The 72,089-nt window shown below is 43.5% G+C and overlaps 1 protein-coding gene across 1 annotated transcript; it reads right to left on the bottom strand.

Annotated features, from left to right (window-relative positions):
- Positions 1 to 14,768: 14,768 nt before the first annotated feature.
- Positions 14,769 to 23,832, bottom strand: PDCL3 (phosducin like 3). Its single transcript, XM_008523713.2, has 6 exons — positions 23,572 to 23,832; positions 21,241 to 21,373; positions 18,756 to 18,846; positions 18,357 to 18,500; positions 17,367 to 17,575; positions 14,769 to 15,139 (listed from the first exon to the last, which is right to left on the bottom strand). Exons 1-6 carry the CDS (start codon positions 23,575 to 23,577, stop codon positions 14,997 to 14,999), a joined length of 726 nt encoding a protein of 241 aa, XP_008521935.1. The 5' UTR covers positions 23,578 to 23,832; the 3' UTR covers positions 14,769 to 14,996.
- Positions 23,833 to 72,089: the final 48,257 nt, after the last annotated feature.

Raw genomic sequence — 72,089 nt, forward strand, 5'->3', positions numbered from 1 at the left:
TCTAGCCTGGGGGCTCTTACAGCTTCGGCCAAAAGCTCTGCTTGCAGGAACCCAGTGTGGGGTTCAGCCCCAGGGAAGGGTCTAAAAGCAGGCCTCCTCCAATCCAAAGGGCTCAGCATCCCCCCAGGAAAAGCAGTTGGGTCTCCCCAGTAGCTACACCGCATCACAGACACCTAGGGCTCCTGGGGAGGAGCTGCCTTGGGAGGCTTGGGACCCACCTGGAGGAAGGTGGGATGGTCTGGAGACTGCTTTCCTCCATTAGCACAGGCCCCTGGGAGTGAACTTATCTGCTTTGGGGTTTGGGCTTGAGCCTCAGACCCTCAGTGTCACCAAGCTACCCTCTGTTTGCATCCATCATGGTGCCCATCCCTAGCAGAACCAGAGCCCTGGTTAAGTCCCACTGGGGGTTACCTGGTCTCCACCCCCGACCAGGATTCTGGCCCGCCACCACTGACCTCCAGGCCCCAGCCCAAGCAGGCTAACCCAGCCAACTTCCTCTGTTTCTATAGTGGTCAGGGCCCATTGAGGTGAACTTCAATGCAGTCTTATTGATAGCATGAAAATTTTGAAATCTAAACTGAACTGCAACAAATATCCAGACAGTAAGAAAGAACTGAAAGCAAACCTCAGCCAAAGCTTCCTGACAGGTTAAGAGCTCGGTCCTCAACAAGAACAAAGCCTGAGCCAGCTTTCAGTCCACCTTCTGCCTTGGATTTCCTAGGAGGAAGAGTTTTTACAAATAACGATTTGAATTCCTTAGCTGTCCTTATCCTTCAAGACTCGTTTGAGGAGCCACCTCTCTCAGAGGCCACTCCTGCCTCCTCAGGCATAATCAGGTGCCTGTCCTGGGTGCCTTCATGGGGTTGGCCTCTGTCTCAGCACCCGCTGTGGTTTTCTCCCCACCAGACCAGGCTTCCTAGGACCTGGCACAGCACCCGGCCTTCAGCAGACACTCCACGCATGCTGGCTGAAAAAGTGAATGCACGCACGAAAATGAATGCAGGAAAAGCAGAATTTTCAGCCATGAGCCCAAATTTTGCTCGACTCCTGATTCCTGGTGGTGACTAATCTCCATTGTGGACCCAAGAAAATCACAAGCTATTTTCATGAAAAAACAAATAGCAATTAAGCCCTGCCTTTCAAATATGTCCACCCCAACGATCACACATGCCTGTTGAGGCCGGAGATGTGAGACATATTGAAACATACAGGTGTACAGATCTCTAGATAGGTAGAAACATTGCCTTGTGAGAACGGAAAAGCTACATCTGGAGATTCAAGGTGAGCTATATAGTTCTTATTTTCCTTTGGAGTGACATAGTTCTTTCAAATACCCCTAATGAGGTGAATGGACTCTGAGAACAATCCACAGCAACATGCACCAGAGCAGTTCAAAACATGGAAGCCCATGAGCTGAGGCCTTGGGTCCTGGGTCACAGGCTCTCTGCAGCTTCTCTGCCTGGCACAGACTCTTTCCGAGGCTCACATTCACAGCAAATGTAATTACACTTTAATGGCACTCATCTCATTCTGTCACTTTTTCCATAGCTCCTATTTTTAACCAGCACAATGGGAACATTTGTCCTCTGATTCACTAATGAGCTCTTAGGCCAGGAATCTGGCTTTTTAAATGACAGTACCCTTAATCCTATCGCTGATTTTTTAAATGAAATAGCAGCCTGTAATTAAAACAACGGCACACAGGCAACCTCAGTGGGATAAGAATAGCAAGTCAGCACTGATTTCAGGTAATGGGATCTATCAGTCGCTGTGCCAGACAGCAGGAATGGAGAACAGGTTCTGATCCTGGCTTTGTGGCCTTGCAAGTCACTTCAAAGTCCTGCACTGCAGTCCCCATGAAAGGGGCTCTGATTCTCAGCTTCCTTTCAGGCAGGCTCACCCAGCGGGGGTGGACCACAGCCAACCCTAGGCTCTCTCTCCTCTGGAAGAATCCTGGGGTGGCGGTCCTGCCCGCTCAGGCGATGCGCATGGCACTTCCAAAGCAGAAGGGGCTGTTGATGGTCTCCTGTCGGACCAAATGCCATCGAGAAATGGAGTTGATGTCACCTCCCCTTGAATCTTGGCCTGCTGGGGACAGCTTCAACCAGAAGAATGTAGTGGGAGGGACTCCCTGTGATGTCTGGGGCTACACAGCTTCCTTCTGGCTCTCTTCACATGCTCTTGGGACACTCTCTTGGAACCTGGATCACAGGATGTGCAAAGCCAGGGCCATGAGCAAGGCGTGAATGAGTCCCAGCTGAGTGCAGCCTCGAGCTGGCCCTCCCAGGCCCCAGACACGTGAGCGAAGAAGCTTCCAAGGACACAGCCCCAGCCACCTGAGCTCCTCCTAACATTCTGAGTCTTCCTTGCCGAGGCCCCAACACTGTGGAGGAAAGGCGAGCCATGCCCACCGGGTCTTGATCCACGGAATTTGTGAGCATCATAAAAGGGGGTTGTTTATGCTGCTATGTTTGTGGTATATTGTTGGGCAGAAATAACAACTGGAACTCCAGGTCTGAGGAATGAGTTCCTGTAATAAACACTTACCTAGTGCTTCATATGTGCAAGGCCCTGATCTAAGCAAGATACAAATATTAATTTGCATTATAATTATATTAATATTGATAACAGCCCTGTGAGGTCCATACTGTGATCATCTATATTTTACAGTTGAAGAAACTGAAGCTCAGAAAAGTTAAGTAACTTGCCCAAAGTCGCACAGCTACCAAGTAGCAAAGGAAGCCTTCAAACTGAGGGGATCTAGCTCCGGAATGTACCCTCTCACTGTCAGACACTCAGCGTAGGTACTTTGGTTCTGGCCATATCTTTGTAGCCTAAACTGTGCATCGACACCACCTACAGGCCCCAGCATCCACTCGACATCCTTTGTTTCTTTCTGCAGTGCCTTGCTAAGTAGTAATCGGATGCTCCGGGGAAACTCACCTATTTTGCACACCGTGAGAAAAGCCTCATAAAAAGACCATTTCTCTCAGAAAAGGGCAAGTTCATTGTGCACCTTTCAGACCAGCCTCACAGTGACCCCTGGTCCTGACCTGATTCTTTGAAGGCCCCAAGCAGGGGCCCATTTACTTTGCTGCAGCCATGCATGCAGCCAGAGATTGCTTCTTGAGCTGCAAGGACCTGCTTGGCAGTCATTTTGTTTGGGTCCACGTTGAGTTCCCTGAGTTCTTGTGTGCTCATTCAGCAGGCTTTCTGTCTCCAGAAGAGGACACGACCTGACAGTGGCCTTGGAGGCCCTTCAGGAGCTCCTAGGTATTGGAATTCTTTGCTTCTGTAAAGATTTATACACACCCACGAGCAAATTCTGATCAATAAAGGACAATCCTTTGTGGTCTTTTAGCAGACACTCTCTTAAACTCTACTTCTGCTATATTTCCAAGTTTTCCCTAGAACCATGGAGTCAAACCCTGATTGTGGCGCCATTAGAGCATGCAAAAATCCTATGCAGAAGCCTCCTCGGCTCTAGGTTTTTTGTTGTTAGCACAATAAGGTCGATTCTGACTCCAGCGACCTTGTGGACAGCAGAGTGGGGCCCTCTACAGTATGCGCCATCCTCTCACCTTCTGGCACTATATCAGACTCCACTGCCATTCATAGGGTTTCATGGCCAATTTTTTCGGAAGTGAGTGGCCAGATCCTTCTTCCTCGTCTGTCTTAGTCTGGAAGCTCTGCTGAAACCTGTCCACCATGGGTGACCCTGTTGGTGTTTGAAATCCTGGTGGCATAGCTTTCAGGATCACGGTAAGCACCACAGGATCACGCAGCCACCACAGTGTGACGACCGACAGATGAGTGGTGTGGTTCCCTGAGGGAGAAATGAATCTGTGAGGCGCCAGTGAGAGCGCAGCATCCTCACCACTAGACGTCCCCTCTACCCTAGATGTCAGTTGAAAACTAACAAAATCTTCCCTTTGGTTGATCCTTTCCTAACAAATAAAAACCCTGAACAAAAATGACACAGCTTCTTATCTACTGTTCTATTTGCAAAAGAGAAGAGACAAACTCATTAACTTAAAAATAATTGTCAATACATGGCCTCCAAATATCATTGATTTTTCCCTCCCGCCTTCCCCTTCCATCTCTCTTCTTTTCCGTCTTTCTTTCCCTCTCTCCCACCCTTCCTTTTTTTCTTTTCTTAAATTGTGTGCTGATTGGGTTTAGGGTAAGAACTATGGAAGTTCACAAATACAAGTGGATGCTGGGAGAGCGCTTGGAGTGCTGCATCCACTGACATAAGCCACACGTGTTACAAATTCACCTCTAGAATCCCGGAAGAGGACAGGAATGGCCCAGATGCTACACAGCCCAGCAGGTGGATGTTGCTCAAATCCCCTTTCTCTTTCCACGTGGATGCATTCCTGTAGTTTAGAGGGTGCATCCATTAAGAGGGCCGATGAACAGTCTGAGAGAACCCAATCAACTGTCATGCAGTAGAGACTTTGATAGAGAAAAATCAATGCAAACAACCCCAGCATTTAGCACCTCCACGTGGAGGAGAGTGGTCTTGGAAGGGGATACACGAAACACTGAGAACAAAAAATCCCCATGTGCTTTACAGCAAGACTACTACTCACTAGGACACCAAGAAAGTAAAGGATCATCGAGAGAGAGATGAGCATTTCTTAACATCCTAAGAAAATGGAAAAGAGCAGAGAAAAAAATAGATTCTACAAGGAGGATTATGTAATCGTGGCAATACAAAAGGGAAGAAGACTATGTGAAGTTCCCCAAATAAGAACGTTAAAAGACGTATATTAAGATTCTTCCCAAATTGTACTGACAAACTTACCTCTAAGTTTCTGGGTCATGTGAAGCCCAGTTTATCATCGCAAGTCCTAGGACCAAGCAATTCACCTCACAGGGGCAAATCCATCATGATGCCAAAGCCTCATTGCTTTCAAAAAATAGGATGCTGATGATGATGTCGGTGATGCTTACTATCGTTACAGCATCGACGACAATAAAACATCGGCAAACTCTTCTAAGTACTTTACACATCTTAGCTCATTTAATCCTCACAATAACCTTATGAGTTGAATCCTTTTTGCAGATGAGAAAATCGAGGCACAGGGAGGTTAGACAGACCCTCACGGCACTGTGAGAAGCTACCAGCTCTGCTGCAGGTGACGATAAAGATGAAGCCTTTGCTCCATGAAGGTTGGTCCTTGGGGTCATCTGGAGTCACCCTAGGTTTCAGGGTATGGTCCTCAGCCTGACGTATTCAAAAATATCCTTTGTTAATTCAGGGGTAATCAAGTCTCAGAGATGGATTTGTATGAACCATCATAATTTCAGATTGAATTATAAACCAGAATACCAATTTATAGAGATTCCTAAACTTCCACTGCTTCCTGGCTCCGTAATTTTTTCCCTGTGTCCCTGAGCCTAAAAAAATATCTAACAGTTTCTTTTATTAAGCAGTTAGGGCCAAACAACTTAATAAGCATTTATGTCCTAAAAATTTTTGGCTGTTTGAAAAAATATGTATATATGTGAAAATTGAAAGAAAAATAATCTACTTGCTTTATTACTTCTTAATGTGACGCGCGTGCCTGTGGGACACTGCACTCTTTCTCCAGCCTTGGCATTTAACACCCTCATTTCCTGCTCTGTGTTGGTTTTTGAGCTGTACCTGCTTTTATCACAGCAACTGCATAAAAACCCAGCTTTGGAAAGATATGACATCATCAGACGGAACGCAGCGCAAGCCAATGCTGAAGCCGTGAAGCACCTGGAGCTAGCAGTCCTGCGGGGTTCCATAATGAGCAGGATTGCGTGCTTCCCTTGAAAATTTAGAAGATCCCACTCCTGTGAACTTGCTGCGGGATCTGGGGCACCTCAGCGCAGTTTGGGAACTGCATTAATTTACAGTAAGAAATATAACTGCTGAGTGTACTGAATCTCTCACATTTTCTTCCCCGTCGCACTGGGAAACCAAAACAGAGTCAGAAAGCCTTTGGGACCCAAAGTCAGTAAGAGGGGTAACCTGGGGCAGATAGAGCGACTCTCGCTCTGCTTTAGTTTCTGTAGTTACATTATGTCCAGGATGGTACAGCTTGCCTTCCTGTGTGTGTGTGTTTGTTGCACTGTTTCATTTGGGTATCTCAAATCTCAGAATAGAACAAAAACTTGCAAGTTTTTTATTCTTTTCTATAACATTTGCTAAAAAGCAAAGGATTTTTTAATTATTCAACTTTTTACTAACTACAAGTTTTTATGAAAAGTATATATATGTATTTTGAAATGTTTCTTTAATTTTTTTTTTTTTTTTTTGGTGAGGAAGATTGGCCCTGAGCAAACATCTGTGCCAGTCTTCCTCTACTTTGTACGTGGGATGCCACCACAGCATGGCTTGATGGCTGTAAACCCCAGGCCATTGAAACAGATTGCACAAACTTAACCACCTTACCACAGGTCCGGCCCCTTCCTTTCAAATTTTTTAATCAGCATCTCAGAGAATGTTACTTACAGAAAAAGAAATATTGGTTTTTAATTTTAAAAAACAGCATTTGCTTTGATAGGTATACAAGGAAGAATAGCAGGACTTTTCCTGTTAGGAAGTTGGTATTCTCAACATTTTAAATGTCAGTAAACAGGGCCGGCCGCGTGGCCGAGTGGTTAAGTTCATGTGCTCTGCTTCAGGGGCCCAGGGTTTTGCCGGTTGGGACCTGGGCGCAGACATGGCACCACTCCTCAAGCCATGCTGAGGCGGCATCCCACTTAGCACAACCAGAGGCACTCACAACTAGAATACACAACTATGTCCTGGGGGGCCTTGGGGAGAAGAAGAAGAAGAAAACAGAAGATTGGCAACAGATGTTAGCTCAGGTGCCAATCTTAAAAAAAAGTCAATAAACAGTTAATGATCTGCTTCCAAAATTAAAAGCTAGAACGGTCAAGTTAAAATAGTCTACACCTCCTTCATCCACTGGGCTATAACTACCTCTATCCTCAATTCTAAGCACCTTTCGTGCTCAGTTTTAACTTCTCTGAGGCCAGGGTGTATCTTGCAGTTGCTGTTGGCCAGGTGGCAACAGTGATCAGGCTGTTATTGCTTGCCACCTTCTGGTTGGATCAAGGAAGTGCCAGCATCAAAACTAGCAGAACATGGCGGCAGACCTGGATTCTTAGCAGAAGGACATTTTAGGAATACCCTAACCAACTCATTTTGCTTGTTTTCCTTTTTACATATACACAAGAGTGATATAGGATAAAGAGCTATGTTTGAATATGTCTAAACAAGCTCTTTCAAATGTATAAAATAGAACTAACTTCCAGGCAAGTTCAGACTCATCTTGGACCAACAGCATCCCACCTAAAAGGCTCACCGTGTCTGACTGCTAACGTCCTTCTCCCAGGCGCAGACACGTGCTCACTCTTTGTGCCAGCACAGCCCAGAAGTGCAGGGGAGTTAACTCCCCTGGGAGTAGCCTCCGAGCAGTGAGGGCCAAGATTGGGAGATCAACAACCCAGACTCCCATCTGAGGGTGGACGACTCTACGTGCTTCTCAGAGGTCCCAAAGGGACTGAGTTCCCACTGCCCACAGGACTGACCTCAGATTCCCACCCTTACATTGGCGTTTCTCCTTCCATGCCTCCCTCCCTCAGCCCCTCACTCCTGCATCCTGGGGTCTCCTCTCAAACTCTTCACCCAAATCCTTGCCTCAGGCTCAGCTTTGGGCAGACCCAAACTAAGACTTCTGCCCTGGAGTTCGTGCACCTTACTATAGATATGTGACAATCAAGAACTGAGCACCACCTTTCTTGCATTAGTCACAATTTCCATTTTGATGTGATTCATGAACATATTTTTTAACTTTATTTTTTAGTATAGTGTTAGATTTACAGAAAAATTAAGATGATAGGACAGACTATCCATATACCCTGCATCCAGTTTCCTCTATTATTATATCTTACACTAGTGTGGTTCATTCGTTACAATTAACACATCAATATTGATACATAATTATTACCTAAAGTCCGTATTCTATTTAGAATTCTTTTGTTTTGACCTACTGTTCTCTCTCTGGTCCGGGATCCCAACCAGGCACATTACCCTTAGTCGCCATGTCTCCTCAGGCACCACTTGGCTGTCACAGTTCCTCAGATTTTTCCTTGTTTTGGAAGACCTTGACAGTTTTGAGGAGTTCTGATCAGATATTTTGTAGATTGTTCCTCAGATGGGGTTTGTTAGATGTTTGTGAGGAAGACCAAAGAGGTAAAGTGTCATTTTCATCACGTCATCTCCAGGGTCCATACTAACAACATGACTCATCACTGTTGATGTTGACCCTGATCACCTGGCTGAGGGCGTGTGTGTCAGGTTTCTGCACTGTAAGGTTACTCTTTCTTCTCCCCTTTCCATAATGCACACTTTGGAAGGAAGTCCCTACTTGCAACCCACGCTTAAAGAATGGCATATGTTAAGTCTGGAGTACCTACCTCAGTTGGTTAGAATTCTGCATGGGAGATGGTCTCTTCTCCACTTATCTATTCAATATTTATCAGCACAGACTCATGGATATTTACTTTATACTTTGGGTTATTTATTTTGTTGCTCATATGGTTACAGCTTTAGCCATCAGATCTCTCAGTTGGTTTCTGCATCCTTTTGACATATTCCTATCATTGTGGGTTTTTGTTTTTAGCACTTGTTTATTTTCTGACACTACAAGATGCTCCAAGCTAATCTTGTATATTTCCTGCTCCAGTTTTAGAATCAGCCATTTCTCTAAAGAATCCTGGTTCCTTTTTTGGAGAATGGTATTAGAGACCAATGTTTGAGTGCTAAGTGTGGTCTTTGCTATTGGCGTGTCATTGCTTTTAGGTTTCCTCAGCCGACGGAGGAACAAAATGTGTTTACTAACCTGTGTTTATACACTACCTAAATATATAATCATCTGCATCTATATTAAGCTAAACATGGGTTCACGCTGATGTCTCCATCTCTAATCCATCACCACATGGATCACTCTAACCTCCCCACCTTGCTCATCTGCAACGTCATCTCACACTCTAACACTGAGAGACCTGGCTTCCCCATCTGCTATCCATTTATTTAGTGGTCCAATTCTAGTCTATATGTATTATAGCAGTATCAGAATTGTTCACCCACACCATTGTGAGAAACAACTTTATCAAGTAGTGTACCGTGCTTATGCAGTTTTCTTTCCCTTTCATCTTACAGACTCCACGCACTTCCAAGGTTACTTAGGTCAGCACGTCTCCCCCACTCCTCCTGTTAGATTGTTTCATACATTATTTGTAATTGTTAGATTGTTTTGACACATTCCACATTCCACCCAGGGAACCCAACTCCCTGAATAAAAATTTTTAGATTTGTGTACGTTAAGATTCACTCTTTGTGCTGTAAACTTCTATGGGTTTTGATGAATGCATATTGTCATCTCTCTACCGTTATTGTATCGTTCAGAATAGTTTCACTGCCCTAAAAATCCCTGTGCTTTACCTAGTCAACCTTCTCACCCTCCCCCAAGCCCCTGGCACCACTGACCTTTTTAACATCTCCATAGTTTTGCCTTCTCCAGAATGCCATAGAATTAGAACAGTACAGTACACAGCCTTTTCAGATTGGCTTATTTGATTTAGCGTCCATGTTTTTTGTGGCTTGATAGCTCATTTCTTTTTATCACTGAATAACGTTCCATTGTATCAATGTACCACAGTTTGTTAATCCATCCATCCATTGACAGACATTTTGGTTGTTTTGGTTTTGCCTATTATGAATAAAGCTGCTATAAACATTTGAGCAGGTTTTTGTGTGGACATAAGTTTCAAATCAGTTGGTTAAATACCTAGGAGCCTGAGGTCTGGGCCATATGGTAAGATTATTAGAAATATTATCCATTTATATTTATTGTGATCACATTTTAGATTTATTTCTAACATCTTATTTTGGACTTTATATGGTTCTGCCTTTTGTTTCTTTTTATTCTTCCTTCTGGTCTTCTTTTGAATTAACTGTTTCCCCTCTCACCTCCACTACTTTAAAAGTTATACTCTTTTTCTTTTACTGTTACTTTGAATAAAATATTTTTTTACATGCATATCTATGCCAATATCTTGAATACTTTTTAAGGGTCTAGGAACATTTGAACTCCCATTACACCTTCTTCAACTTGAATGCTATTTTTTCCTGTTTTTCAGTTCTGTCTTGCTCTTAATGTCACAAACAAGACATCATCTGCATTGTTTTGTCAGGTCAATGTTCTTTTCAGATTTACTCATGTTTTTGGTCACCATCCTTTCTTGAACCTCAGACCTTTCGTCAAATCCATTGTCCTTCTACACAAACTTAATCTTCTAAATTTCATTTAGTGAGAGTCTATTGGTTACAAACATACTCATTCTTTGTCTGAACTGTCTGTTTCATCCTCGTTCCTAAAATACAGCTTCACCGGGTATTAACAATTCTTGGTTAACAGTTTTTGTTGTTGTCTTCCCTAGACCACTGAAGATACTGTTCTGGTCTTCCAGCTCTCATTGCTGCTGTTGAGATGTCAATAAGGCTTACTGCTATTGTGTTGTACGTAATCTGACTTTTCTTACTGATTGCTTTTACAGATTTCTCTCATATTCTGCAGAGGTGTGGATTTATTTTACTTAACTCACTTGGGATTGGTATAGCTTTCTAAATCTGAGGGTTGGTGTCTTTCATCAATTCTGGAAAATTTTTCTTTATCTTTTCAAATATTGCCTATTTCCAATTCTCTCCTAAAACTCTAAGAGACATGATAGACCTCAGCCTCTCCTCCACATCTCTTAACCTAACTGTCATATTTCTACCTATTCATCTCTGTGTGCTGCCTCCTGGGTGATTATTTGGCTCTATTTTCCAGTTCATTAATTCTCTCTTCCAGTGGTTATTTTCATAAAAGATTTACTTTTCTACAAGGAACTCTTGTTCTTTATTTATTTAAAATGTATTCATCCTATATTTTATATCTGAAAATTCCACTATCCTAAGTCTTTGCAGGTCTGATCATACTGTCTGTTTTCTGCTGGCTTCTGTTCAGGATGCCTTATTTGAGGCATCCTGCGATTTTGTGGGTTTGTGATTTATGACTGTGAGCTCACGCTCCTTGGAGCTTTACTGTGGAGCATGTGTGAGGACTAAAGCTGTATTCTAGTGTGGGTATGCAGTTGCTTTGGTTCAGGGGCATTACCAACTTAGGATCCCTTTAAGAACTTCGCTCGAGAAATATTTAGACCACATGTACCATGAGAATTCAAACTGCAAACCCATGTGAGGGAAGTCTTGTAAGCGACTTCCTAGGGACAACTGTGTTCTTCTTCTTTCCAACTAGTGCCAGTTCCCCCAATACTCAAGGCAGTCCTTTGAGATTCCAGCTGTCTGCAAGGCGATCTCCTATTAAGACTCCCAACTTTGGTGCCCCCCAGGACTATCTCCTGCCACCTGTACCCCACAAGTCCATTCTAAGGAAGCTCGGCACCACTGAGATTTGGGATGAGCCCCTGGGGAGAAAACATGCCGTGGGCCTGCTTCTCTCTGGAGTTTTGTTCTCACTTCGTTCTCGGCCTCTGAGAACACCTCCCTTTCTTGCCAGCTCAGTGGCACATTTAAGAATAGTAAAAAAAAGTTTAATCCAACATTTTGAGTTATTACCAGGTGGGTTGTTCAGAGTATCTAGTCCTCCACACACTGCAAATGGACGTCCTAAAGTCTGATTCCTGAAGCTCCCGAAAGGCAGTGATGATGAGGTTGAGGCAGGTGACATAGAGTGCTCTGTTTGTCAAGCAATTGGAAAGTGGGGCAAAGAAAGCTACAATGGTGGAGGTTTTCTTTGGTGATGGGAGGGTGGCTTTTTCAGAAAATGCATCAAGTGCTACTAAGAGAGGGCAGTTTGTTAAGATGGAAGTTACTTCTTTCCAATAGAAGTGCAGAGAGGGTAGTCAAGAGCCGAGCAGTGGCTCCACAATGTCATCAGGAATATTACTCCCACTGCTTTGCCTCTATAAAGATACCCTATGGCCCAAGTAGGCTGCAATCACATCCACATTCAGTCAGAAAGCAGGAGGTCCAGGCCCAAAAGGGCACATGCCAGTTGTCTGCCCCTCTTGAGAAGCCTGCCCAGAACTCCCAGCCAACCTCTGCCCCCTCCCTCTGGCAATCCATAGCTCCAAGGGAGGCTGGGGGTTTAATCTTCCAGCTGGTCCACTGCTGCTCGAATAGAACTGGAGAATCCTGGATACTTGACAGGCAGGCAGCAGTCTCTACCACAGGACCTAAACACGCTTACTGCCTGAGGCTGCACAGCAGGGAGAGGCTGAAATCAAGAAGGTGATTTACCAGAACAGAGTCCTAAACAATGTGGGAGAGTCTAAAGCACAGAGGGAGGACGCAGACTTGGAGAGAAGACACATCTTCACTTGAGACTGAACGGAACAGAAAGAGAAGACAAGCCGCTGTGCAGGTATGGGGCGGTGAGACCGGAAGCCGAGGGGTTCCTTGTAGCTCACAGTGGCAAGGTCTCCTGGAGGTCGGTCACTGAGCGTAGGGGCAGCATGCAGAGGGTGGAAAGCTTGGACCATCTGCTGTGTGAACGGAAATATGAAGAATGCATGTTGAAAGCCACCTGTCAAAAAAGGTTATATTCTTAAGTAACAACCGGCTTCCAAAAGCAGGACAGAATCACTTTCATAGGAACACGTTTCTAAAGTAGGTAACACAGTCACGACACATTTGGCTGGTTACACTTGAAAAGCACTGTGTCAAAATTTGGGCTCGCTATGTAAGAAAACTAAATTAAAGCTGGAGGTAATAAATGACAAAAAAAATTTAGGCACTGGTGACAGAGGACACCTTTCTAACAGCCCTTCCACATCTCTCACACAGCGCCTCTCCCATCCAATACAACTTCTCGCAAGTACCTGATCCCCGGAAGCCGCTCTGTGGTAGGTCTCTGCCTAAGCAACGGTCTGCAACCTCGGTGAGTGAGAATGTGAATTTAGGTCTGCAATGAGCTAGGTGTATAACCTAGCTACATCCTTTTCCTCCTCTACAAATAAGAAAATATGGAAGCATCAATTGTATTTGACTATATAGTCTTACTCCATTTCCCTTCCCCCATTTACTATCCCAGCTTTCTGGAAGTTGGCTCACTTAAGAAAGGGCTCCCCGGCACTGACTGAACACCCTCCTCCATCACGCTTTCCTCCAAATACCAGAAGACAGACTCCAGGTATCTTTCTTATCTGCTTTCCCCTGGTCACTGTGTGTTTCTGCTGTGGAATTAGATGAACTCAACACCTAACAGGCAAGTTTGCATCACCTCTGTCACGTCACGGATGAAAGAGAAAGAAGTTAATGGTAAATATTCCAGGGCAGTCTCCCAGAATGAACTCACCTGGAGAAACGTGCTCAGGTTCTAAACCACAATCCTAATTTTAGGATAGAGATGCTTCTCTCTCCCTCTTTTTAAATCAAGTTCAGTCAGCATGCCTAAACAGCTGCCTGGGGCCTGGGTGCCAGACAGGCCTCATTAACCAAGTCCGTGGACACCTGAGCTTTTGTTGAGTTCAAACTAAGTGTCTGAGTCTGGCACGGAGGCAAGATCACAAGGCAGTTTTCAGAGTTACACAGATCAGAGGCAAAGTGAATATTTAGAATTACATCCTGAATGGGCTCCACAGTGGAATAATGCGGACGCTGCCTCCCCACCACCCTCAAGCACAGCTCGTCTCTCTTCCTGGGGAGCTGCGTGCACTGCGGCTCCCAGGCAAACGCAGCACCCAGGCTTTTCCGCTTTGTTCTTCCCTCAGCACCTCATCGCACTGCCAGCTAACAGACAATCTCAGAAGGCAGTTCTCCCACAAAACCCATGGGGCCAGCACAGAAATGATAGAACTGAGCAACCTCGTTTCAACCCTGCAACTAAAACGTCATGAAAAACCCTTTAAAGTAAACCGTTACAGAGTATGTTTTTATCAGCAGCGCTGGCTCTCATGTGTGTAGAAAAACAAATATCCACCAACACAGACACTTCTGACAGATAAAATGGGTCACGGAGGCTTGACATTCTTTGAATTAGAGCAAAAATAAATTGTACAATAACCTCAAGGAACTCTGTACCCTCTCTGATTCATATTTTTAAGATTCAAACCAGCATTTAGTACTACATCATTCAACACGAATATTAGGGAATATTTTCCCTAATTTTTCTGACAATGTCAACTTGACAAGAAGGACTCTGGTTCAGAAAACACTTTGATACATTTTTGATTGACTGAGATACAGTTTACCTATTTATGTGTGTGCTGGTATCTACCTATTTCCAAAAAAAGAATTTAAGGTGGATTTCTACAGTAATTGAAATCACCTGACATCTCAAGAGTCTGAGACAAAAAACCATTTTAACTAGAAAAAAGTATTCTGGCCCAAAGGGCAGTAAATTCTAATCTTTCAGTTATTGCTTTGATAAGAATGTTTGTTTCATAAAAATTATTACCTATTCCTTCTAAATAGGATAAATAACATTTTTTCCTATCAATCATTCCTTTGAGCTAATAATCCTGTTGCTACCTTTATAAAAGAATAAAAATAAAGAATAATGTGACTGCCAAGTTTAGTTTGTAGTTTTTCCACTGTATAATTTATTCAAATTATTAAAAAACTCTATATTCCTTTTTATTTAGTTATATGTGAACAAATAGTGAATACATAGTTTTACAGCTTAGTTAAAATATAAGAGAAGAAAACATACACATTTGCCGTACCAATAGCTCGTTTTTATTCTTTTTTAAGGAAATGTTATTAATTTAAAAAGAGAGTTCCAGGAAATTTAATAGGATTCCCAGCAATGATTATTTCTGAAATCCATGAGATTTGAAACATAATTATAAAAGGCTAAAAACCAAAGGATACACTCCTTTTTAAAAAAATGAAGATGACCTGTCACATCAAGACAGTCCGGCGTGTCCCTGCGGCTGCAGCCTTAGTCATCCTCAGAATCGCTGTCTCTCCTCGTGGGGACGGAGCACCGCACTGAGGACAGCAAGGCGTCTTCAATTGGCTTCTTAGGGTTTTCCTCCAGGTCTGTCTTGATGGCTCCAGACTCAGACAATTTCCACTCCAACTCTGCATGACAAAGAAAGAGCAAATCACCTAAGACACAGTGCACAGGGGCCCTCACCCTCAAGTCCAATAAGCCATGTTTTTTTCTAAGCTCAAATTACAATTATCAGCATTTGATGGCAATTTAATTTTAGTGCCATAATTTTAAGGTAGGTACCTAGAAGGAAAAAAATCAGACTTTTAGGAAGTAAAACAAAAATACTTTCAAATACTTTTTCAGAAGATGAAATCAAATGAGATATTACATACATTTGAAACTACATGGTAATTAAAATAAAAAACAGGGGCCAGTCCCGTGGCTGAGTGGTTAAGTTCATGCGCTCAACTTCGGCGGCCCAGGGTTTCACTGGTTCGGATCCTGGGCAGGGACATGGCACCACTTGTCAGGCCACATTGAAGCAGCGTCCCACAGGCCACAACGAGAAGGACACACAACTAAAAAATACACAACTATGTACTGGGGGGATTTGCGAAGAAAAAGCAGAAAAGGAAAAAAAAAAAAAAAGAAGACTGGCAACAGTTGTTAGCTCAGGTGCCAACTTTTAAAAAATAAAATAAAATAAGAAACAAAGACTAAACTTGTCTTCTAACAACTAGTTTTCCAACTTGCACAATTTCCCAGGAAAGAAATCCGCATAGAACGTTTACAGGAAACACTTTTCACAGTCTTACTGGCAATCTAATCATTAAATCTAATTTTAGTTAACAAAAGGAAATTCTTAAGCCTCATGTCCAATATCTCAATCTATTAGAGTCAAAGGATGAATGTATGATGACATTCTAGAAGCGATGCATTTGTTCCAAGTAAAAAATAAAAAAGACCAGAAAATAAAGAGCGATTGACTATAATTCCCGTATTTCATTCTCTTATAATTACTGAAACTCCACATGGATGTGAGACCTCGTGAAGCAAAATCAAGTGATGTGTTTTTCCACTGCAGAGAAGACCCTGGGCAGAACTGAGGCCCCATGTGAGAGATTCCACAACAAAGAGCCTGCTTTAAAAGTGAGGCTCTGCTAATGAGCTACTTCCGCAGACTCTGACAACTCATGCTCCTGAAGTCACATTAATTTAAAGTGCTCCACAGAGATGACCACCACCAGTATTTTCAGCTCTGGGTACCTCAGCTGAATGTTATAATTCAACAAATTTCTTACCAAAAAAATCTTAAGATTTCTGATTCTGGATTCAAGAATATGTTTAGACCCCCACACACGTACATACGTCTAAGTGCATGTATTTAACGTTATTGTTCACTTATATGCAGTAATCACTGTTTTATAAGTTTACTAATCCTCAAAGACTTCTCCTAGAAATAAAGACTGTAACTACTATTGTACACCTCTCTCTCCCCTCGTGGTACGTTCAAAAGGACCAAAATAAGATGCAAAATATATTTAGTTTGAAACGCTGTACGCCTCTGAAGACTGGAATAGTGTGTAACTGATGTAATATTTGTGTGTGTGTGTGTTTATACTTTTCCCAGATCAATACCTTATATAAGAAGTTATATAAAGTAGTATATAAAGTCATATTTTAACATATGTTTTTAAATACTACTAAAGCATAGTTGGACATATTATTTCAATAAAGAGATAAAGAATTTGACTTAGCAGGATGCCTCGGGCCTCAGGTTCTCTCTTTCACGTCATGTATGTCTGTGTAGTTTGACACCTCCGTGTGTAACAGGTGGTGGAAAGGAATACAAAGACACATCCTTTAGGAGTTAAGAGGCAGAATAAACTTTTGATTTAATTTAAAAGCTACTAAGCTACTCAACTGAGAAAATATTTCTATAGAGATTTATATATATACACATAATATATACAGATAAGATTCTGTCACTAATTTGTTCATATGAATTAAATAAAACATGAACGATGTGATCTTCAGCTACAACTTAAAACATATTCAACTGTAGGGGCAAATAAAACATATTAGACGTTGATTTTAAATATATATATTTTAAAGTCCATGTGCCCTGTCTTAACTGAGAATTATGAGAGTCCAGCTGTAAGTGCCCCAATGACTTGTCTAAGATGAGAGATTAAATGTGCTTCTTCCCTTTTAACAATCACTCACACAGGACACAGGGGCAAAGGTGAATTTGACAAATCATCGTAACACATGTCTAGGAAACAGGCACCCTCTTCAAGAGAAATATCCCCTCGCCATCTCTACGCACTGGCATCACTCACGTGCCCTGGACTATCTCAAAGAGGCCCTTACCATCTACTGTCAGGTTCATGCCACCAAACACCAGAGGTCCAATAAACTGAGCCTTGATATCACCTTCAAGGTAAACAAATACCGTGGGCAGGTTCTTATCAGGATAATTGGGTATGCAGGTTGTTGAAATGGCTTTGATAAACTTGACATCAGGAAACTTCCTGGCAAGTGCACTGAAGTGCTGATTTATCAGGGCGCAGAGGGGAATCCTATAAAATAGAAATAGGAAACAATGTGAGAGGGGAATCCTGTAAAACAGAAACAGAAGCAATCGTGATTCTGCATTCAGAGACAGAAGAAAGCTCAACTACCCTCCACCCTACATAAAACCTCATAATAGCTTCACAAGTGATTCTGCCACTCCAGCCAAGAGGAATTAACATTTTAAAAAAACTTTCTACTACGTTCAAGGAAAGCGAAGAACTCGAAATCCAAAGTCCAATTTAATTTGATCCAACAATATGTCAGAAAAGCAGCTTCAATGTAGAGATAATTGTTATGCCCTTCTATATGAGAGAACATTCAGGATTTAGAAGGTGTGAAACAGGTCAGAAAGCATTTCCTGCTTTAAAGAAACTACCACACCAGCGCTTGACTGCACAGTACGGAGAACAGACCGGAGGCGAGGAACACTGAGGACCACTGCCTCTCTCACTGTGACAATGATTATAAAGGTCTCCCGCATCATGAACAAGAGGGATTCATTACACGGAATTCTGAAACGCCAGAGTTTCCCTAGAGGGATAAATAACAGGCACTCCTTTTCAATAAAAGCCAAGTCTTCACTGCCACACTGTAACAAAGGCATTCGTATTAGCCACAAATACTAATGTGAAAGCCTGAAGACAAAAATTAGGCTTTAAGGTTTTGGCAAATCAGCGACGAAAACACATAAACAGTAGTAAAAATCCCTCCAATGTGGATTAAGTCCAAGATGGTCGAGACATAAATTCGGGTTAACATTTAAAGACAGTGATAAGATCAGCTCACCCTTGTTTGTAGAGGTGCAAGATGACCCACAAGCCCTCACCGGCTTTCGTAACTTCTTGAACATAATCCTTTCCTGAGATCTCCAAAACTTCTCCAAATTTATTCTTTAATTTAGTTGCTTTCCACTCAGCCAGTCTTTGCTGTCTGCACAACAGGAGAGAGAGACATCTTACACACACGCGCATGTGCACACACACACACCTTTCAGACAGCAACTTTTATAAAGGTCCAGGTCTATTTATTTGCTCCATGGCAAAGTATAAGACCAGAAATCTCTAACATTATTATTTAATTATAGTCCTTTCCTAATGTTATCTCAGTCAGAAAGTTAATTTTTCAAAGGGCACATATTTTAGTGCCACACAAAAAAATCGAACAGTCCCTCTGGGCGGCACTAACCTGTACATTTCAATAGCACGTTCGTCCTCCTCATTAAATTCATCTTCATTGTCCTCCAGTTCTTCCAAAGTCATGTCTTCATACGTTTTCACTGAATGTAGTTACATTAGCAAAAACCGAAAAATTTAAAAGATAAACATGCTATTTTTTTTCCTTCGCTTTTCTCCTAAAGATGTGCATGCAACACCAAAAGACCCCCAGCCCACCAAAACCTAAATAAAAAGTACTTTAGGTATTACACTAGGAAATAAGAAGTTGAGGGTGTTTTAAAAAGAGAGAACCATGTTGGTATCTGTGGGCCTGACTCTCTTACCGCCACACAATAACAAGGACATGAATGAGACGTTTTCCAAGTCTATGAAACCAGAGAGCTGTGTCTGCCTGAACTTAGCTGGTCTGATCTTCAAGCACGGGCACGGACTGGGGTGTCACCAGTTCTCATATCTCTGAGCAGGTGGGAGGATACCAGTGGGTGCCCCCCCCCGCCAGCACACCCTTCTAGAGTTAAAGCGATTATCACACCATTGCTTGCTCTTTTCCTGAGAGCGGTAGGCAGCTCTACCTTTTCTTTTACCCAATGGCTAAAAAATGTGTATTTTGTTTTTATTGCCATAAACACTTGCTTCCTGACATCAAATCAGGCTTTTGTCCCCTGAACCCCACCCCATCACTACACAAAACTGCTCTTATCAAGGTCAACAATGACCCTGACTTCTTCACTGCTGAGTGAGCGGCATTCGATCCAGCCCATCCTGCCTCCTTTGTGCAAGGCCGTCCTTCCAGGCGCCTCCTCGCCTCCTTCCTCTACGGCCACCCCTCCTTTAGACCCTAAGCCGACTGACCCCTTTTCTTCCTTATCTATACCCACTCCCTTGGTGGCCGCATCTCACAGCTTTAAATACTGCCAAAATGCTGACAACTCCCAAATCTATGCCTCCAGCCCCTGTTTCTCTGATTTGGAGAAAGACACCCAACTGTCCACTTACCATCTCTATTTGTCTAATAAAAATCTCACAAGAGATGAGCCATCCTCATCCCAGTTGGTGTAACTCCATCCTTTGGGCGCGAAGCCTTGCAGTCACCCAGACTTTCTCTCACGCCCCTCATAGGCTCCATCAGCAAACCCCGTTGGCCCCACCTTCAAAATATATCCAGATCTGACCACTTCTCACCACTTCCACTGCCACCACACTGGTCCAAGCCAATGGTATCTCTTGCCTGAATGACTGTAGTAGTTTCCAGACTAGTCCTCCTACTTCCTGCCTTGCCCCCCACAGTCCATGCTCACTAAGGCAGCAGCAGGATGGTGCTGTCAACATGGCGGGCACATCACCACTCTGTTCACACCTCCAACAACTTTCACCGTAGTAGGTGTAAAGCCAAGGACACTCCTAGAAGCTACAAGGTCCTGAATGGTTTGACCCCTAGTCGCCTCTCTGACCTCACTACTTCTCTCTCGCAGTCACACTGACTTCCTCAGGGATGCCCCAACGTGCTTTTCACCTGCTAAAGTAGCTCGGTTCACCTCCCTCAGGTGACCCAACGTCATCCCCATGAGGCCCTCTCTGACCCCATCCAGAATTATACTCACCCCTCCAGCCCTTTCTAGGCCCTTTCCCTGCCATATTTTCCTACATTTCACCTATGTATTACTTGTTCTCCTCTCCCCCACTAGAATGGAAGTTCCACGAGGACAGGGATTTTCGTCTGGCCTGTATGCAGCTACACCCCACTGCCTAGAGCAGCACCTGGCACACAGTCATCTTCCAGTAAAGGTTCGCTGGATAAATGTTTGTAATAAACCTTTCTCCAAATTAGCTCCAACGTGTAAATGGGACAAAAGTACTAGCCTCTGTGATCAACACTTCTCAAACGTTGCTGTGACTCAGAAAGCCTTTGGGCACTTGTGTAAATGCAGATTCCTGGGCCCCGCCCCCGGAGATTCGGATTCAGTAGGGGCTGGGTTTTTACAGGCACCCCAGGGACTGTGATCCAGGAGGTACAGCTCCTTTGAGAAAACTCCTCTCCCAGACCCTACACATTGCAAACATGCTGTGCTTTCCCAAATTAAGCCATTTTAATATTCTAAAACCACAAAGATAATAAAGGATAAGCTCAGGAGAATATGAACATCAAAACTTTGAGCAAATTTTCATGACGTTATCCAAAGCGAATCAGAGACCAGAAATTCAAGACTCAGAAATACTTTCTTCAGGATTATCACGTGCGCCTCTGACACAGACTAGGAATTATGGAAATGAAGGGAGCCTCTGATGTCCCCCTAAGTCTGTGGCCCAGAAAGGTGAAGGCCAGAGACATCCTGTGACTCGAATGAGTTCCCACAGTGTCCGATCCAGCACTCCAAGCCCTGGCTCCTGCCTCCTGCTCAGAGGGTCCTTCTACCAAAGCAGTCAGAGGCTTAGACAGCTGTCTCCTAACCCAGACAGACACAGAACAAATAAGGAATCACCCGCTGACTGCTCACCAATTGACTGCTGAAGGACTCGCTGCTCCTCCTCCTCTTCAGCCTTCTTTTCCAATTCTTTCAAACTTTCCTTTGAGGGCAGGATGCCCTTTTTTCGTAAGATGTCATTCCACTCAGTGTCTGCGTTGGGGTCCTAGAGCAGGTGGACCGAGGATACCATGAGTGCAAAGCCCAGTATGGAAGGTGCCATGTTGGGCAAGGGGTCAAATGGGAAAGGTGTTGGGAAGAAGGATTCAAGCCAAATTATTTTGTGGCCTATTTCTGAGAAAGTATCAAAAGACCCAGAGCCCCTGTTCCATTCTTCTCGTCCTCCACTCCATCCCCCACTGAGGAGCTAGTCTTGGGGCAAAAATCAGGATATGACACACAGATTGGCATCAATGCTGATACCAAGGCTCTGAGCTGGTTTCTGTTCAATTATTTTTATTAATGACTTGGAGTGATTCATCCAACAGATATTTACTAAGTTCCTACTATATGTAAATTATTGTCCTAGATGGTAGGGAAGCATGGTGAATGCCAGTCACCTTTTTATAGTCGAGAGGAAGAGACAGACAATGCACAATTAAACATACAAATAGATATATACTACAAACTGTGGCAAATACACTGACTAACAGGCTGCTGACCTAGAGAGTTACAGGCGGCCTGCATTCCACAGGATGGGCAGGGACGTTCTCTCAGAAGAGGTGACAATTTACCATCATGGGAGGATGAGAAGGAACCAGACATCAGGAGAATTTAGGAAGTCATTTTCCAGGCAGAAGGACCAGCACGTGCACAGGACCCAAGAGCGGGGATACTGAGCATGGCCAAGTTCTAAGCGGCTGCAGTAGAATCTGAGAGGGCGGAGAGCCCGATGCCAGGCTGACAGATTCTCCGATGGCCGAACCCCAGAGGAAGAGCTCAGACCCCATGCAACAGCTCACAAAAGCTGACACTTACCAAGTACCAGGTGCTGAGCACTCTCCCAAGCCCTTTACCTGTGTCTACTTAGTTAACCCTCACAAGCCACAGAGAGGCGCGGCATCTAGGAAGACACTGCCTCGCTAGAACAGGTCAGATTTGCCAGGATCAAATGTCAGAAGGATAAATGTCACAGGGGGCTCTTAGCTCCAGAATGCAGCGGCCCAAACACTGGTTTTGCCTGGCTTGGCAGGAACTGCTAATGGACCCAATTTGGAACACGAAATCAAGGAGCCCTGTGGAAAGGGCGCTGGGACAAGGCTCCAGCCGTAGCCCCGTGTCACGGTCTTGCTGAGATACATCAAAAGAAAAACGATCAGAATCCTTTCAACGGAGTGGTCAGGGGAGGCCTCTGAAGAGGTGACATTTTTAAAAGGGACCTGAAGGATAGAGAATGTGCGGGAGGCCAGGGCAGCCCCGGGGCTCCTTCTTCACCATTTGAGGGGGTCTGGCTTGAGGCAGATTGCTGCATCTGCAGATGATCATCTTCTCCAGCCTCCAATACCTCCCGCCCCAACCAAACCCACACTAACCCCATGTGCTAGTTGTCACTGTCAGAATTCCTGGACACAGCGTGATGCGGGAGGCAGCAGAATGACTTTTAAAGGAGGGTCCTTGGACAGTGACAAAATTTAGTTGTCACATACTTTGCTCGTAAAAGCATCCATCCACGGTGTCTTCATTCATCTTCTTTCACTTTTCTTTGGGTTTTAGTCAAATTCCATCAGCAAATTCCAAGTACAAAAGAACAAAACTAGGGGATTTGGTTTTATCCATTTTATGACAGTAACTGCGCAGAGGGACCCTTGAGCTGAGCTCTGGAAGCCAGGGAGCCCGAAAGAAGCGCACCTCCACCTGAACACCAAAGTTAGGGGGAAGAGGGTGTAACTAACCCCACAAAGCTCGAAGAAGAGTCAGGAACACTGTTTCACGTTATGGGACCCCCAGGCGCGGCCCTTCACTGCTCCAAGCCTCAGTTCCCACATCTGTACAGGGGGTCCACAACACACCTGCTCAGGTGCTCACTAACAGAGTTAATAGTAGGAAGTAACTTTGTCAGGTGGGACGGGCGAGTCCTTCACAGGCCCCACGGGATCCTATCTCAAGGAGAGGCAGCGCGAAAGCACCGAGATTTGCGGGGCAGGACACAGAGGGGTAGGGACGCCCGGCCCGCAGGTCCCGACGGGACCACGCCCGCCCTCCCGCACTGCGCCTGCGCCCGGCCTCCACCCGCGTGGCCTCCCCCGTGCCAGCGGCGCCCGGCGCTTCCCGTAGGCCGGGCTGGGACAGTCCCCCATCGGCGAGGACCCAGTGGGGTAAACAAGCGGCCGCGGCCTCCAGGCCTCCCGCCCTCGGCTCGCTCACCTGCATCTTGTCTCAAATGCCTCCAGCCAAGCCGGCCGCAGCACCCCCGCCCCTCAGCGCTCTTCCGCGCACGCGCGCAGCCGCCGCCCCGCCTCTTCTCCCAGCGCGGCCTTAGCCCCGCCCCCAGGCGTGAGCGGGGCGGAGCCAGGGAGGACGCGGGGCCCCTGGGGCTGCGTGCGCTCCCCAGGGACAGGCGCGGAGGCTGTGCGCATGAGCGGGGCTGGAGACGCCTACTGTCTGTCCTTGCCGCCGCGTTCACGTGACCCAGAGCCAATCGCGGGCGCTACCGTATTAGGGCAGGTTTTCGGTCTGGGAGCGGCGGGGCCGGACGGAGGAGGTATGCGGTCTCCGTGCGCCCTCTCCAGCCGCAGGCCAATCGTGTAAAAGAGGTCTTGGCCCAAGATGTCAGGAATAGTATCTTTCAGTGACCCAATGTTACAATGAAAAATGATGCAGGGCCACCTCGAATTCACTCGCTATCATTTCAGCATCAGAGAAGGCAATTCATTCATAAGACGTATTTATTGAGGGCCTACTATGTGCCAGGCACTATTCTAGGCTCTGCGTATACGACAGTGGTCATGACAGAAAAACACCAGAAAGGCGAAAGTCATTTCACCTAGTTGAGCCCCAGGCGATCCATATTTGCAAAAGTGCTTAGCGCCATCAGGGGCACACAGAAGGCACTGAATAAAACTGAGCAGGGTCTGAATGGTACAATCCAGGCGCTGGGCTCCAGGCTTTTGTTTACGGAGCACTCCAAATTTGAGCTAAGAAAGCAGTGTCCCTCCCTGGACGCCTGGGCTGACTTGCCGCCTCGGGGCAACGAAGCGGACGGAGAGAACACAAACCCACACATCTGTGGGGTAGGCGTAGGACTCCCAACGTTGGCTGCGTATTAGAAACACCTGGGAGGTTTCAAAAACTGCAACTAGCTACCCCGGAGCTCCATCTCCTGTCAAATTACATCCCTGGAGATGGGGGCTGAAACTTATTTTCTTAAAGATCCTCAGGTGTTGCGAATATGCATAACCATTAATATAGAGTGAATCAAATGATTCCTTGAGGGCAAGGAACTTTCACTTAATTTATAAGGCTCCTTAAGAGTTACCTAGCTCCTTCCCATAGAATTATAGGCCTCTTAAAGCATTTGTTTATTCATTTATCTAGCAGCACACTGAATGATTTTTCCCTGGTCTCACCATTAAAGTCAGGACCCAGACTAGTTCGGGTGGATTTGGCCCCATGCTAAGGTTTGCGTCCTCCGCAGCAGCAGTGTGGGTGCTCTTAGATCCTTTCCTGATTCCCAGCCTTAGCTATCTCCTGAGGCCCAAACTCACCTCCAATACATGATCCCTCTCTCTGGAGGAGATTAACAATCCAAAATCTCAAACTTTACTGCCTTTGCTCTGCAAGAAAGCTGCCTATCCCACTTTCGTCGAAGACTGGCGCTTTCCTCCTGTGCAGTCGGTCACACCTCTGCAGAGACTCTGTTTTTCATTCCATCACTCTTGGCTCCGAAGAAAATAATTAGAGCTCAGGAGAAAAAAATAGAGCCATAAGAATTAGAAAAGAAAGGAAATGGAAAAGATATTTCCATTTGTGGATGATTTGATATGATTATCGTATTTGGAAAACCTTGGGAGAATCAAGGCTTAAATTCGTATTGACAATATGAGAATTCAATATAGGAGCAGGATATAAAATTAGCATACAAAAAATAGCCTTAGTCTGTATTTACAATAACACGCTACAGGACATAATGAACCCTGATTACAATAACAACAGAAAAGAAAAAAGCACTTAGGAATAAGCTCAAGAAGTGCACAGAAACCTACATGAGAAAAATTATAAAGCATTCCTGAAGATGCAAAAGTCAACTTGGACGAGAGGAAAGAAATCACTCATTTTTGGATAAGATGACTCAACTCACAGAGATGTCAATTTTCTCCAAGTTAATGTGTTAAAATTAACACAGTCTTATTTTAAAAACTCAACAAATTGTTTTCTGAGGCTAGAGAGGTTGGTTCTAAAGTTTTTTATGATAAAATAAACAAGGAGAATGGCAAACTGAGGAGCCCACCCTTGGCTTAGTGGTTAGGTTCCAGGGCTCTGCTTTGCAGAAGGTTGGCAGGTTGGGATCCCTGTGCTGACCTAGCACCACTCGTCAAGCCATGTTGTGGCGGCATCCCACATAAAAAAATAGAGGAAGATTGGCACAGATGTTAGTTCAGCCACAATCTTCCTCAAGGGAAAAGAGGAAGATTGGCAACAAACGTTAGCTCAGGATCAATCTTCCTCACACACACACACACACACACACACACACACACACAAAGAATGGCAAACTGAGGGGACAGCTAACCCTACGAGATATTAAAACAGTTTGGTACTGATGCATGAATAGACAAATCGATCAATGGTGCAGCAGGTTCAGAACAAGTCTGGAAATAGAGCCAAGCACACAAACATTAGTGTATGCCCTAGAAGGCCTCTCAATCTGCCGAGGAGGGATGGGCTTTTTATCATAAATGGTGTTGGGACAATTGGATAGCCATTCGAAAATAAATAAAATTGGATACATGCTTCACAGTGTATATCAAATTAAAAGTTAAAAACTAAAAGTACTGGAAGAAAACGGGATAATTTCATTATAACCTAAAAATGGAAAAAACCTCTGATGATTATTACTCAAAATCCAGAAAGTCAAATGAAAGAAATGATGGATTTTACCACTAAAAATTTTTATTTTTGCATAAGAATAATGAATACAAGCATGCCAGCTTTGGTGTAAAATAAAAGGTTAAGTAAGAATATACATGCGTATTCATATCTGCTTAATTTTGCAAAAAGAATCACAGACAGAAGAAGTCAGAAATTAATGAAATAGCAAACATGGTGGTCAGGTGGGGTGAGAGGAGGGTGGGGATGAGGTGGTAGTGACAGAAAGTCGGGAGTGAGAATCCTCTGATAAACCTTTATTTAGGGGCAGATAAGTTTTGTGGGGCCCAAAACACATTCCATTTTGGAGGCCCTCTTTTAGAATACATCACTTATCTGAAGAAGAAAAAAAAAAAGCCCAAAATTCATAGAAATAAGAGATTAGATTTGTGGTTACCAGAGGTGGAGGGTGGGGAAAGGGGGAAATGGAGGAAGGTGATCAAAAGGTACGAACTTTCAGTTAAACGATAAATGAGTACTAGAGATGTGATGAACAACATGATGACTATAACTAACACTGTTGTATCATATACAGGAAAGTCAGCAAGAGAGTAAATCTTAAGAATTCTCATCAAAAGGAGAAATTTTTTTCCTTTTTTCTTTTCTTCTTTCTCTTCTTTTTATCATATCTAGTGAGAAGATGGATGTTAACTGAACCTATTGTGGTAATCATTTCACAATATGATATGGCAAGAATAGTAATTTTATTATGCTGTATTTCCTGTCTTTATAATTTGTGATACAATATAAACATTCAAAAAAGGGAGAACTCAAGTATAATTTCTGTGTTGAATAGACATCGACCTGTATAAATATTATGATGACATTTTGACCAAATAAAAAATAGAAAGTTAAAAAAAATACAAAATTATGAATATAAAAGTAGGCATGAAAGTGAATATTGATTTAGAATGGAAAAAGAAACGATTACAAATTGCCAATTTTAAAAGGCTGACAAAGTGGCCAGCCTGGTGGCATAGTGGTTAAATTCATGCACTCCACTTTGGCAGCCCTGGGTTTACGGGTTCCAATCCTGGGTGTGGACCTACACACTGCTTATTAAGCCATACTGTGGTGGCGTCCCACATACAAAATGGAGGAAGATTGGCATAGACGTTAGCTCAGGGTCAATCTTCCTTACCAAAAAAAAAAGAAAGAAAAAAAATTGACAAACATCACAAAATCTAGAAAAATAGCATAATATTTGTATTAATTAACTGCCTGACATGTCTATATGATATCATAGACTAACTTCTGGCTTGTATACATCAAGCCCGTCTCTTCTAGAACCTCATTCCAAGGTCAGAGCTCCATAGATTACAGTCATATCACTTTATGTTTTCTCGCCCTGCGACTTCATGTCACATCACTGCGCAAGAGGCCAATGGCAGTATTCCTGCAAGTCCTTTCTACCCTGGATGGCCAGCAACAGTATGCATAGAAGTAACTGCAGATACATAAACGTATATCAGTACATATACCCCCATTCAGTTTTCCCTTAGCCAGATCCGCAAAATATGCATGACCGATCTAATATGACCTGACAAAGAGAAGTGGGGGTCAGTGTGAGGGAGGGGAAGCTGGAGTAGAAGGCAACGGTGATCTGAACTGGTGATGGTTAAAATACCCTATTTTTATAAACATTCACAAAAAGGCACACAGCCCCTGTGAACACATTGCCAGAACCCTTTCCAGTACCTTGGAGAAGCCTGAACAAATGAGGGTCTCGGAATATATTTTTATCACTTGGAATTTTTATTTTTTAATTCTTGAATGAAGTCATTTAGACAGATTTTTGTCGCATGTTACTTTTGTGCATACGTAAAAAGGAGAACATAAAGGAAATAAATTGGTTAAGGCATTTCTAAGGAAATGACAATTACACAATTGTTACCTGGCTAATGGGGATTATAAGACCTTCCTAATTTCAGAGATGTTGAAATGTGAAAAAGAAAAACATGGTAACACACAGACAGTTACCATCTTGCTTAAGAAACAGAACAATTCCCAACAGTGCTGAAGCCGTTGTGTGTACCCCTCTTTTCTTTCCATCTGGAAAGAACTTCTGACCTGCGTGTTGTGTCATCGTTTCCTTGTTTTTCTCTCCAGTTATTGTAAATATATACAATATGTTGCTTGGTCTTAAAGTTCTCTATAAATGAAACAATATCATATGTATTCTTTGGATGTGCTTTTTCAGCTCAACATTATATGAGATTCATCAATGCTAATGCGTATAGTGACTATTCGTTTTCACTGTTGTGTAATATCACACTGTATGTTTATACAACAATTTACCAATTTTCCTGTTGATGGGCATTTGGTCTGTGTTTCTATTACAAATTATTTTGTCATACACAATTTCAGTATCATCCCTTGGAATGTGTATATATAAATGAGGTGTATACCTAGGAATGGAATTGCCAAGTCACATGATAGACTTTCGTATTCTGATTGCCAACAAAAGCCACTGCACCCCTCCTACCTTCCGTGAGGGGTGTGAGTCCTATCCTTGCTCAGTTTGTACTGGACCAAACGACCTTGGTGGATGAGGGCAGGGAGAAGAGGGGAGAGAGATGTGTCTTAGTCTGCTTGGGCAGCCATAACAAAATACCATAGAATGAGTGGCTTACACAATAGACATTTATTTTCTCACAGTTCTGGAGGCTGGAATGTCCAAAAGCAAGGTGCTGGCTGATTCAGTTCATACTGAAGGCTCTCTTCCTGGCTTACTGACAGCCAGCCACCTTCTTGCTGTGTCCTCACGTGGCTGAGCCTGCACACGTTCTCTGGTGTCTCTTTTGTAAGGATGCTAATCCTATCGGATCAGAGCCCCACCCTTATGACTTCATTTAACCTTAACTACTCCCATAACGGCTTATTCCAAATACAGCCGCATTGGGGGTTAGGGCTTCGACATAAGAATTTCGGGAGGACACAATTCAGTCCATGCAAGATGGTACTTCCCTGCCCACAGACTGTGACTTTCAGCCATAGCCCTGGGGAATCAAAAGTGACAGCAATTGAGGCAGGATGGAGCATTCCTATTGGCTCTGTTGGGCTCTGATGTGACATGGGGCTCTGCTTAACTGGAGACTAGGTCTCAGGCTTCAGCCTGTTGACATGAGAAAGTCCACTGTGAGTTGGAATTTGCTCCCTGGAGATATCTGTATATTGAGCATCAAATTTTGCTGTCTCCTTGGTCTCAAATGGTCTGGTACCCATGACTTCCAGCCCTGCCCCCTTGGCCGCCCCCAGGATGGCCTCCATGCAGCTTCCCTCCATAGAAGAGAGCACAACATCCAGCTCTCCACCACGTGCTTTGTAATAGGGCTGGCTTTGAAGTTCCTAGTGGTAGAACTAGTTATGTGTTGGTGCCCCTGACTTGTGAGATGTCCTGGACCCCTTCACTGTGGGGCTGTGACTGATGCTCTTTTGAGGGGAGGAGCTGTGCCTGGCCCCTCCGGGGCTCGTCTCCCTGATACAGTTGTTGCTGTATTTGCCCCGTGGAGATCTTGAACATGTCCACTGCGTGGTGGTTATGGGTTGTGAAATAAAAAAGATTCTCCGCTCACAGCTATCTTCTTTCCAAGACAGCTCTGCATCTGGCGTTTGATCCTCCTAGGGGCCTTCAAACCTCAAAGCAGTTTTACCTGCTTGTCTTCCCCGGGGAAGACGCCTCACCACCTAGCCATATGTATCCTCTGCAGCCCTCTGTGACCTGTTGCTGTCACACACCCTTTTGTCCTTGCTCCCCAACAACCCCTCTTAGGAGAAGGACACCATTCACCATTTTTCTTGTGCAAAGCTTTAGGATGGCATTCACCAGGAACAGCATTTGACGAAATCTAATACTCATTCATGATAAAAACTCAGCAAACAAGGATTAGAGGGTAACTTCCTCAACTTGATAAAGAACATCTACCAAAAACATACCCTGACACCATACTTAATAGTGAGAAACCAGATGCTTCCCCAATAAGATCAGGAACAAGAAAAGGATGTCCACTCTCACCACTCCTACTCAGCATCACACCGGAAGTCCTGGCTAACGCAATAAGACAAGAAAGCCACTAGGCTTTGCTGTAGAAAATGAAAAGCTTATTCTAAAATTCATACAGAAATGCAAAGGACCTGGAATAGCCAAAACAACTTTGAAAAAGAACAGAAAGTTAGAATACTTACACTACCTGATTTCAGCACTTAATATTAAGCTACAGTAATTAAGACAGTGTGATGTTGGCATCAAGATAAAGAGCTCAATCAATGGAACAGAAGGGAGTCCCAAAATAGACCCTCTCATACACTGAATTTCAACAATGGTGAGAATGCAATTCAGCATAGAAAAGATAATTGGATATCTATATGCAAAAAAAGAATAATGAGAAGAATATAGAGCCATACTTCACACGAAAACCCAAAATTAACAAGATGGATCATTGACTTAACTCTATAACCTAAAATTATAAAACTTCTAGGAGAAAACAAAGGACAAAATCTTTGTGACTTTGTGTTAAAGAGGTCTTAGATTCAACACCACAGCATACATTAGAAATCATCAAAATTAAGAATTTCTATTCTTTGGAAGACAGTGTTCAGAGAATGAGAAGATTAACCACAGACTAGGAGAAAATATTTGCAAAATCATGCATCTGATAAAGGACTTGTATCTGGAATATACAAAGAACTTTCATGGGGCTGGCCTGGTGGTGGAGCATGTTCTGCTTCTCGGTGGCCCGGGGTTCGCTGGTTCAGATCTGGGGTGTGGACATGGCACTGATTGGCACGCCATGCTGTGGTAGGCGTCCCACATATAAAGTAGAGGAAGATGGGCACAGATGTTAGCTCAGGGTCAGGCTTCCTCAGCAAAAAGAGGAAGACTGGCAGTAGTTAGCTCAGGGCTAATCTTCCTCAAAAAGAAAAAGAACTTTCAAGACTCATTAAGAAGACAAAAAAATCCAATGAAAAAATGGATTAAAAATTTCATCAAAAAAGATGTATGAACGGCAAATAAGCACACAAGAAACTCTCCACATTGTTACTCATTAAGGCAATGCAAATTAAACCACATCAAGCTAGTACACGCCTATTAAGAGTGGCTAAAATTAAAAAGGTTGACTATACCACTTGTTGACAAGGGTGTGAAGCAATTCAATCTCTCATATGCTTTTGGCAGGAATGTAAAATGGTGCTTTGGAAAACACTTTGGCAGTTTCTTAGAAAGTTAAACACACATCTGTCTGCCATATGATCCAGCTATTCCAGTTCTAGGTTTTTTTCCTAAGAGGAAAAAAGGCATATGTCCATTAAAAGACTTGTATACAAATGCTTATAGCAGCCTTATTTGAAATGGCCAAAGGCTAGAACCAACATAAATGCCCATCAAATGATAAGTAGATAAACAAATTGTTATCTATCCGTATAATGGAATACTACTCAGAAGTGAAAGGAACAAACTATTGCTATGCACAACCTCATGGATGAATCTTTGTAGGGAGCCAAACCAAAAACAATACATATTGTATGATAATATTTATATCAAATTCTTGAAGATGCAATGTAATCTATACTGCCAGATAGCCTATCAGTGGTTGCCTGCAGATGGGAAGAGTGTATGGAAGGGCCAAAGGGAAAGATTAAGGGGAAGCTTTGGGGGGTGATGGATATGTTCATTATTTTGATAGAGGTGATGGTTTCACTGGGATATACATAGGTCAAAATTCATCAAATGTACATTTAAATGTGTAGTTTATTGTATGTCAATTATCTATTTTCAATATTGTATCTCAATAAATCTGATTGTTTTAAAAGGTGTTCAAATTTGAGCAGATTTGGCTGCTCTGTATGTCCTTTCTTAAGAACTGCTATGCTGAGAGACAGGAGTTGGAGCTCCAGGTTGCAGGGTTCTCCTCGTAGCAATTGCCAAGTCCTGCCTATTCTACCACCTGAGTTTTTCTGGAATCCCCTCTTGCACCTCTCAGCACTTCTCCTGCCTGTACCCTAATCCAAACCATCAGATCTCACTCCTAGATTCTTGCACAGCCTCCTTTGGAATTACTCTAGTCTCATTCTCTTCTAGTCCATTCTGCTTATTGAGCTCTTCCTAACATGGAAATTTCATCTTGCTCATGTTTAAATCTATCAACGGCTCTCAATGACTTTTTAACGGGGTACAAACCCTTTAATAGGCCCTACAAGTCCTCACTTCTCTCTATTGTCATGGCTCCCTTGGCCTCTCCACTCTGCATTCCAGCTGTCTTGCCCATCTTTTTCAGGTTCCTCCCTTGCACAGTATTCTCTTTTGCTCCAGATCACACACTTGAGTTCTCTCTGTGCCAGCAAGCTCCCGGAATACTCACTCTGCCACCTCAGCCAAATGTGACAATACTCTCTTTCCTGGTCTTCCTTTCACACAGCGGTTCTCAAGCCTGCCAGACCCCACAACCCTTAGGTAAGAGATACCATGTGTATCTTCTTCACTATTCTGAAGTGAAGTTTATAGGTAACATAATTACAAACAGAGCAATTTTTAAAAAATCAACGTAATGCCTTAACTATAAAGTAGAAAAATATATTTTCAATATGTAAATCCTCCAGTGAACCTACACTAGGATACATAATCAAGTAGTCAGGTGATTGCACCAATTTCTGATGAAAAACACCGCTTTTTCTTTATTTTTAACACTTTGAAATGAGTTAAATAAATATGTTTGTGTATACACAAGTAGAGTCACCATGTATACAATTGATACAGAGGTAGGTTAATACTGGATGTTGCTTTGGTAACTGAAATATTACAGGCAGAGTGACAATTTTCTAAAATAGTGAACAACTTGGTAAAATTCCAGTCAAAACAAAGTACAGTCTTCCCCAATTTAAAAGAGAATAGCTCGCCTAGAAAATTTGGTGTATTCCTAGAAAAATCCAGTTAAAAGTGCACAAAAATGTATGCTTGCATTTAAGCAGTTTTTACAGCCTCATGAAGGCCCTATGCCTTGTGGAACAGCTAGTGTTCCTGAGCCCATGAAGGCCAGCTGTGCTCCTTTCGCCATCCGGTCATTGAGGCCACCCAAAAATTCTCACTAATTTCTGAGATGTCCCCTAGGGGCTGTCCCTGCCCTCCTTGGAAACCACTGCCATAACCCAACCCTGTCAAGCTGATATAGTCAAAGTCAACTTCAGTAATCCTAAGGTCAACAAAGAGGACATTTCTTAAAATGTAAGAAAATACTAAGAAAGATGTGGTATTTTCCAAAGCAAAGGCTCCTTATCTCATTGGTACAACTTTCCCCAAAATGAGCAGTCTACCCCTCTATGAACTTCTTTCTACTACACACAGGGAAACAACATTGTGCCGTGTCAACACTATACATGTACTTTGAGCCAACAAATGATCATGGCTTGTGATGCGGGGTCGGTGAGCGGAGGAGTCAAAAGAAAGATTTTTTTGGACTCTCAAGATCTGGCAGTAGTGCTCTTTTATTTAGAGAATAGTGTGGAATAGCATGGGGATAGGACCCATGGGCAGTCAGAGCTGTTGCGTGGGGACAGGACCCATGGGCAGGAGGAGGTGCTGCTGCCCCCGCTCCTGCTGCAGACATGGGTGGAGAGTAAGGGTAAATTTAAGGCATAGGTATGTGAGCCATCTCTTTACAAGACGAAGGAAAGAACATGTAAAAAAGTCAAAATGGTATCAGTGCAGGTGGGGTCTGGCCATTGGGTGGTCCCACAACTTTTAGATAAAAATCAAATCAGATTAAGTAAAGGCCAGAAGCCACCACCCTAAATCAGTTACATGAGGTTGCCAGACAGTAACCAACTTAAGTCCTTGCCTTCCTCATTAAGAGTTTCCAGAGATAAGGCCATCCCACCTTCCTCCTGGTGCAGAGGCAGAGGCATGTTTACAGATGGAGATTTCCCTTACAAATGTAAATGTTTCCCAACAAAGGGCAAGCAAACTCTGCACCTCGGAGCCTGCTTCTCATCCGCAGTTTTAAAAGTAACCAGCCTAAAATTCCTCATCAGCTTGTACATAAGAATTAACACATGGAAAAAAGTTAATCTCTTTTACCAGTTTTTTCAGCTATAAAATGGGGACAATGACCTCATGAGGTTGTTGTAAAGAGTCAATGATTTAATTCCTGTAAACACTCGGGACAGTGCTCAGCATGTGGTCAGTGCTCAGTGTTACCTATTTTCACCAGGCCATGTCACAGGACTTACATTACTAGAAAATAAACATGAAATGGACCATCTCAGGGAATGCTCTTGACCTCACCTTGTCTGACAGGATTGAAGGGCGTGTCTAGAGCTTCACCTGCTCCAGATAAAATGGCCCCCCTCACCCATACCTCACCTCAAATTCAAGCAGGATCTAAGTTGGCCCACAGGGCTCCACTCCCTGAATCCCAACTCATCTTTCTCCCTAACTTCTCCACTCCGACCATTTTTGGCCCATTGACCTGCCACCTTTTCACTGTTTCTCAGGATCCTGAAGCTGTAAGAAGGGAAGTGAGGATTCATGAATTCATGACCCTTCATTCTGATCACTCTAGACTCCTGTGGGGGACTGGACTTGGCCACCCAAAGATATGTCTCTTTGGCATGAGGATTATTTTGGGCTGGTTACTTTTAAAAACTGAAGACAGGAAAGAAACTGAAAAGTAGAATTTACTTACCCTTTGTTAAGAGATATTTACATTTGTAAGGGAAATCTCCATCTGTTAAGGTGTCTCCCTCTCTGTACCAGGAAGAAGAGGGATGACCTTATCTCTAGAAACTCTTATCAATGCGGAAGGCAAGGACTTAAATCTGCATAATAATCTTACTCTTGTTTACCGCACTTGTCTGGTAACCCCTCCTGTAACTGACTTCCCCCACCCCCAACATCCTTCTTTGTCTTTAGCTGAAGATGATATTTAAGGTGGTGGCTTTGGCCATTTTGGCGAGTTGCTCAGCTTGCCTGAGCCTCTCCCACATGTACATGTTATAAAGCTGTGTTTAATTTTCTCCTGTTATTCTGTCTCATGTGAATTTAATTCGTTCTCCATCCAGAAGAACCCAGAGCTGGTGGAGGAAATGTCTTCCTCCCCTACACTCCCTTGCTCTTTCATCAAACTTGCACTCCATACCCCAGTGCTAGTTACATCCCATTCCTTGCCCACTTTGGGCCTATACTGAGCTATAGAAACACACACAACCAATCTGACTTCATCTTGCTTTAAATTTGTGACTGTGAATTTCCAGTGGGCTCCATATTTCATATCTTCTCTCTTCTCAAAATCCTGGTGCCTTCTCCCTCCCCCCATTCTCAGAGGATGATCTTGAGTTTATTACACCAAGAAAAGCAAAGCAATCAGAAGAGAAACTCCCGTGCTCCCACTTCCAGCTCTACCCATCCACATGCACTTGAACCAGTTGAATCTACTGTCTTCCTGCCTTGTGATTGTGCTGTCTGTGCTACTGAGATAGGGAAGCACCCCCTCCTCCTTGTATACTGGAATCTCCCCCCGCCCCCCCATCTTTTGTTCACAGCTGAACTTTGTTCAGCACTCATTCCTCCTCCCACACCTGTGCCCACTGTAGGTTTTCCCCTTTTTAGTAGATTCTTCTCATCAACACAGGAACATGCTGAAATATTTCCAATGTTAAAGACAAAAAAACCCTTCCATGACCCCACATTCCCCTCGGCTACAGACACATTCTTCAGAGCCGCTTTCCTGCAAAGCTCCCAAGGACTGTGCCATTGTCTCCACCCCCTCCTTCCCATTCTATTCAACTCACTTCAGTCAGGCTTTTGTTCACTCATTAAAGAGGCTTTTGTTGAGGACACCCTTGACCTCTGCAGTGGGAAATCCAATAGCTCATTCTCTATGCACTTCCTCTGCCCTCAGCAGATTTGACTTGGTCGCACACTCCCTCCTCCATGAAACCCTTTCTTTGCTTGGCTACCTCGGACTCCAGGCTCTCTAGATTCTCCTACCTCACTGGCTGCTCCTTTCAGCTCCCTTGCTGGTTCCTTCTCCTCTTCCTAAAGCCTAAGCTTGGGATTTCACAAGGATTCAGTCCTTAGCTCTCTTCTCTATCTACACTCTCTTCTTGAAGGATCTCAATTGGTGGCACGATTATAAACACCATCTATGTGCTGAAAGCTTTGGAAATGAAACTCCCCCCTTGGACTGTCTGCTGTACTCCAGGCTCATAGACCCCATGGCCCACCTGGATGGCTGTTAGGTGTCTCAAATTTAACATGCCAGCCCCAGGTACCCCATCCCAATCTTCTCCCTCCAGTATTCTTATCCTGGTAGCATTAGGCTCAGACCCAATGCCTCAGTTTCTCTCACACCCCACATGTAATCTGGCATTAAATTCTGTCCTCCCTTCTCCCCTCCCTCATCCTCTCTGTTCTACCACGTTACTTTCATGCTCTCCTGGACACTACAATGTCTTGATGGATCTCCCTGCTCCACTTTTACTCCCCTTCCCACTCCATAGTCCATTCTCCCGGGAGAAGAAGGGACCTGTCCAGTTATGATATCAGATATTACTTTTGTCAATGAAAATAATCCATAACCAATCTATAAACGAAAATCTGGGAGAGTTTATTCTGAGCTAAAATCTGAGGACCATGGCCTGGGGCCTTTCTTCCCAAAGGAAGAAAGGGCACCAAAGGAGTTGGGTGCACAGAGTGGTTATATACCCACAGAGAGGATATTTCACATAGGATTGAAATGTCCCTTTTACAATAGTAGTGAGACTGCTCTGTCAGCACAGCGATTGATGGAAACAGCAGATAGGTCTGCTGTCTTAGTGAACACAGCAGGGTGGCAGGTCTGTTGTCTCGAGCTGGGTGGTCACAGGTGAGCTGGGTGGTCAAAGGTGAGTGCAGCCATCAGTTCCTAGGCTAAGGAAAGATGATTAACCTTAAGGAAATGCCAATGTGGGGGGAAGTTGCACCTTTATCTTAAGGCCATTTGTTCTTGCCATAGTAAATGTTTTAAAGCAGATATACAATGCGTGCTCAATGGCCACAGTCAGGCCCTTTTGGGAAAAAAACAAAGTCAGGCTGAATTAGGTTTATACCAAATGGCTTCCTCATATACTTCAATATAGCCTATTGCTTGCCATTTCTATTTGTCACTTTTGTCAACCTTCCTTTGGCACCACATCATAATTAGAATAAACTCCAGAGTCTCAGTACATTCAGGCCCCTGTTCCCTCCCCAACTTCCCTGCCACTCTCCCCATCTCTATGCTCCAGCCACACTGGCCTTTTGCTCCTCTGTGAGCGTGCCAAGCACGATTCTGTCTGGGCTTTTGTATCTGCTGTTTCCTCTGTCTGAAAACCTGGCCCCAGATCTCTGTGTGGGTCACTTTCTCACTTCTCTCAGTTCTCTGCTCAGATATCTCCCCTGGGAAGACTTCTCCATGACTCTTTCTAAAATAGCAGCCTCCCCCTCCACATCACTCCTGACCCTTCTTTACTTGTCTTCATAGAACTTCCCTGCTACTATGTTTTATAGTTACTTATCTATTGATTATCTGTGTCTCGCCTCTGTCTTGTGTGCTGTGTCCCTGAAACCTAGAACAGGACTTGGCACATCACACTGATGGTGCACGGGGATGCAAAGTGACAGCGGCTTTCAAGCTTGGTTTTAACGATGGAATCCTTTCTCCCCTTCACATCAAGGCCACGTATCCGGTTGAAGTGGCTGAAGAGAGCCCCTCAGCTCAGCCTCTCTCCTCTCTCCAGTTGAGCCCTGGGCTTCTGTCTCGCCCACTTGAAGACCCCTCAGGAGCCTCTCTGGCTTCCAAACAGAATCAAATCTGAAGATTCCATGCCTGCATTGCCAACTTGTTCTGAAACCCCTTCAACAGAAGAGGTTCCCCTTTTCCCTTCTTCTCCCCCTCTGTTTGGTGACACATCCCAGGTTTTGGGGCCAATTCATCTGATTTGATTACCTTTTCCTCTAAATCACACTGATAAGTAAATGAAAAGCAATAGGATATATTGGAGTATATGAGAAAGCCATTTGGTCTAAAACTAACTCAGCCTACGTTTTTCCTAAAGGGCCTGACGTGGCTTATTGAGCATGCATTGTATATCTGCTTTCAACCTTTACAATGTCCCAAAGACAAGAATGATGCCCTTAAAGATAGGAATGCAGCTTCCCTCCGTGTCATCATTTCCTTAAAGATAAGCACCTCCTCCTGGGAACTAAGGGTTAATCACCGAACTGCTGTGCTCCCTTTGTGACCACCTGATCACCACCTGCTGCGCCAGCAAAGCAAAGCAACCTCGTGGCTATTGTAAAAGGAACACTCCTATCACGTGTGATGGATGCTCTTTGTTCCACGACAGATATAACCACTCTGTACACCCCACTTCTTTCATGCCCTTCCTCCTTGGGGAAAGAAGGCCCCAGGCCTCATACCCGGCTCATAATAAACTCACCCCAAATTTTGAATTATAGATTGATTATGGATTATTTGTGTTAACAAAACTAAGTTGTAATTTTGAATTCGGTAAAAGTAAAGAAACCCCACAAACAGCTCATTCTCTCTCTCTTTTTAAAATCAGTATAGGCAATGACACCTACTTAGTTTTTCCAAGTCAAATTTAATCTGACTTCTGCATAGAAGGACTTCAACCTCTTTCTCACCCTTGGCCCCCTCAGGTTGGAGGAGAATCCGGGGGATTTACCAGGTGCACAGAGAGCAGCCAGGGTCCCACTCCTCACATCATGGTGGTGGTCGTTGTCCTGCTACATGACATTCCTGGTGACCTGGCCTCACAGGACAGGAGCTAATGCCTGGAAGAGAGCTCCCCAAACTGACCACAGGCCAGTCCCTGAAAACCCACTGCTGCTTCCACCCCAACAGAGCTTTTCTGTGCAGCCTCAACACACAACCACAGCCCAGCTGCACCTGCCACTGTGAGCAAGTCTCCATGGCTCCCAGCATCCTCAAATCTCTATCCCCTCCCCCTGCTCAGGGAAGATGCCTCTACTCTCCCGGCACAGTCTTCAGCTTGCAACGTCAGTGTCCTTCCTCTCCCTATTAGCCTCCGCCTCCCAATCAAACACCACCTGTAGTTGCCTTCAGGGGAGTTCCCAAAACAGAAAGCAACTGTGCTCCCTGCCCCCAGTGCAACAGGGCGCAAGAGTACCCAGCACACAGAACACAGACTCAGCTGCCTTCTTGATGTGTGGAAGTCAAAATTATTTTGAATCTCTTAAAGAATTAACATCCTACCATACCAGGTTTTTATTAGTAAAAGGTAAACTGAGGCACATTAATTTTTTTTTTCAAGAGTTTGAGCGTACATCAATTCGAATTAGGCAGCACCAAACTGACAGTGGTTAGATGTACTCCCCCAACCGGAGCGAGGGGAGAGGTTTTTATAGAGAAGATGCAGAAGCAAAGCAAAGCAATTATTTGATTGGCCATAGCCTAAGCAGTTGCCTTACTTGGGAGAGCCCACTTGGCTGTTTGTGATTGGTTGTTCTTAAGTTTTATTTTTTTTGGGTTCAAGTGCATTGACTCTGGGTTAGGTCTGGTTTGCTTATGTAGACTACCAAGGCATTAAAGCCACCTCAGTCCAATGGCCTCTTTGTTAAATTACTTTAACAAACACTCGTGAATACATGCTTACACACCCACATGCATACTTCAGGGCTTTCTTCAAATAACGACCACATGGCTGACTGAGGTTCTCTTAGAAACCCAGAGTTCCCTCACCCACCCAGCGCCCCTCCCTCCCTGCATGATTCTAGCCCCTGTCTAGAGCCAGAACACCTGGGTACATATTCCAGCTCAAACACTCACTTCCAGTGTAATCTTGAACAGCTTAGCTTCTCTGAACCCCAGCTTCCCCATCTGTGAAATGGGGCAATAATAGTAGTAGCTTCCTCATAAGGCACTGCTGAGCATTGAAGGAATGCTTACAACTCTCCTTGGCACTTAAAAATTCTATAAATATTAGCTGTCGTAATTATTATTTGGATCATTTTCTACCTCTCACCTTAACCTCAAAAGATAGGTTTCAAAGATGTACAACACAATACAATGAAAAACAAGTAAATGAGACATTCCAGACTAAAGGCGTCTGAGAGGTAGGAAAGTACAAAGCAGCCAGGAGTGGTGTTATTACTTAAAACACACGCTGTGGCGTCTCACCCAGCTGCTGGGGACAGCTGAACACTTGACCTGGAGCCTCCTAGGTAACGAGGGAAATCCCATCAGTTTCAAGATTCACAATGTCTCCAAGGAAAAACGAACTACTTGATCAGGGGAGAAATTAGCTTCTCTTTGTTTTGAGACCTAAGAAAACGTTCCATGTGGTTTAAATTTTCGTTTTTCTCCTAAAAAGACCTTAGGGAATGGTGATGGGAAGAGAACCAGACTGCGTAAGTCCCACGTCAATTTAAGTCATACCCATTTGCTACTGTTTCAAAAAAATCCATGCGGCAGTTCTCAGCCAAACCTAGGGACCATAAATATCATATTGACTAAGAGAAGGCCAATTTTAGGCTGAGCTTGGCAGCTCGTGTTTGATATGAAATTACGTTAGGACATTTAACATTGACACCTACGTGCTGGTCCTTGGCAATGAGGCCAAGTACCTCTGGGAAGGCTAGGACTGTGAGCAATCCTGGGTGAAATGGCTACTTGAGGGACTTACTCCTGGCAGCAGACAGGAATGACCTATTCTGGCAGCAGACGAGATCATGTGCTGCCTAGGAAGTTAAGAGGAAAGAAGGAGAGCAGGTAACAATTAACGACCTGGTGAACCTGAGAGTCTGGTTCTGCAGTGGGGAGTGAGCTCCTCAGGGAAGGCCCACCATCCCTCTCCTGTTGTGAGAACCAGCTCTTAGCTTGCAGCCAGCATCTAGGTAAAGATGGTACAAACAGGAACCAGCAAGCTATTATCTGTTTTTCAAACAGCCCGGCAGAAAATGTGATTATGTTGGCAAAAAGCAAGAGGATTTTAAAAATAAATGTGCTTCCCAAGAGCTCTCAGTCTTCCAGACCTGTGAGGGTGACTGCATTGGACACCTGGCCCAGCCAAAGCCTGACTCAGGTGGAAGACATGTGGCTTTGTCACCTGGCACCTAATACCTGTGTCATTGGTTGGAAGGGTGGGTTGGGGATTCAGGAGTGAGGATGGAAGCTCACTGAAGAGGTGAAATACGTGGTTGCTAGTGTAAGCGTTTGCACGGAGGAAGACAGAAAGATCTCTGGTGGGTGAGGGTAGGAATGAAGAAAGGGGCCGTCAACTATTAAAGTGTTTTGAAAGCCACATGCATTGATTGCCTGAGAAGAATGTAACCTAGCTGTTTCACCTGGGTCAGCCATCTCAGACAAGGCTTTCAAATCAATGGAAATGCCGACTTACAGCAGACATTTACAATAAACCATGGTCATTGCTTTGCTGTGCAGTTCCACTTTACCAGGAAAATTCCTTTAATGCCTCTCTTCGTCTGTTCTGGCACCTGTGCATAGTCAATAAGGAAATGTGTTTAGCTACGTTTGTGAAGGAAGAAAACTACTTGAACTAATCATATCAAAATTCAAAACTTCTCTCAATATTGTTAAAGCTAATTTCTATACCGCTCAAAATAGAGTTGTTCTAAGGAATTAATGCAAAATTTGCTCATTTTCAAAACAAGAGTTTGTCACTTCTGCCTTCTCCTCCTTACATGAATGAAGTTAAGGATATTCCTTCTCTCTATCATGACCAGCTGGGTCGAGCAGCCAGGGGCCTGGTGGAGGCATGACAGGACCTGACCCAGAGTTTGAAATTTGTTGCATTCACTCCGTGGTACATGGTACACAGGGCAGAGGAGCAATGGCCTGCAGCAGTGCTCTGTGGGACGGCTGGGTGTGCGCCAAGGCCAATGCACGCAGTCAAAGAGCTTATGAACTGAAGGAAGCCAATACTAGGGAAGGATCTAGGGGTCTGAAGGAAGTAAGTGGAGGAATGTTCTTCCTAAGCCAACTCACCAATGACTGCAACAGATTTTTGTGCAATGTCCCTGGCCAATGACGTTGGAGCACCTAATGATATGAAAGGCATGGGTGGCCAGACAAAATAGACAGACATAACTAAACTCACTGGGGGCCATTCTCCCTCAAATTCTTAGGTCTTTGGTAAAAAAAAAAAACAAAATCTGGAGATTTAGGAGAAAAAAAGCAAGCATTAAGTGCTGTCTTTCATCTTTGTATAACAAATCACCTAATCACTGGTTAATTGATTAGAATATTGCTATGTTCATTTAGGAACATAATGAACATTTATTGAGCTCAACATTTATCAAGTTTCTATCATGTTCTATACCCAGTGGCAAGTGGTAAAGGTCCAAAGATGAATAAAACACAATCCCTACTTTTGCGGTGCTCACTATTGAATAGGCAGTCATGTAAATGAATAAGGTTAATCAAGTGTTACATATGTTGTATCAGTTAGCACTTGCTGCATAACAAACCATCCCCAAATTTATTCCACTCATGATTCCGAGGCTCAGATAGATAGTTCTGGGCCGAGCCAGCTGTGCTGATCTCTGCTGAGCTCTCATGTGTCCTACGGTCAGTTGGCAGGTTGGTTGGAGGCTGCGCCAGCTCCTATGTGATGTGAGTGAGATGTCTCACATCACATAGATGTCTGATGATGACAGGCACAACCAATGTGATGGGAGTGGCTGACTAAGCCGTGTGTCACTCATCATCTGGCAGGCTAACACAGACTTCTTCATATGGGAGTCACAGGGTTCTGAAAAGCAGCAAGAAACCAAGCTCAATCCTCAAGCACTTTACAAGCTTCTGTGACACGTTAGCTATTTTGCACTTGCCAAAGCAAATCATAGGATCTGACCAGAATCAGCAGCAGGTGTGGGAAGGTGGGAGAGAGAAGAGGGAGATACTGCCCAGAGGAAAGGGACTAATTTGGGGCCATTTTGGCACTCTCACACATGGGTTGTCACAGAAATGTATAGGGGACATAAATGAAGAAATCGATTCTGTTGGAGCAGCAAGGGCAGGAGACTTCCTGAGGAGGTGCTACTACGAAGAAAGTGAGATCAGAGGTGTTCACTGGGCAGACACTGACGCTGCAGGAGAAGAAGGCACAGCGAGCAAAGGCACCAAGGCAGAAAGCCATCAGACGCTCTGCAATGAGTGCTTTGAGTGCGAGGGGGGCTCAGGGATCGCTGAGGCAGAAGAGCTGGGGCTGAAAATGAAGTGCCCGCACGCAATCGATCAGGAGCCATTGAGGGTGAGTTAGGGAAAATGCATGAATCAGATTTGGGTTTTAGAAACATTTCATCTAATCAGCTGAGCAAAGACGTTTGCAAATTAGTGCAGTGAATGGAAAAAATGAATTGAATTTCTTGGGCAGGATGAAACGCTGTGAGCAATTTTCAGAACCATGTTCCAAACAATGGATTAACAGAGTTTGAAAGATCAGTTTAGGAATTTATACCATGACATTTTTTAAGCGCCAAAATACTGGTATTTGTGAAGATGTAACACTATCACTTCAGTGTTTTAAAAAACTGAAATCTGATTTATTTAAATCTTGTGAGTGGCCAGCCCTGTAGCCCAGTGGTTGGGTCAGCACACTCTGCTTTGGCAGCCTGGGGTTCACCGGCTTGAATCCTGGCTGTGGACCTACGCACCGCTCATCAAGCCATGCTGTGGAGGCATCCCACAAAGAAGAACTAGAATGACCTACGACTAGGATGTACAACTATGTGCTGGGGCTTTGGGGAGAAAAAAAAAGAAAGAGAAAGATTGGCAACAGATGTTAGCTCAGCAACAATTTTCCTCTACAGATAAGAAAATTGAAGCACAGAGACATTTAGTAACTTGCTGAAGGTCACACAGCTAGTAGGTAGCCTAACTGGGATTTAAACCCTGCCAGTCTGACTCCACAGCCCATGACTCAACCTCTTCCCTACATGGCATCTAATTCTTTTTAAACTTTAAAGCGTTGAATTAGAAATTCTGCACAACATGGACACATCCTTGACTTTATAAAATTGATTTCGTTGTGCTTCCAATTTGCCCACATCCTTACTGACTATTTTGACTTTGTGCTTTATAACTTGCCAGTTGAAGGTCATTGAGCAAGGTCTCGATGTCTGAGCAAATTCAGAGGCATACATTTAAATATAGCTCTGATTTGAAGGGGGAACAATTACAGAAATCAGTGGGATGAATTTCTGACTGAGCCATTCCATGTGTCAATCAATGGTGAGGCAGTAATTTGGGGAGGGGCGCTTTTTGCCCAGCTAAAATCTCTCTGCCTACATGGCTCTTCTCCTGAGCTCAGCCTGGCTGTGTGATGATACTTGGAAAAAACAAAACTAACCCTTGAGCGGTGCCTCTCCAGCAGACGTTTTCACTTCATTTCTCATTTGATCTTCATAGCAACCCAGCGGAACAGGTATTATTATCTCCAGTTTTCCAAATAAAAAACTGAGATTCTCAGAGCTTAAGTAACCTGATCCACTTACACAGTTAGCAAATGACTGAAGCCAAGGGCCCTGAGGCACAGCTGTTTTAATCTTTGAAACGTGATTGAATTCTGACTCAAATCTCGATGCGTTCTCCTTCTTACTAGGAAACCTGCTACACAAAGCAGAAGGAAAAGCTGTCTCCTTCGTGATCTGCCACCCCTTTTGTGGTGTCCCATCCATGGTTATGGTCTGGGAAGGACTCCTCCCCACTGTGTTACCTAGTTCCATTTATGACCAAGGTCCTGGTCATCCATGTTAGGGACTGATTGAATGTAGTGTATGCACTCAAGAGGATGCTACCTGATGCCCAGGTGTGTCACCCCAGCCTCCTGAGGCATCCAGAGGAGGTGCTAATGAAGGTGAGGTGTCACAGTGAGAAATGAACAGCTTTGCCTGGAGCAGCCAGACTGGGTTATCTCTTTTCACTCACTCAGTTGAAGCAGGAGGCTCCTGGTGACAGGACTGTGTCTTGGTTTAAAAGTTTTCATCTGTGAACCATCTGTGATGGTTCTGGTAACAGATATGCTTTTAGTTGGTGCAAAAATTAGTTTGAAAATTAAAACTGAAAGATTCCAAGGCAATGCAAGACAATATGAGTGGGTTTCTTTGGGTGGTAGGAAAACAGGAAACTTTTATTTACATTTCTGTACTTTGCAAGTTTCATGTAATGACCGTGTACTATTCTTATAGTGAGAAATGGCTTACAAGTTAAACAGACAAGATAAAACTCCCCACAAGAGGGACATTACTAAGGAGCATCAGGGACCACCAAGCACAAGGAGGGTCTCCACTCTGTGAACTCAGCACCTGGAGGTTATCTTCCCTAAAATGTTCTCACAGTGCTCTCCCAGAGTGCTCCTAGAAGCATCAAGGTGACACACTTTGAGAATCCCCTTTCATTCACAGGTCTTTTTCAGCTGTGTCAACTCCCAAGTCTGTGAATGATGACTAGATTTTGCCAAGAACTGGAATCAAAGCGGCCAGTCAAATACTGCTGCTCCGGCCCACAGCACCCTCCACAACACTTCCTCTGAAAGATGGAGGAGTGGTTATGAGGCCGGCATCCTCAGCTCTGCCTGCAGTTACACCCTCCTACGTGCCAACCCTCCTGTGCACTGACAGGGCGGGCCCGTCGCCGGGCAGGCCCTGCTTTATGCTGGCAGTAACTCAGCTCCAGTGAATGCGGAAATGCTCCTGACAGCAGACACCAACACAAGTTTGCTCTGTCTTTTCTAATAACGCTGCAAGCTCATTACTCAAACTGGAATAAGGAGACCAGAGATCCCTAATGTCTGCTGAGATTCAGACAGAGGAGAAGTGGTGACTGCAAAATGTCCAGTGAAGCATGTAAGGAGGGCGTGAGGCTCTCGATGGCTGGCCCAGGGAGTCTCTCTCCAACGTGGTCTGTTGGTGGGTTCAGTGGAGAGGAGGGAATCCAAAGTATCAGTTTGCTGTGGGGGTTAAGTTTTCTGCCAGTCAGTGTTTGTTAGACATTCCCTGGGAGACGAAAGACTAGAACTAGCTTTCCAGGAGACCTGGTTTCTACAAACTGCTGGCTCCACAGGTACTTCCCAAAGCCCTGAATCACTCAGCTCCGGGGAGAAGAGTGAAGACCCCGACTGAGGACACATGAAAGGGAAGTCTGTGGACACAGGAACGCACCTTCACCTGTGTCCTGTGGGGACCTGGTTCAGGTCCCACAAGGAGGACTTTGCATACCTCCATTTTGCACCTACGGTGTTATGCAATGGTTACCTCTGGAGACTGTCTCCTTAGTCTGGTAGCTCCTTGATAAAGGATTGTGTATCACTGTGTCCCCAGTTGGCTCAAATGTTTATGGAAGGACTCTTGCCTGACCTCATCTACTTCCTTCCACTAGTCACTTTTCTACAGGTCATAGCCGTTGTGTCCAGAAGGAGCCAAGAGCCAAGAAGAACAGAGCCTCCCAAGCAGGCCTGTATTTTCCCAAGGCTGCCTCCATGGCCAGCTGAGGAGGGGTGGAATTCAGAGAGTGAATGTGGAGGTGCCCATCTACATGGCTGCCATACTGCACTACCCCTCAGGCCAAGTGCAGGAGCTGGCCGGCAGCATGGCTCTGCAAGCCAAGAAAAGCAGGGTGACCATACCCAAGATCGAGGCCAGTCATGTCCAGCTGGCTGTGCACAGCAGTGAAAGCTCAAGAGGATGTGCTCCTGTGTGGCCATCACCAGAGTGGTGTCTTCCCCTACAGCCTTCTGAGCTCATTCCCAACAAAGTGGTGAAGAAATCCAAGGTCCTGTCCTAGGAATTCTGATTTGAGGGCGATCAATCTCTTGGCCTTGTTCAGTGTCACACAGCCCCTGTCTCAATTTAGGATGTGTGTTGTCCTATAAATGAGCATCACTACATTTTAGAATGTATTTGAGTTACAGGTATTTTTAGATTTAACCTAAGTGGTTACTCATAAAGCACATCCTGTAAGATCATAAATAGGAAATTCTTCCTTATGTATTTTGCCTTCACCATGTACATGCAAGACCAAGGATATAAGGATGTCTTGCCCTAATAAGCCGTGATTATTTCTGCTGGTTATTCAAACTGGGGTAATGCTGGCGTTTAACCATGTGGTCCCTCTAGAGGAGGCTGCTGGGAAGGAGTTGTCCAGCAAAGGCCACCTGAACTTGGCCTCCGGACCTTTGGGAGCTGACAGTATCCTGCTTACTGTCAGTCTCAACCATTGCCACAGACCACTGTCTGATATAGGATGTATGACAATTTTTCACTTTTATGTGGAACTTGGCTTTTAAAGCTTTTTCAAATATACAATAAATAGGACACGATTTATCATCACAGCAACCATGTGAGATGGTATTTTCATTTTATATGGTTACTGCTCAGTGTCTCACAAAAGATGGGGGGTTGGGAGGAATACAACATCAAGGTCTTCTGAAACCAAGTCCAGGGCTATTCTCCTCATGTGATTCTGTCCCTGAAGTCCCCTGCGAAGTCTGTGATTGGCTCAAATTTATAGAAAAACAGAGGCAGGACTTGTCTGGGTTTTTTGAGAATCTCGGCTCCATTTTATAATAATGAACACAGGCTCCTTTGTCACGTCAAATGATTCTTGAAGCCTCACAAGTGCTTACTATTCCATTATTGAGCCCTGGGAAATGCGTGGCTTAAAATACCAAGATGAGTCACAGTAGGACAGAGAGAAAGAAGGTAGAGATTCAGAAATTGTTACAGTAAGTCAGTCTCAAAATATGGTACGGATCTTACCACAGTCAACTCTCCTCCCCAGCATCGGTCCCTTGTTCACTGACTTCTCTAGACCCCCAAGGGGCACATTCCTCAGCAAGAACAAGCAGTGCTGGATTCTGCTGCTGCCCTGGCAGTGACAGTTTCGGTGTAAGAGGAAGCAGAGTGGGACTCCTGTTGACTAGAGATGGTGCTTGAAGCCCTGACAAAGGCCGTGGGAAATAAACTCGCCTTGTTCTAAAGAGCTGATCAGGGGGGCCAGACACCTCCTTTGGACTTTCTAAGATGTGGGTTACCTGCCTTTGTGTTTTATTAGCTAGTTGATGTCTGCTGATGCCGTGGACAAACAGATTTGCCTCTGTGCCACCCTGAGTAGGGAATTGGAGTAGCTTGCTCAGTCATCGTTTGCTTTCCAAGGAAACACAAGCCAGGCTCGAATCCCCATGCCTGATGCACTCAAAGGGGGCTGCACGTCTGGTGAGGGATTTCCGGCACTTAAGAGGTGTTGAGGCTTCTGCTGGGCTGAAGGGACCAGAGGGGACAGAAGTAGAGTCAGTTCCCAGGGAGCTGTGCGGAAAGGCTGCTCATCACAGACCTCTGAGGAGCTCGCATGGGTGCCCTTTCCTGAAGAAGTCCAGGCCAGGAAATACTGGCGGGAAAAACAGCAGAGGTCACCAACCCCCGTTGTAGGTTGTTAGGTAAAAGTCATTTACCCTTCCTCCTCCGTTGTCATTCCCTGTCCCCAACACCAGAGGAGTCAGATGCTATCAAGGAGGAAGAAGGGGTATCCCAGGACCAGGCCAGCTTCCCCCTTCCCCCAGGCGTCTCCTCACCCCAGCACTGGGAAGACAAGGGTGTCATGGGCTGCATTGTGTTGCCCCCCAAATTCATATGTTGACATCCTAACCCCCCAGTACCTCAGATTGTGACTGTATTCAGACACGGGTCTTTTAAGAGGTAACCAAGGTTAAATAAGGTCACTAGAGTGGGCCCTAATACTATATGATGGGGGTCCTTATAAGAAGAGATTAGGACACAGATACATACAGAAGGACACGTGTGACCTTCACAGAAGAAGGCGGCCATCTACAGGCCAAGGAGAGCGGCCTTAGAAGAAACCAACCCTGCCAACTCCTTGATCTCAGACTTCCAGCTTCCACAACAATGAGAAAACGAATTTCTCGTATTGCAGTCCCCCAGTCTGTGGTATTTTGTCATGGCAGCCAGTCCTAGCAAACTAATACAGAGGGCATGAGGTCTAAATTAGACGGGCAAGGGTTTAACTCACACTGGACTTAAATAACTCAGTATCTAGAAAGCGTGTGAGATCTGCCCACTAAGACATCGGAAAGGGGAATTTGAAAGATCACGGTTAAAATCAGTAGTTGACACGAACCAGTTTGATTCTTTTCAATCCCTGATGTGTTTGGACTGCTCACTCCTCCCCCCGGTCTGGCTCCCTTCTGTGAATTGAAGCAAATGCTGCTTTCCTCAAGTCTGGAGGGGAAACCGGGCCTATGTTTTCTTCAAGCACTCTTGTGAGACGGCGCAGATGTGTGCCCTGGGCTGGTTGCCGTGGTGCAGGCGGTAGACACTGGCCCAGTGTCCAGAGTTCTTGGGTGGTTCCCTGTATTTTCTCCAGGCTGCTCTGAGGGTGGTCCCCAGACACTAGGGCACTCGGGTCTTTGGCCCAGCAGTCTGCAGGTACGTGAGGAAGCAGCTGACACCTGCCTTGCCCTATCATCAGCTTACACAACCACATAACACGGAGAAAGGGCTCTGCACCCTGAGATAAACTACCCACGTCACTGTGTACAGCACCGGTCCCCAGAATAGATTAAACCATGAGTCCCTCCTTGGGAAGCTACTGAATTTATCCTTGACTTTTATGGTGGGGATGACTAAAGAGATGCTCTGGCTTTCATAGATACGATCATTTTGTGAGAAAACCACTGTTTTTTCAGCTTGATCAGACCTTGGTAATGTGTGTGTGTGTGTGTGTTCTTTCCATGTTGTATTGTTGTTACAGAACCTGAAGTGAATTCACTCACCCGTTGCGCAACAAGCCAATCTCTGACACCGGGTGTGTGGAAGAAAGTAGGAATTTTATTTTTGCACAGCACTGAGCAAGGAGAGAGGGCAGCTAACGCTGAAATCCCAAACTCCCCGAAAAGCTAAAAGGAAGGGTTTTTATTTGGGGTTTTAGGTGGAGGGGGAAGCATATGGCCTTGCTGGTTGGAGCTTTCCCACCAGCCTGTCTTTGGCCTTGAGACACTTGCAGAGAGGAGGGAACCCATGACCTTGCTGGTCAGCAGCTTTCCCACCAGTCTGTATCTCTTTGTGGGAGGAGATAATCCAGGTGCTTGTCCTTGACAGTGTCTGTCTCCATGGAGGATAGTGGATTCTGGAGCCAGGAAGCCAGAGAGTAAGCAGGGAATGAGTGTTTTGGTTTTAACCCCATATATCCTGGGTTTAACGCGGGGAAACTGATATCAGGGTCGATATCATTATTTCATGAGCCGATCTTTCTGAAGTCTGAGTTCCTTTGCAAAACTTTGCACGTAAGCTCATTTTCTCAATATTTTGAACTCAGTTTTCTTTTATCACATGGTGTGTTGTTTTATTTTGATTCTTAAAATGAACCATCTAACAATGAATGTGATTCTTAAAATGAACTGTGTAACAAGGCTTTTCAAGTTAATTCTTATCTGTGAAGGTTCCACTTTCCTACCCGATACTCACTGCTCCGGGGGATAAGCAGTTTCTATCTTTATTAAATGTCAAGATGTTTGGGAAATTGGAAAACTTAGGTATCAGACTGAGGCCACTTTGTTCCTTTCAGGATATTTTCCTTTTGAGGCCAACTCTCCATTAAATAAAATGTTATCATGAGCAAAATGTAGTTGATACATTCAGAGAAATTTCAGACTATACTAGAAAACATTTACAAACATAACTAACTCATAAACCTCCATTCTCCTGCCCACCACGGGCCCCAGATGCAAAGAGCTATGGGAGTGACAGAAGAGGGTCGCTTGTCTGGAGACTGGAGATGATTTCTGGAGGAAGGGTTCCACAATATAGAGTGTTTGACAAATTTATGGACGGTCCTGTTTGACCAGGATCTGTAAGAGCTCAAGCCAAACTTCAGGCTCAGCCATCACTCACTATGTCAAATCTGTTGTGGAAGTGTCTCTCACATGCAAAACTCGCTCACCTATTCAGGGGCACGAAGATGAGTTGTTGTAAATCTTCTAAGTGCACAAAGATGTCACATCATAGGTCCTTTGGAATGAAACATGTTGCCACACTAGGAGTGGGCTCTTCTCTCAGCAAGTAGCAAACACAGCCTTCTGAGGCTCATCTGATTTCTTGGCTTTGCCCAGTCTCTAGAGAATGTGCTAATGAATGATGAACTGTTCAAAAACGGGTCAAATGAAGTGAAGGCGGGAAATCCATTAACTTGAAAGAGCTTTTAGGAATCTGAGAACCAGGTACAGCCGAGGTGGCAGGAAAGTATAAAACAAAATCTCTTTCTTCAGAGCAATTATAATAACCTCGTGTGCTTGCACGTACAGCAATTTCAGACTTGCCTTTTCTTTTTCTTTTGCTTTTAATGTGTTACAGCCCTTTGTGTTTGCTTTTTAACATAATTTATGGTCTTTCTTTAGGTGATTTTAGTTTTTTTTTAATTTATTGTTACCACTAGCCCCATTAATCCTCCACTATTCTGTATTTTTTCTTTAACACTCTTACTTTACTATTACTAATTCTAGAGTAGTTTTTTTGCTTCACTTTAAGTGAGATCTGAGAAATATCCTAATTTGTTGTGTTCCTACACTTACTGACTTAAGCCAAACTATATGCATTCTTTTCTTGATACTTACATGGAGTAAATTCACCAGGGCCCTCTTCTGAGGGATCCTTAGCTCCCACCCTCAGGCCTCCTTTCTCTTCCCCCATCCCTCCCTCTCTCCACTTTTCATCTTCATGCACTGAAACTCTAACTTTAACACAAAATTTTAAATGGTGGTACTTTTTATTTAACAATGATTACTATTACTTATGATGTCATTTTTATTATGAAATGTAGCAATTGATAAAGTAATGGTTATCTATTTCTTAACTCATCTACTTATCTTCCATGAGTCCCACTGAATGTCTCCTACTTCAGATATTATTTGAAGAATCAAGCTACAGAAGTTGGGGTTTGTTTTTTCTTCTACTTCATAAAAGAAAAACAGAGCTTGATGAGATTCCTAATTCTGGTACTAAATATATCTCTTGTAATCCTTTCCATGTATCCCCACACCACAGGTGCTCTTTCCACATTCTGAAGTTCCATCTGAGAATATTTTCTGCTCCTTAAGTGAGGGGGGTGTGTGTGTGTGCTTTAAAAAAAACTTTTCATTTTAGAACAGTTTTAGATTTACAGAAGAGTTGTGGAGATAATTCAGAGAGCACACATGCACTCCACACCCACTTCCTCTGTTTTATCCCCTAATATGGATTATCTTACATTAGCGTGGTACATTTGTTACAATCAGTGAACAATATTGAGACACTGTTATTAACTAAAGTCCATACTTCAAACTCTAAAACCAAATTTGATTTTTACCTAATGTCCTTTTTCTGTCTTGGGATCCCATCCAGGACACCACATTACGTTTAATTGCTGTGTCTCCTTAGGCTCCTTTTGGCTGTGACAATTTCTCAGACTTTCCGAGTTTTTGGCGACCCTCACAGTTTTGGTGATTACTGGTCAGGTATTTTGTAGAATGTCACAAATTTGGTTTTACCGGATGTTTTTCTCCTGATTAGATTGGGGTTGCGTGTTGTGGGGAAGAAGACCTCAAGGTAAAGTGCCATTTTCATCAGATCGTATCAGATCAGCAATCAACATGGCTTATCGTTGTTGATGTTTTCACAAATCACCTGGCTGAGGCCGTATTTGTCAGCTTTCTCCCCTCTTCCATACAGTGCTCTTTGGCAGAAGTCATTCTGGAAGGTCCCATTTAAGGAAGGAGGAGTTATATTCCAGCTCCCTGAGGGTGGAGTAGCTACATAAATTATTCAGAATTCTTCTCTGCAGGTGATTTGTCTCTTCTTCCCCATTTATTTATTTATTCGTTCAATCATCTGTTTATACCAGGACAGACACATGGATATACGTTTATATTTTAGGTCATAATCCAATACTACTTTATTTCTCTGTTGCTCAAATTGGTCCAGTTTTGCCCATTAAGAGCTCTATCAGTTGCTTCCTTCCTGTGTCCCTTTGACACATCCGCAATAGTGTGGGGTTTGTTTTTTGTCTTGTTTTATTTTGAGCACTTCTTTTATTTTCTGGCACTGTAAGATGCTCCAGGCTCATCTTGTGTATTTCCTGCCCTTATAGTCTCCAAAGAGCTATAAAGTTTGATGGATTTTGACAAATATATGTCATCATATCTCCACCATTATAATCTTCAGAATAGTTTCTCTGCCCTAAAAATTGCTTGAGCTTCTCCTAGTCAATCCTCCCAAGTTCCTCCTGAATCCCTGGTAACGACTGAACGTCACGCTCTCTCGATAGTTCTGCCTTTTCCAGAATGCCATATAGTTGGGATCATACCATATGTAGCCTTTTCAGACTGGCTGATTTCACTTAGCTTCCATGTTTTTTGTGGCTAGATAGCTCATTTCTTTTTCTTACTGAATAATATTGCATTGTATGGATGTACCCCGGTTTGTTTATTCACCTGTAGAAGGACATCGTGGTTACTTTTAGTTTTTGGTAATTGTGGATAAAATTATTATAAAGACCATAAGCAGAACTTTCTGAGAATCTAAGTTCTCCGATGAGTTGGGTAAACACCTTGGAGAGTGATTGCTGGAGCCTATGGTAGGATTATGTTTCACATTGTAAGAAACTGTTAAGCTGTCTTCCTGAATGGCTGTACCACATTACAATCCCATTAGCAATGAATGAGATTTCTGATTGTTCTGCATCCTCGTCAGCATCCATGTCAATCTTGGATTTTAGTCATTCTAATAGATGTGTAATGGTATCTTATTGATGTTTTAATTTGCAATTCCATAATGACAAATTGTGTGGAGTATCTTTTCATATGCTTATTATCATCTGTAAATCATCCTTGCTGAAGTATCTGTTCTGATCTCTTGCTCATTTTTAAATTGGATTGTTTGTTTTCTTATTGTTGAGTTTTAACAGTTCTTTGCATTTTATGCGTCTAAGTCTTTTAACAGATGTGTGTTTTGCAAATATTTTCTCCCAGTCCACGACTTTTAAAAAGTTCTCTTAACAGTGTCTTCCTCAGAGCAGAAATTTTTACATCTAATAAAATAAAGTTCAACTTTCTGGGTTTTTTTTTTCATGGATCACGCTTTTGGTGTTGTATCTAAAAAAATCCCATCAAACCCAAGGTCACATAGATTTTCTTCCTATTTTTTTCCCAGACATTTTATAATATTGCATTTTACATTTATATCTATGATCAATTTTGAGTTAATTTTTGTGAAAGGTCTGTGTCTAGGTACATTTTCTGCATACGGACATCTAATTGTTCCTGCAGCATTTGTTGAAAAGACTTCTTCCTTCATTGGATTGCCTTTATACCTTTGTCAAAGATCAGTTGGTTATGCTTGTCTGGTCTATTTCTGAGCTCTCTATTCTGTCCCGTTAATCTTTGTGTCTATACCATGCCGTCTTGATTAGTTTTATATTAAATCTTGAAATCAGGTAGCGTGAGTCCTCCAACTTTGTTCTTCAGTATTGTACTGGCTATTCTCAGTCTTTTGCTCTTCTAGGTAACTTTAGAATCACTTCATTAATATCTACAAAATTGTTTTCTGGGATTTTCTTTGGGATTGCATTGGATCTGTTGACCAAGTTGGGAAGAATAGATATTTTAACAATATTGAGGTTTCCAAACCATGAAAAGAGAATATCTCTTGATTTGTTTAGATCTTTCTTGACTTCTTTTATCATAGTTTTGTACATATAGATTCTTACATATTTTGTTAGATTTATACCTAAGTATTTCTGGAGGTTTTTTTTTTTTTTTTTTTTGCTATTGTAAATGATTTCTTTTTGTAATCTTGTAATTTTAAATTCCAATTATTCACTGCTGGTATATAGAAAAGCAACTGCCTTTTTTATATATTAACCTTTTATCATGGAATCTTGCTAAACTTGTTTATTAGTTTCAGAAGCTATAATGTCAGTCCTTTGAAATTTCCTCCATAAACAAATATGTTATCTGCAAATAAAGAAAATTTTATTTTTTCCTTTTCAATCTATATACTTTTATTTCCCTTTCTTCGTTTGTTTGTTCACTCTGTTGTGTTGGTGAAGCAGTAGTTCTCTGAGAATGGCCATATAGGAAGTAAACTCTCTGTTTGAATGTCTGAAAATGCCTTTGATCTATCCTCTCTTATCCTTTTTCTTTCCATTCCTTTTGGATAGTTTCTCTCGCTATGTATTTAGTTTACTAATCTTTTATTCTGCAATGCGAATCTATTGTTAGTCCCATCCAGCATATTTTTCATCTTAGATATTGTGGTTTTCGTCTCTAGAAATTTGATTTCAGGCTTTTTATACCTTCCAAGTCTCTCCATGTCTCTGCTTATGATGCTCAATCTTTCCTCTTTCCTCCTGGTTTATCCTCATTTGTTATTTCTTTGCCAGCACAGTTTTTGGAGGGAGTGGCATTAAACACACATGTTCAAATTGCCATGTTTACCAAAAGCCCAGAGCCTTTTGATTTTGGATTATATTATGAGACAACTGATTGATTAGTTGATTTCTCAGCCGGCAATAGAATGAAGCATGGCAGTTGCTACTGTTGCTGCTGGAGGAATGACAGAATGAGCACAGGGAGTTCATTTCTATCACTGGATCACCCTTTCTTCCCTGGTACAACTAAAAATGACAGAGTCAGGACTAGCCTCCTGTCCCAAATCCTGCCTTCTTCTTTGCCGCAGCTACTTCTGCAGAGGTAAAACACGTGGTCATCAGTCACACGGTGTCATAGGAACGCTTGTAAAGTCATCACCCAAATGGTTCAGTCCTAGAGAAATGTCAAAATCCAAGAAACACATCAATATACCAAAAAAGAAGTCCAAATTGACTTTACTCTTTCTTGTATTGCTTAAACACTAGACAGGAACTTGTAGACCACAGGAAGACTTGTAAAAAGCCCATTTTCTATCCCATCAACTGCTACACTTTTTGTAGCTGCACCCACAGCTCTCGTCTCAAAGCAGCATGGAAAACACCCCCACCCAGCCTAGCTTTTAGTCCTTTTGTCTTTCTCATCCCCATTTCTTTCCATTTCTGCCTTCCAAAAGCCCAAAGAGTATGTTTAGCAAGGCAAGACCCTTCTCAGGCTCGTTAACTCAGAATCCTCTTGGTGGTGAGGGCTGGGTGAAGACTGGGAAAGCAGGACATGATTATGTTTTCCCTAGCCGCAAAAATGTTTACAGTGGAGTAAAAGTTCACTTCCTCTAACTCAGGTCATTTGGAACCTCCCTTCTGTCCCTTACGATAACCTTTCTCCCTGGGCCTTCATGTTTTCAGGTTTGCACCTCACTCCAAATAAAATAAAATGTGAGGCATAAGGTTAATTATCTCCCAAGGGCATTTCCATTTTTAGGGGAAAAGCTTTAATCCAAGATATTTTGTCCCCCAGCAACCTTAGGAATGAGGCTGAGATATCATCCATCTCCAGAAGAAATTAGACCATAGAGATATCCATCCCACCAGGAGACATGTGGAGAACTCTGCCCATGGTGCTCCTAGGGTACCTAAGCTGGAATCAGAAAATCATGTTAAAGAAGCCATGATTGAGCTCCTTCTGCTTCTTCTCCACAGAAATAAAGTTCCTTAACTCCAAAGAGCATGAAGTAACTTGAGGAGGGCTGCCCAGCATCGTCCTTGGAGAGACAGCTTCCGTAAGTTGTTAAATGACTGGTCCAATTCATTTATCATTTATTTTCATTCCCCCACCCCCCCCCCACCCCCCCACACACACACACACACAGGCTTAGCAAGATCATTCTATTCTCTAACTCGAATGAGGGATGAAGATTCATGTTTGTCTTAATGTACAGAGGACCTGGGTGAAAACCTCTTAGGGATTAATATAAAGTAACCTCTCTGTTGCTGCAAACACTATAGGGAATTAGATGCAGCTAAGGGAAAAAGAAAAGTTGAGAGCTCATGTCTTATATCTTAAAGACACAGGAGTGAGTGGGAAGCATAGCTATTTCACTACTCAATTGAAAAGCAGATCTGCTTTCCAATCCATGTCTTCTGAGCCCAAAACGTGGGCTCATTAATTCGACATCTGGGTACATATGCAAAGGAAATGAAAGCACTATCTTGAAGAGATATCCACACCCTCGTGTTCATTGCAGCATTATTCCCAATAGCCAAGACAGGGAAACAACCTAAGTGTCCATCAATGGATGAATGGACAAAGAAAATGTAGTGTATATGCATATATACATATATATACACAATAGAATATTATTCAGCCAGAAAAAGGAGAAAATCCTGCCATTTGCAACAACATGGATGGACCTTGAGGGGCTAATGCAAGGTGAAATAAATCAGACAGAGAAAGACAAATACTGTATGCTCTCACTTATGTGTGGAATCTAAAAACATAGAGCTCATAGAAACAGGGTAGAATGGTGGTTGCCAGGGGCTGAGGGGTGGGGGAAATGGGGAAATGTTGCTCAAAGGGTATAAACTTTCAGTTATAAGATGACTAAGTTTCAGGGACCTAACCTACAGCCTGATGCCTATAGTTAACCACACTGTATTATATACTTGAAGTTGCTATGAGAGTATTGCTTTAATGTTCTTACCATAGCAACAAAAAACTAATAATTATGTGAGGTGAAGGATGTGTTAACTAACCTTATTGTGGTAAACATTTCACAATGTTTACATGTATCAAATCATCACATTGCACACCTTAAACTTACACAACGTCATATCTCAATCATATCCCAATAAAGTTGGAAAAAAATAAAACAAAGAACATGGGCTCTTGCCACTCTAGCATCCTACCTACCTTTCCTTTGGTACCTAAAGGTGTCAGGGGCCCGGAAACACATTAATTTAATTCATTTTAATCAGATAAGACTTCTCATCACCTCTAACATCTTTGAAAATTGTAGCCCACACGATTTCAGGTTCTGTTTACTTGTCTGTGTTTTGTTTCTATTTTTATTGTATTATACTCGGATCTACATTGTGCCCAATAATTTCTCAGGATTGTGATCAGAATTAAAATTCTATTAGCATCACACAAAAGAATATGACTTTTAAGAGGCAACTTGACCTTTTTGGTGGAAAGGTTGTTTCCTCTTAAGAACCCTGGTGAAAACACAGTGCTTACCATTTAACATCTGAAAAGATGGAATGTTTTAACTCTGCCTTGACCCCACCGTGGCAGGCATATTTTATTGCATTGCGTTTCCTGAAGTTGTAGAAGCATTTTTTTTAGGCTGCTGGGACTTACTTTATTAATGGAGGCACCTTGATTCCACCCAAGCACATGGCCCTGAAAAATGACACTGTTGTTCATATCTGCTGGAACGGAACCTTCGCCTCAGTGTTAACCACAGAAGCGGTCTGAACTCAGCTCTGAGGCTGCATTAATCTTTGAGTGGAGGAGGGAAAAAAATCCATCAGCAGACCTGAAAACTCTGCAAAATCTTTGGGGACCCTGATTGTTTCTGGACAGTAAAATTAAGACCCAGAAGAGAAATAGGGGCAACAGAAGATAAAGCAATGCTGGGGCCATCTCCCTACTCCCAGCCTTTCCTTAAAAATGTGTATGTGTGTGGGAGCTGGTAAATGATTTACTAAAGCCAAACCAAGGCTTTTTGATTTTGTGTATACCCATTCTCTTTTTCGCCTCTGCACTGTGCTTATTTTGACCCTTCTATCAGGAATAGCTTCCTCAACTCCCACACCCCTGCTGCTCCCCTCCCCTTCCCCACCTTTGCTTGGCCCACTCCTACCGAACTTGTCTATTCGTCCAGAAGAGTCCACCCCAGCTGAGACTGTGCTTCTCTCCATTCTAGTGGCCATCTTGTCTCTGCACCATTGCAATATAGTGTGTATTTGCCTCCCACACTGAAATGGGAATTAATTTTGGTCAAAGTCTGGGCTTCTGTTTGTTCTTTGAGCATAAAGCATAGAGCTTGGCATGGAATAGGTATTCAATAAATATGTTGAACGAATGACTGAATAAATGAGTAAATCTATCACAAAGCTAAACATCAAAGGTCATCTAAAAATGTAAATCAAGAAGGAATCAATATGGCTTTTATTTCTGCATGGGATACTGGCTGACCCACAGGACCCATGGGATGGGACCAATCTAAGGCTGTGAAGATGTGTCTTCTCAGAGGAGCAATTAAGGCCCAGTGCTCCAACTGCTCTTCTAGGAATAACTGAGACTAGGTGAGTGAACATGAAATTATCCAAGGAATTCCAATTGGGGCAGGAATAATAGCTTGTCATAGGCAGATTGACCTGCTGTCTGCCTTCTGTTGCTCTGTGGAAAGCACTGTGCATCCTGGTCCCCATCTCCTGGTAGGTGCATAGCACTCAGGGGCCAAATGTGTATAAGGCACCAGGGATGACCTGGAGAGGGAGCTAGAGATTCATGTTGCCAGTGACTTTGATCCCAAGTGTAACTTTCCCCAAAAGGTCACTAATTGGCACCATGTCTATCACCCAGCAAGATATTAAAAATCAGAGATAAATGTCATCCTAGTTTTGTCGAAAGCCCTAATAACAGGAATGTCTTATGGGGTTCTTGGCACTTTCCTTAAGAGAGACATCACGGAAATGAAATGAATGCAGAGGAGGGAAACAAACTGACAATATGAGGACATTGTCAAGCCACATTTCCAAAGTATATTGCAGAATGCACTGGTCCTTTGAGATGCTCTGTGAATAAAACCCAAGTCAAGTACATTTGGAACCCGTGTGGACGACATTCCTTTTCTGACTATTCACGATGCGTTTTAGCCCATTAAAGGTGCCGAGTTCTTCTTTCGTAGAAGAAACCTCTTTTGTTTTATGCAGTGTTTGCCAAACTGGTTTCACCATAGAACCTTGATTTTACGTAAAGTCTATTAGGACCCCAAAGATTACCCTTTGAGAAATGATGCACTAGAGACTGGTTTTTTTCACACTGTAATGATGACTGCAAATCTACCTCATGGTTAAAGTCATGGCCTTTGGGAGCAGCTATACATGGGTTCAGGTCAGGCTCCTGTTGCTTAATAGCAGTGTGGTCTCAGGAGCCAATAAACAGAGAGTGCCCAGCCTGGTCCTAGTACATAGTGGGCACAAATAAATGATAGCCACTTCCATTAAAATTGTATGATGTTAGGATAAATGTTTACACATCATGAAGCAAAGGAATAGGAAGAATACAGGTGTGTTCATCAAATCCTGAGCCTGGGTTTAGAGAGACAAGTTTTTGGATATCAACAAGCAAATTAGGGGTCTCTCGTGTGCTCTGCAGTGGGCTTGGGGGATACAGAAGTTTCAGAAGACATGGGTAAAATCGCAGTCTGGGTTTAAAGCAGAGGGAATTCAATGGATGGCAGCTGAGTTTTCAGAGACAGGGAGGCTGTGGAAATTCCAGAGAAGAGGCGCTCCAAGGGAGGAGAAGCATAAGTCGAATGGGTTTAGGGTGGAGACGAGCTCAGTGGGTGAGTGCAGAGCAGGGGGGGCAGGACGGGGAACAGGAGTTGTGTGTAGATTAGGACAGATGATGGAGAGATTTGAAGGGGCAGACAGCACCGAGATGTGAGGAATTGAGAATAGGGAGCCACTGAAGGTTTCTGAGGAAGAAGGTGGGGTTATTGAAACAAGGTTCAGGCAGATGAGGATGGCAGCAGTGTGTAGAGAGGGTAGGAAGAGGCGAGATCAAGGTTTGGGTATGAGCTAAAATAGCGTAGGACCTGCCATTAACAACCTTGTCAGCATGATCATCCTAAGAGATGACCGCGAAACAAAATAATTTCTGAAGGATTTGGTTATCAAGTAAAATGCCAGATCCATAGTGGGTTATTTCAGAAATAAGCCCCTTGGATTCACAGCTTTAGCATCCCCCATCTGAACACAGAATTGCAGATGCTAACTATATGTTCAAGAAGATATTTTGACCTCCATGTTTCCAACTTCTGTGTCTCTCTCTTACTTGGTTCAGAATTTGCATGGGGAATAGATGGGTATCTATCGGCCTCCCCAGACCTCAACAGGAAGCCTCATGCCCTTGGCCATCTCATGATCCTGGGTCTGAAGCATCAGTGAAAGCCCAATGTGGACCCCAATCTTGGGCCATCTGGGGACCTTCCTCACAATGACACCCAAGGGCAGAGAGAAGGGGTGTCACATTGAAAGGCTTTGACGGCCTTCCACTTCACATCTTCAGTCAGGTAGTGATGGCCTCCTCACTGCCCGCAGACGCTGTTACAATGTACTATAATGGCTTTGCGCCATGGAGGAAAGAAAGGAAGTTGGTAGACGAAACTAACTAGCACCCGTTACATTCTGCCACATGAAAGAAAGAGGGATTTGAAGTAGGGTTTCCAGATAAAAATATAGGATGCCCAGTTAAATTTGAATTTCAGATGAAGAGTGAATAATTATCTGGTATAAGTGTGTCTCAAATATTACATGGGATATGCTTATATTAAAAATTATTCATTGCTTGTGTGAAATTCAAATTGAACTGGGCATCCTGTATTTTATCCGGCAATCCTGGTTTGGAGTCTAAAGTCCTGCTTCTCAGACCCAACTTTACCACCCACTTAGCCGTGTGGCCTTGAACAACCAGGTAAATTCTTTAAGCCTGTTTTTACAAGGAGTATGTAGATATAAAGGTACCTTGTAGGCTTAAAGTGCCATAAACGTATTGGTTGTTACGGTGTTTTTGTTATTTGGCCCTTCTACTTTGCAAGCTGGGTGAGAAGGCCATGCATTATTCAGTTCTGACTCCTCAAAGCACCCCAGAGGGGCCTTGACCTGTGGTAGGAAGTGTCACGTGTTTATTGAGACAATCACATTCTCCTCACCTGAAGTCCATCACCTGATATGGTCTCACCCCGGATGCCAAAAAAGGTCAGTCATGTCTATCTGGCAAAGTGAGACAGGGGCAGGCAGGCTACAAGACTCGGGCTGACTGCCTTCGGGTGGTGAGGCATCAGGAGTCATGGTTCCATGAACCCAGGGCGGAGCTGGAGGTAAGACTGTAGGAAGAGTTTGAGAGGTAATTGCAGGGTTCGGACAGCAAGATGCAATACCAAAATCATGCAGAAGCATCTTTTATGCCAGCGCTTCTCACACTTCAATGCTCATGAGAATCACTTGGGGATCTTGTTAAAATGCAGACTCTGTTTTCAGTAGGTCAGAAGACAGGATCGAAATTCTGCATTTCTAATGAACTCAGGGGTGATGCCGATGCTGCTGGTCCATGAACATCACTTTGAGTAGCAAAAATCTAAAGTCGGTCTCCACTCCTCCAGGAATGGAGGGTCTAGGACGACCTGACTGTGGCAGCCAGTGTGGGCTATTTGCTGCAGTCCATCTTGCCAAATGAATGTGATCTTATTCACAGGGGACTCGAAGCCAGTGATTCTCAGGCACGACTGCACATTGAAGGCAGCTTGGAGCTTTAAAAATCCACCTATGCTCAGGCCCATCCCCAACCAATTTACTCAATCTCAGGGTGGGACCTGGGCAGCCTTTTTTTGTTTTTGAAATCTCCCACTCTTCTAAGCTATTTAAGGTGATGTCATCTCCCTTCCCAGGCATTGATTTAGTCATAAGGTGGGATTCCATTCTGGTCAATGAAACAAAGAGAACCGGTGGTTTGGGGTAGGATTTTGTTGCTGACAACACAGTAGTCACTAGTGCTTCCAATAATCCTTCAAGATAAGTACTACTATCTCTGTTTTACAGTAAGGAAATGGAGGCCTGGAGGGAACTTGGGGCCCCCTCTTGTTATACATATTTCATCTACATATGTAATATCCCCACAATACAATGTTATAATAATTTTACATAATTTTATGCTTTTAATGATAAAGTAATCAACTTGTATAATTTTATGTCTTTTAACATAGAATATATGATTTTGTTGTCTTTGGTATAATTTTATGTCTTTATGTCTTTTACTTTAAATAAAGTAATTATATAATTACTGTATATAATTTTATGTCTTTTAAAAGCCATAAAACTGAGAGAAAAGAATGAGAATTTAGAGAGAGAGTTTGTTATATTAACCTTCTTATTTACGATTTCTGATCCTCTTCATTCCTCCCTGTTGATCTGAGTTAGCATCTGGTGTCATTTCCTTACAATAAAACAGCTGCGTTTCCTTTCACCTCTTTTGTGCTATTATTGTTAAACATATTATGTTCCTATATGCTCATCAATACTACTATATAATATTGTTTGATGCAATTGCCTTTAAATTGGGTAAAAGAAGAAGCATGCACATGTATTCTATTTTATAGTTACGTACGTACCTACTAGCACTCTTTTGTGTGCGTGTATGTGTCTTCAATTTTCTGTCTTGTATCACTTGCTTTCAGTCTGAAGAACATATTGTAAGGTGGCTCTGATCACAAAAACTTCTGGGTTTTTTTTAATATCTGAGAATGTCTTCAGTTATCCTCTATTTTTGAAAGATAGTTTTACTGGATGTAAGTTTCTTGGTTGACGGTATTTTTCTTTCAACACTTTGACTATATCATCTCACTGCCTCTGGCCGCCATTGTTTCTGGTAAGAAGTCATCTTATAATCTTATTGGGTTCCTTTGTATGTGCTAATTCATTTGTCTTGCTGCTTTCAAGATTTCTTCTTTGCCTTTGTATTTCAACATTTTGAGTATGATTGACTGAAGAAATATCCCTTTGTTTTTATCTTACTTGGCGTTCACTGAGCTTTTTAGATGTGTAGAATAGTGTTTTTCATTACATTTTGGAAGGTTTTGGCCCTTATTTCTTTGAACATTTTTTTCTGACTCTCTCCTCTCCTGGTATTCTCATTTCATGTACGTTGATGTGTTTAATGGGGTGCCACATTTCTCTCAGTCTCTGTTAGTTTTTCTTCATTTCTTTTTCTCTGTTCTTCAGACTGCATAATCTGTATCAATCTGTGTTAAAGTCCACTGATTCTTTCTTCTGCTGGCTGAAATCTATTGTTGAGCCCCTCTAGTAAATTTTTCACTTCAGTTATTATACTTTTCAACCCCAGAATTTCCATTTGGTTGTTTTTTTAGTAATTTCTATCTCCTTATTAATATTCTCTGTTTAATGAGACATAGTCATCATATCTTTCCTTAATCTTGAAACATGTTTTCTCTTATATCTTTTAATATATTTATAATAGTTGTTTTGAAGTCTTTATCTGCTGAGTCCAGCATTTGGACGCCTTCAAAGGCAATTTCTATTGCTTTTTTTCCCTGTATATGTGTCATACTTTCCCATTTCTTGTAATTTTTGTTGAAAACTGGACCGTTTAGGTAATACATTGTAGAAACTCTGGGTGCTGATCTTCCACTGGAGCTTGCTGCTTGCTTGTTTGTTTAGTGACTTGGCTGGACTAGTTTAATAAAATCCCTTTTCTCAGCAGTGTGTAGATTCTAATGTTACCTCTCAGATGGTACAGCCTGGGATTCATGTAGTCCTTCTGACCAGAGGGGATAACTGTAGTTTCATCTGGGCCCTTCTGTTATCTCCTTCTCTGATCTTTCCATTAAGATTCTGATGAATCTGTTTCTATTAATGTCACATTCAGACGTTATTCTCCATTAATTGCCGGCTGAATGCTTTATTGTTTTTGACAATGCTGTGCAGCATAAATTGCTCCACAATCTGATCCAATTGAAGTCAGGCCCCTTAGCAAAAGCACGGGGTTGCCAGTCTGAGATTTTCTTTGATGTCCCCCTGGGGTGAAGCTCTACACTGTGGAGGCTCTGAAGCAGGAGGTGGAGAAAGGGGTGAGGAACTCACTCTTGATTGACTACCCGACCTGAATCCTCGTTATGGAGCAGGAGCTGTGTGTATTGACGGCAGGGATGGGGAAGAGTGGGGAAGGTGGTCCCATGCCAGGCTGCTGCCACTCCCAAGTATGTCCCTAGTATGGATCTTCTACAACACAGATCCAAGCAGAATGAGATCTGAAATGCACTGGTTGCCAAATCCACCCAGAATAGGTCTTCAGCTCCAGGAAGCTGGGGAAGATGGGAGCTGTCATTCATCTGCTGAGCCCAGCAGAGCATCTCTACTGTGACATAGAGCTGTGGTGGCAAGGGAAGGTTTACTTTTCACTGTCTGCTCTGCCAGGATCCTCTCCACATACATAGTGGAAGTTGGGAGTAAGGGAGTGAATGCCAACTAGCTGCCAGCACTCACTTGATATAGGGCTTCTACAGCATAGAAATACAGATAATGGATCTGTCCATGTTCATTGTCTGCCCAAACCGCCTGGAATACCTGTTCCAACCCAGAGAGCTGGGGGAGGTGTGAACCGCCACTTGGTTGCTGAGCTCACTGGAACAGTTCTTCCACAAAGTAGAGCTGTCAGGAGATGAATGCAGTCCTTAGCTTGAATACCATGGATTTCCACTATTCCTGCTGTTTTCCTCGATTTTGTCGATTCATGTTTCTCAATTTGTTGTAAACCTTTCAATAAATATCTAGAGATTTTGAATGAGTGTCCTTATTAATTTTGACCAGCTTAATAAGTGATTCTCTCAGGGATTGGTTTCCCTGAACTCCTTACACTACCATTCTTACATTACCCCAGGTCCTACCTGGGGCAACTTCTTATGCAGCAATAGATAACTAAGATAAAGGCAAAGGAAAGAGATAAACTTAAACTAAGACAAGCAATCAGTTAGCTGGAGAGCAGGGAAGGCCTTCCAAGCAGAAGGAACCGGAAGTACAAAAGTATGGAAGGTGGAAGTACAGAGGAAGATTTGAGGTAGAGAAGTGGTTCTCAAGTGTGGTCCTTGCACCAGCATCATCTTGGAACTTACTAACAATGCAAATTTTGGGCCCCCCTCTAGATCTACTGAAACAGAATCCTTAGGGATGAAGCACAGCAATCTGGATTTCAGCAAGCCCTACAGGTATTTCTGAAGCCCATTAAAGTTTGAGGACCTCTGGAGTAGAAGAGTTGTTCTTCATCACCTACAATAGCTGGGCTCTTAATGTGTCCAAATTCTAAGTGGTTTTCCCTTTGCGGGGGGGGGTGTTTTTAGAAATAAGAGGTAAGGAACTGATAAATACTTTCTCTTAGTGAATTCTTTGGGCCCTTATTAGAGACAACAGTTCCCCAAGAGCAGCCTCAAGAAGCTGGTCATGCTACACCAGGCAGATGTTCCACTTTTGCTAGGATTAAGTCACCTCTGATTTTTTTTTGACTGAGGAAGATTTGCCCTGAGCTGACATTTGTTGCCAATCTTCCTCTCTTTGCTTGAGGAAGACTAGCCTTGAGCTAACATCTGTGCCAATCTTCCTCTATTTTGTATGTGGGTCATCACCACAGCATGACTGACCAGCGACGTAGGTCCACGCCTGGGATCCGAACCCACAAACCCAAGCACGCCAGACTTAACCACTATACTGCAGGGCCAGCCCTGTGTCACCTCTGATTTTGATCTGAATTTTATTTGGTTCTAATTGTTTTAATGAACCACTCTGCAGTTGCCCTGCATGTGGCCACATTAGGCTTTGCAGGACCTTTAGTCCTCTGTGTAGTTGAAGGTCATAGTACAGAGAAAGATGTGGACATTTGGCTTTAGCATCATTTAAAAGCATAGTGCAGAGAAAAATGTGGACATTTGGCTAAATCCAGTTAACTGAATTAAAACTTGTCTGAGACTGAAAGAGTGAAAACCAGCTTGGACTGAAAAAGAGTAAAAGCTGCCCTGCTGTTAATCATGCTGAGAGCAGAGACTCAGGAAGCCAAGTGCAAAGTTCATAGACAATAGCATTTCTCCCGCAGTCGGGCTGCAGCTGTAAAATGCCATAACATGCCCCACTTTGAATGACCACCGCTTTCTTACAGAAGATGATGCTCCTAGACCTGTCTTACTACAACCCATCTTTTACTAGGGATACCCAAATGCTGCGTCATCCTTGCTCGTGATGGTACCCAACCCTTAGTTAATCCCCATTTCTCCTAACCTGCCTCAGAAACTGCAACCAGTACAGAAATGATCCCTACTCTCTTTAGGCCCTCCTCAGATCCTTTTAGCAGGAGACTTGACCTTCCAACTCTCTCCCTCTTATTGAGCACTACTTCATGGCTCCTACAGAGTGCCTCTCTCATCGCATCAAGTGATAGATCTGATGTTTTGTACTACAGGCTAGTCCCTGGGAGTTTCGTCCGATTAAGTTTTAACAGAAGGAAAAGGGTCTTTTGGCCCTGTATTTGGGGGAGGGAGTGGTGGTGATGTTTGTTTGTTTATATTTGACTTGATTACCAATTTTAAATGCCAGGTCACAGAAAGGAACCCAGACGACTGGCCATCATGAAATTGTCAATGATTACTTCTCATTACATTTCAAACCAGATTCTACCTCTGTCTCCCCACATCATTAAATATTTTCTTGTGACAGTCCCACACAAAGATCTGGCATTATCGGTCGTGAAGCAAGCACAACAATCTTTTGCTTAATCAAATTATAATCTCTAACGTTATTAATAATACCAGCATTCTCCACCTTAGAAACTTGTGCTAATAATTACAGCAAACTAGAGTTGAGAGCTTTATGACTTGGTTAATGCAGTCTTTCTGAATTGTTAAGCTAGTGTATTACTTCAGTACCTTGGATGTGGACTAGGCACTTACCTTTTACATGGTTGTTTATTCATCCATTCACTCAAACATTTTTCAAGAGCCTGCTGTAAGCCAAACACACTTCTAGGTCTCAGAACTTAAAATGAATTGGAAACGGCCCCTGCCTTCTGGAAGCTTGCACTGAGGATGGAGAGAGAACCAGTTGGCAGCCCAAGTAAAGAGGTAAAAAGCTCTGGGGATGAGGAGGTCAAGAACTCCAAGCCCAGAGTGTCAGACAGATGTCCACAGGGGCTTTGAGGCCCAAATGGATGACATAGGACAGAAGGTCAAGAGGAGGACCATGACCAATTTACCATATCCCTCAAGGGAAGAAAGAGTGCGGCCAGAATGTCTGCAGATGACAGAACTACGGAGGGGTCGGATGGCTTAGCCGGAAGAAATGAGCCACCGAGAAGTATGCAGTTTCAGGGGAGCATGAAGGAGAGTCGGAGTACTCAAGGTAGCGAAGAGGATCTCCCCTCAAGGCACCCCGGAATACCTGGTGTGCTGGACACTGAGCAGCCTCTCCTACCCGACCCCCTTCCAGGAAGTCCTCAGGGAAGAGAAAGGAAGTGGAGGTACAGCATTCAGGGAAGAGATTGTGGATGAAAGGGCCAGAGAGCCCAGAGGGAGAGGTGACTTTGGAGGAGAAGGAGGATGGCTAGAAGGAGAGGATCCCAGGGCAGTACGGTACTGATCTCCTCTTAGTCGAGGTGGTAGCAGCTGGCAGTGTATGCAGTGACCATGTATATGTGGAGTGCTGTTATGGGTCCATGGGGTTGGGCTATTTTCAGGAATCCTAACAGCTAAGGCACTGGGCTAGGTTGTCAGTCTGAGCAGCTAGCAGTGCTTGGCCTGGTGGGGTGTTCAAGACCTCGGTAGATCAGGTGCCCTGTCTAAAGTCCTGGGGTTGTTGCAGGTAGAGGCCAAAGGTGGCTCTGAACCCCCTGGAGTGTTCTGGCTGCCCCGGGAGGGATCTCAACTGCATAGATCTCAGTCTATCCATTAGCATTCTCACAAGTTATTTTCCTGTTTGGCAGCAAGCCATAGGGCCTTGCCAAAATCCAATTTATAGTTATTAGTTGAGCACCTACTATGTGTTGAGCATGTCTTAAGAACTGTATATACATCATTGACCTAGACAGTTGGGATCCAGGCCCTCATGCCCTCATGGTGTTTTAATGTCTGGAAGAGAAAACAGACATTAAATCAGGAATTATTAGAGTAACGAGTGGTAGAAGGGTAAAGTACAGGTTACTAGAGGAGAATGTCAAGGGCAATCTGCCTTGTGTGGGTCAACAGAGTCCCTGCTGAGAGTCTCCTCATTAAGCTGGATTAGAGAAGTACATCCCGCAGTGTGCTGCCGCCATGCACACCATAGTGGATGAGCGTGGAACCATCCATTCTTAAACAAGTCACTCACACATTCAAGATCCAGAAGAATTTCAAAGCAGTTCTTCAGGTTCCAGTCATGCCTTCTCATCCTTTCAGAGGATATTCACAGGAATGTTCAGGAATGGAGCCTCTTCATCATTCAACTTGTCCTATCTCACCCACTATCTCTGCAACAGACATGGGCCTTCGCTCCAGCTTTCCGGGGCAGCTCCACATATCCAGCCCTTCTTGCAGTCACTGGGCCATGAACCTCTCTCCTTTAGACCTCCTCTCTGTCCTCTTCCGGGAAGTCTGGTTCACAGGACTCTACCTTTTCTCCTTGGCCTCCAATTTCAGTAGACAGCCATTCAGTTCATCAAATTCCACTTGGATGAGGTGGTGGATCTTGCTGGTAGAGCGTCTACAGCCCCTGACACGCTTTTGCACTATGGACATCCTCTTCCCCCTAACATATCACACCATTAGCACTTTGATAAAAGAATCCCTTCCTCTTCCTTGATGTTGAGTTCTGTGTTAGTCAGCTGGTTGTCCCCCAAGAAACTTCTCCTCTTCTACATCCAAGGCAGCAGGGTTGTAGTGGGACATGGCCACCCAGGTAAGCACTACATTCCCTGAATGTGGTCCTGTTGCTGATTCTTCTCCAAGGGAGGGAAGTGAGGTTTGCCATTTACAGGCTTAGACCTTAAAATGTTGTGCCTGCATCCCCCCAAGCTGGAGCATGGACTGGTGGCAATCCAGCTTTCATGATGCAGGGTAGAGTGGGGCAATGATTTGCACGATCCTGCACTGGTGAATGGTTCAAAGAAAAGAGCTCCTCCACTGATCTGGGTCATCCACATTGGGACTGTAAGTGAGAGAGAAGAACTTATTTGCTCTTCAAACCACAGTATCGTTGGGTCTCTGACTTTAAGTAATATAAGTCTCATTACCAAAACGTCTCTTTATTTTCTAGTTGACAGGGAGAAGACCCTATCCCCTGATAAAAAGGTACATTTTACAATAAGGTCCATCATTTAAGTGCCAATCAAGAATAAAATTACTCTCTTGTGGCTGTCCTTCCCACAAACACTCCTCACTCTTCTTCACCTGCTTGAGGTCATGGCAAGTTTTCCCTGAGGGATGGTGACGAATGGTAGTTCTTCCCTTGGCTACCTCTCCTTCCAAGTCTGCAGCCATGTGGTCTACCACCTCGCTGCCCAGTGTCCCAGCATCCTCGCAGCTCCCAGGCACTGAAAGCCTCTTCTCCTGGGCTCTGCTGTGTTATAGCAATTCCCTAAGTTCCATTTCACTAACAACTGAAAGACAAAGACTAAGAATATAAATAAAATAAGTCCTACTGCCTTGTCCTTCAGCATTTCTATTGACTGTGACTTAATCTCTTGAGGCAAATTGATGGTTTTAATATTAAACAGAAATACCAAGAGTCAGCAAAGAGATCAGAGAATTGAGCAAAAAACAAAATTGTCCAGAAGTGGAATTTTTCCAGCTCTCTGAAGAGGTTGGTTCAGGCCAGTCATAACTGTTTCTTTCAGATATTGAGATACACAAGATAAATAACTAACATGTTGAATTGAAAAAGAATCTAAAACCCCAAGCAAAGCTGGGAGAAGATCCCTGCTTTACCTTCCCCAATTCTACAGCTTATCCAGATCTCTCCTTGGCCCCAAGTCAGACACAGCCCTGGCATTGCTTGGCCATGGTGAACTCTTGCTTCACTCTATTCTTGAACTAGGTACATCATCTCTATCTAACGAGTCAAAAGGTGAGATGACAGGGATCGTAGCTTTGGAACTTCATGTACAATTCAACCCTGTACCCTCATCCCATCTCACTCCTGCACCCAGCCAAGGGCTATTCCATGTCCCTAGGAGACAGCCTGTAATGATAGACATTGGACCCAGTTGGACTGGGTTTGAATTCTGACCAGCTATTCACCAAATCTGCCTCTCCTTCTTCCAGGCCACAGAGGTAGGCTACATTTCCTAGCTTCCTTTCCAGTCAGGCACAGTTGTATGACCACATGAGTTCTACTAAAAGAAATGACCTGGCCTTAAAAATTCTCCCTCCTGACAGCCTATCTTTCCCCATCCACTCACTGAATGGAGAGGGCTTGGAGTCCCTTCAGCTCATCCTAGTAGAGTTTATAATGTAGAAGGAACTTGGACCCTGAGCAACTAAGAACACTTGCTGTGGACTATGTGACAGCCGGAAATAAAATTATACTGAGTTAAGCCACCGAGATTCTGAGATTTATCTGTTGCAGTAGTCAGCGTTACTCTAATACACCACTTTGTAGGACTGTAAAGATTAATATAATGCCCCCACTATAGTTCCTGAAAGACCATAGACTCAGGAAATAGAACTCTTTTGGGTCTCCGTAAATGGAAACTCACAAGATATCTGTGATGTAACTAGCATGTGGATATGTGTTTATAAATTGTGTCTGCACCACACTTACTGAGAGGTTACGTTCATTCTTTCGTTTAATCATAATTGCACTCTTATATGGTAGATTCTATCATTTGCCCCATTTTACAGGTGAATAAACTAAAGCTCAGAGAAGTTAAGTAAGTCATTCAAGATTATAAGAAGGTATTATACACAGGGAGTAGTCAATGACAGAGCTCAGCCCTTAACCCAGCTCTTAGCCACTGTATTTAAAAAATTTCAGAAACTAGAAATCAACAGAGTACACAGAGGCTAATCACTAATTTGATCTAGGAGAGGGAGAGATTTCAGAGCCCAGGCA

This window comes from Equus przewalskii, chromosome 14 (genome assembly GCF_037783145.1).
Source record: "Equus przewalskii isolate Varuska chromosome 14, EquPr2, whole genome shotgun sequence".
NCBI lineage: Eukaryota > Metazoa > Chordata > Mammalia > Perissodactyla > Equidae > Equus > Equus przewalskii.

Excerpts from the sequence above, each read along its gene's own strand:
- PDCL3 (XM_008523713.2), bottom strand. Across the intron at positions 18,501-18,755 it reads CGTGCTATTGAAATGTACAG|ACAGCAAAGACTGGCTGAGT; the intron begins GTTAGTGCCGCC and ends CCTGTTGTGCAG. Across the intron at positions 17,576-18,356 it reads TTGCACCTCTACAAACAAGG|GATTCCCCTCTGCGCCCTGA; the intron begins GTGAGCTGATCT and ends TCTATTTTATAG.